The sequence below is a fragment of the Pelobates fuscus genome, chromosome 11 (assembly GCF_036172605.1).
Source record: "Pelobates fuscus isolate aPelFus1 chromosome 11, aPelFus1.pri, whole genome shotgun sequence".
Lineage (NCBI taxonomy): Eukaryota > Metazoa > Chordata > Amphibia > Anura > Pelobatidae > Pelobates > Pelobates fuscus.
In genome coordinates this window covers 9,708,578-9,780,666 of record NC_086327.1, presented here as the reverse complement: position 1 = coordinate 9,780,666, position 72,089 = coordinate 9,708,578, and the positions used below count along the sequence as shown (strand labels likewise).

General features: G+C 43.3%; 1 protein-coding gene across 2 annotated transcripts; it reads right to left on the bottom strand.

The window, feature by feature from the left end:
• Positions 1-20,114: 20,114 nt before the first annotated feature.
• On the bottom strand, positions 20,115-68,267 carry LOC134577985 (anoctamin-7-like). 2 transcript variants are annotated; one of them, XM_063436945.1, is made up of 23 exons: positions 67,666-68,267; positions 66,760-66,874; positions 65,577-65,761; positions 64,647-64,754; positions 64,388-64,524; positions 63,698-63,755; positions 57,300-57,410; positions 56,193-56,358; positions 55,448-55,538; positions 55,271-55,367; positions 55,040-55,183; positions 52,476-52,613; positions 51,718-51,816; positions 48,779-48,881; positions 38,438-38,549; positions 34,595-34,649; positions 33,765-33,862; positions 30,902-31,038; positions 30,104-30,309; positions 29,883-30,025; positions 29,522-29,612; positions 26,844-26,978; positions 20,115-21,819 (listed from the first exon to the last, which is right to left on the bottom strand). In XM_063436945.1, the coding sequence occupies exons 1-23, from the start codon at positions 67,798-67,800 to the stop codon at positions 21,793-21,795; spliced, it is 2,691 nt and encodes an 896-aa protein (XP_063293015.1). In that variant the 5' UTR covers positions 67,801-68,267; the 3' UTR covers positions 20,115-21,792. The 2 variants fall into 2 exon arrangements, with proteins under 2 accessions (XP_063293015.1, XP_063293014.1); XM_063436944.1 differs by having other exon boundaries at positions 26,819-26,978; positions 67,666-68,264.
• Between the last annotated feature and the right edge of the window lie 3,822 nt (positions 68,268-72,089).

Below are 72,089 nucleotides of genomic sequence, written 5' to 3'. Positions count from 1 at the left end.
AGTTCGGAGTGTCATTTCGTATCCAGCTCGTGAGTTCTGATGTTCTGCAGTAGCTGTGCCTGTCTATGGTAAAGGGGATTATCGCCTAAACGCATTTTTCCCCTTGTATGCTGAAACGGTCCGTTACAATTGGTGGCAAGCGGCGGGATCGTTCCTACAACCAGAGGGACAGCTACAGACAACACCATTCCTGGATTACAAAGTGAGGGCAACGCCAGTACCCGTACAGCGCCCCTATCTACAAGGAACCAACTGCAGCAGAGCAAGCATGGCACCCAGCTACACTCAAGAGGCGTATGACAGAGAGGTCACCGCGGTGCTGGCTATATGCGGACCCAACCTCTCAGAGGAGCTAATACAGTGTGTGAAGAAAGCAGTGCGAGAGTACTTGCCGCGGGAATCAGAGTGGGCCAGGGGGTTTGCAGACCTCCCTCCCCAGCGGCAATGTGTGGCCCAGGGAGCTGATGGTGTCGTCCATCCTCCCCAGCAGCCGTGTGTGTCCAAGGGAGCCGAAGGTGCAGTCCTTCCTCCCCAGCGGCAGGCTGAGTTACAGGGGGCAGAGGTTGTTGTTCCTGCCCCCCAGCAGCAAAGTGATATGCCAAGAAGGCAGTGTGAAGTGAAGGGAGAGGAGAGCAGCGTCCTCCCTCCCCAGCGGCAATGTGTGCCCCAGGGAGCTGATGGTGTCGTCCATCCTCCCCAGCAGCCGTGTGTGTCCAAGGGAGCCGAAGGTGCAGTCCTTCCTCCCCAGCGGCAGGCTGAGTTACAGGGGGCAGAGGTTGTTGTTCCTGCCCCCCAGCAGCAAAGTGATATGCCAAGAAGGCAGTGTGAAGTGAAGGGAGAGGAGAGCAGCGTCCTCCCTCCCCAGCGGCAGTGTGTGCCCCAGGGAGCTGATGGTGTCGTCCATCCTCCCCAGCAGCCGTGTGTGTCCCAGGGAGCCGAAGGTGCCGTCCTTCCTCCCCAGCGGCAGGCTGAGTTACAGGGGGCAGAGGTTGTTGTTCCTGCCCCCCAGCAGCAAAGTGAGATGCCAAGAAGGCAGTGTGAAGCGAAGGGAGAGGAGAGCAGCGTCCTCCCTCCCCAGCGGCAGTGTGTGCCCCAGGGAGCTGATGGTGTCGTCCATCCTCCCCAGCGGCAGTGTCTATCCCAGGGAGCTGATGGTGTCGTCCATCCTCCCCAGCGGCAGTGTGTCCTGCAGGGAGCAGAGACAGTCAGTCTCGCACCCCAGCAGCCGGACAAGAGAATGAAAGGGGAGACAGCTGGTCCCCCTTTCCACCAGCAGAGAGAGTGGCAGGGAGAGGAGCCTGCTAACCCCCCTCCCCAGCGGCAGTTTACCGTCCAGAGAGAGGAGCTTGTTACACCCTCTCTCCAGCGGCAGCCTAACTCACCAAGGGGAGATGTTAAGCCCCACATCTGGGCAGATGGGACCGTAGTCTCTGCACTTACAGCCCCAGGGGTAGGGACGGTCGGTCCTGTCCCCCAGCCACAGAGCGATATACCTAAAGGGGAGACAGTCGGTCTCCAGCAGCCAGGCTCCCACCAGACTACTCCCGTGGTAGTGCTGGCAACAGGACAGAGTACCGCTGGTCTCTGCCCCCTCAGCAACCCACCAAGGCAGCCTATCAGTCTCTCACACAGCCGTGGGGAGGCACCTGAACTTGGACAAAATTCTCCCTCACCCAGGTGTGGTAACTGTTTATTATGGGTGGGCTGCTCTACTACTTCTGTTCTGTGGGTGGGTTGCTGGACTAACCAGGGCACTGACCGGCAGGAGGTCAGATACCCTGTTAGTCTAATTGGTAAAGGGGAGAATTGTGGCGAAACCAACTTCGCCACTGTGGGCTGGAGAAGCCTGGCTGCTAGCCTCCTGCCCTGCGACTATGGCCCCTGGACATATTGCACTTTAAAGACTATATTTGGGCATGTATAATTTATATTGCTGCTACTGGCCCTTTAAAATCAGCGGTGGACATTTTGGCACTACTGTCCCTTTAAGACTGTGAAGCATATTCTATTGTACTGCCTGTATATTGTATATGTATTTATGTATGCAGTTAACCTGGGTTATATATATATATGCAGCCTTCATCTGATTGTTCGGTAGAATCACTCCATTCATTGTATTGAGGAAACTACCGAACAACCAGACCACCCAGGATTAAGTGTGCCTCCAATTACCGTTTGCAACAATGTTGCAAACGGGTAATTGGCAATCATGTAATGTGTTCTGTGTCCTCTGGGTGGCCGCCATTAAGGAAACAACCACGTGGCGGCGGCCATCTTTAACTACCGAACAGCGGTGTTTTGCCGTCGAGTGTCTGGAACTAAAATCGGACACTTGACTAGGCAAACACCGCTGGGACCTCCATACTTCCAGAAATTCGTATGGAAACTACCGAATGACCCACAGTTCGGTAGAAAGAACCCCATAAACAAGGGAATGCATTCAAACCCTCTCCAGGCTCTATAACACAGGCAATTCGCCTGTTTTCATTCCCTTGTTTGTGACCGACCGCAGGGCCAAAATGCATGGAACTGTTTTCGGATACTTTACCCATGCGGTCGGTCAAATCTTTGGAGTCCCATAACTCCTGAACCATTTATCCGAATGGGCTGATTCTTGCATATGTTGTCCCCCTGAATAAGGGCTATCAGGGGATACCTGTTTTGGAGGTGTAGCATATGTATTTGGGGTACATCCAGGAATTGGGGAAAAAGGTGTACAGTATAATTGTGTTAAGTGTTAATCTAAGGGGAGGAAATGTGTGGGAGGTACATCCATGTGATTGGTTAATGTCATCCTCCCCCTGGGAGTGTCCTGTATGTACTTGTTTGTAATAAAAGCCAGACTGGGTGTCCCAGTCCACAGTTCCTGCTTAACCCTCAAAATGAAGTGTCGTCTCGTTCTTGGGGGGGATTGGATTGTAAGCTGACTGCCAAGAGTGTAAGCCGATTGTATGCTTTTCTTGTTCAGCTGTTCCAGTTCGGAGTGTCATTTCGTATCCAGCTCGTGAGTTCTGATGTTCTGCAGTAGCTGTGCCTGTCTATGGAAAAGGGGATTATCGCCTAAACGCATTTTTCCCCTTTTATGCTGAAACGGTCCGTTACAGGGACACTCTGAATGCACAGTGTCTGAGTACAGGGACACTCTGAATGCACAGTGTCTGAGTACAGGGACACTCTGAATGCACAGTGTCTGAGTACAGGGACACTCTGAATGCACAGTGTCTGAGTACAGGGACACTCTGAATGTGCAGTGTCTGAGTACAGGGACACTCTGAATGCACAGTGTCTGAGTACAGGGACACTCTGAGTGCACAGTGTCTGAGTACAGGGACACTCTGAATGCGCAGTGTCTGAGTACAGGGACACTCTGAATGCACAGTGTCTGAGTACAGGGACACTCTGAGTGCACAGTGTCTGAGTACATGGACACCCTGAATGCACAGTGTCTGAGTACAGGGACACTCTGAATGCACAGTGTCTGAGTACAGGGACACAGAGTGCACAGTGTCTGAGTACAGGTACACTCTGAATGCACAGTGTCTGAGTACAGGGACACTCTGAATGCACAGTGTCTGAGTACAGGGACACTCTGAATGCACAGTGTCTGAGTACAGGGACACTCTGAATGCACAGTGTCTGAGTACAGGGACACTCTGAATGCACAGTGTCTGAGTACAGGGACACTCTGAATGCACAGTGTCTGAGTACAGGGACACTCTGAATGCACAGTGTCTGAGTACAGGGACACTCTGAATGCACAGTGTCTGAGTACAGGGACACTGAGTGCACAGTGTCTGAGTACAGGGACACTCTGAATGCACAGTGTCTGAGTACAGGGACACCCTGAATGCACAGTGTCTGAGTACAGGGACACACTGAGTGCACAGTGTCTGAGTACAGGGACACTCTGAGTGCACAGTGTCTGAGTACAGGGACACTCTGAATGCACAGTGTCTGAGTACAGGGACACTCTGAATGCACAGTGTCTGAGTACTGAGACACTGAGTGCACAGTGTCTGAGTACAGGGACACTCTGAGTGCACAGTGTCTGAGTACAGGGACCCACTGAATGCACAGTGTCTGAGTACAGGGACACACTGAATGCACAGTGTCTGAGTACAGGGACACTCTGAATGCACAGTGTCTGAGTACAGGAACACTCTGAGTGCACAGTGTCTGAGTACAGGGACCCACTGAATGCACAGTGTCTGAGTACAGGGACACTCTGAGTGCACAGTGTCTGAGTACAGGGACACTCTGAGTGCACAGTGTCTGAGTACAGGGACCCACTGAATGCACAGTGTCTGAGTACAGGGACACACTGAATGCACAGTGTCTGAGTACAGGGACACTCTGAATGCACAGTGTCTGAGTACAGGAACACTCTGAATGCACAGTCTCTGAGTACAGGGACACTCTGAATGCACAGTGTCTGAGTACAGGGACACTCTGAATGCACAGTGTCTGAGTACAGGGACACTCTGAGTGCACAGTGTCTGAGTACAGGGACACTCTGAATGCACAGTGTCTGAGTACAGGGACACCCTGAATGCACAGTGTCTGAGTACAGGGACACTCTGAGTGCACAGTGTCTGAGTACAGGGACACTCTGAATGTGCAGTGTCTGAGTACAGGGACACTCTGAATGCACAGTGTCTGAGTACAGGGACACTCTGAATGTGCAGTGTCTGAGTACAGGGACACTCTGAATGCACAGTGTCTGAGTACAGGGACACTCTGAATGTGCAGTGTCTGAGTACAGGGACACTCTGAGTGCACAGTGTCTGAGTACAGGGACACTCTGAATGTGCAGTGTCTGAGTACAGGGACACTCTGAATGCACAGTGTCTGAGTACAGGGACACTCTGAATGCACAGTGTCTGAGTACAGGAACACTCTGAATGCACAGTGTCTGAGTACAGGGACACACTGAGTGCACAGTGTCTGAGTACAGGGACACTCTGAATGCGCAGTGTCTGAGTACAGGGACACACTGAGTGCACAGTGTCTGAGTACAGGGACACTCTGAGTGCACAGTGTCTGAGTACAGGGACACTCTGAATGTGCAGTGTCTGAGTACAGGGACACTCTGAATGCGCAGTGTCTGAGTACAGGGACACTCTGAATGCACAGTGTCTGAGTACAGGGACACTCTGAATGCACAGTGTCTGAGTACAGGGACACTCTGAGTGCACAGTGTCTGAGTACAGGGACACTCTGAGTGCACAGTGTCTGAGTACAGGGACACTCTGAATGCACAGTGTTTGAGTACAGGGACACTCTGAGTGCACAGTGTCTGAGTACAGGGACACTGAATGCGCAGTGTCTGAGTACAGGGACACTCTGAGTGCACAGTGTCTGAGTACAGGGACACTGAATGCGCAGTGTCTGAGTACAGGGACACACTGAGTGCACAGTGTCTGAGTACAGGGATACTCTGAATGTGCAGTGTCTGAGTACAGGGACACTGAGTGCACAGTGTCTGAGTACAGGGACACTCTGAGTGCACAGTCTCTGAGTACAGGGACATTCTGAATGTACAGTGTCTGAGTACAGGGACACTCTGAATGCACAGTGTCTGAGTACAGGGACACTCTGAATGCACAGTGTCTGAGTACAGGGACACTCTGAATGCACAGTGTCTGAGTACAGGGACACTCTGAATGCACAGTGTCTGAGTACAGGGACACTCTGAGTGCACAGTGTCTGAGTACAGGGACACTCTGAATGCACAGTGTCTGAGTACGGAGACACTCTGAGTGCACAGTGTCTGAGTACAGGGACACTCTGAATGCACAGTGTCTGAGTACAGGGACACTCTGAATGCACAGTGTCTGAGTACAGGGACACTCTGAGTGCACAGTGTCTGAGTACAGGGACACTCTGAATGCACAGTGTCTGAGTACAGGGACACTCTGAGTGCACAGTGTCTGAGTACAGGGACACTCTGAATGCACAGTGTCTGAGTACAGGGACACCCTGAATGAACAGTGTCTGAGTACAGGGACACACTGAATGCACAGTGTCTGAGTACAGGGACACCCTGAATGCACAGTGTCTGAGTACAGGGACACTCTGAATGCACAGTGTCTGAGTACAGGGACACAGAGTGCACAGTGTCTGAGTACAGGTACACTCTGAATGCACAGTGTCTGAGTACAGGGACACTCTGAATGCACAGTGTCTGAGTACAGGGACACTCTGAATGCACAGTGTCTGAGTACAGGGACACTCTGAATGCACAGTGTCTGAGTACAGGGACACTCTGAATGCACAGTGTCTGAGTACAGGGACACTCTGAATGCACAGTGTCTGAGTACAGGGACACTCTGAATGCACAGTGTCTGAGTACAGGGACACTCTGAATGCACAGTGTCTGAGTACAGGGACACTCTGAATGCACAGTGTCTGAGTACAGGGACACTGAGTGCACAGTGTCTGAGTACAGGGACACTCTGAATGCACAGTGTCTGAGTACAGGGACACTCTGAGTGCACAGTGTCTGAGTACAGGGACACCCTGAATGCACAGTGTCTGAGTACAGGGACACACTGAGTGCACAGTGTCTGAGTACAGGGACACTCTGAGTGCACAGTGTCTGAGTACAGGGACACTCTGAATGCACAGTGTCTGAGTACAGGGACACTCTGAATGCACAGTGTCTGAGTACAGGGACACACTGAGTGCACAGTGTCTGAGTACAGAGACACTCTGAGTGCACAGTGTCTGAGTACAGGGACACTCTGAGTGCACAGTGTCTGAGTACAGGGACACTCTGAATGCACAGTGTCTGAGTACAGGGACACTCTGAGTGCACAGTGTCTGAGTACAGGGACACTCTGAGTGCACAGTGTCTGAGTACAGGGACACTCTGAGTGCACAGTGTCTGAGTACAGGGACCCACTGAATGCACAGTGTCTGAGTACAGGGACACACTGAATGCACAGTGTCTGAGTACAGGGACACTCTGAATGCACAGTGTCTGAGTACAGGGACACTCTGAATGCACAGTGTCTGAGTACAGGGACACCCTGAATGCACAGTGTCTGAGTACAGGGACACTCTGAGTGCACAGTGTCTGAGTACAGGGACACTCTGAATGTGCAGTGTCTGAGTACAGGGACACTCTGAATGCACAGTGTCTGAGTACAGGGACACTCTGAGTGCACAGTGTCTGAGTACAGGGACACTCTGAATGCGCAGTGTCTGAGTACAGGGACACACTGAGTGCACAGTGTCTGAGTACAGGGACACTCTGAATGCGCAGTGTCTGAGTACAGGGACACACTGAGTGCACAGTGTCTGAGTACAGGGACACACTGAATGCACAGTGTCTGAGTACAGGGACACTCTGAATGCACAGTGTCTGAGTACAGGAACACTCTGAATGCACAGTGTCTGAGTACAGGGACACTCTGAATGCACAGTGTCTGAGTACAGGGACACTCTGAATGCACAGTGTCTGAGTACAGGGACACTCTGAATGCACAGTGTCTGAGTACAGGGACACTCTGAATGCACAGTGTCTGAGTACAGGGACACTCTGAATGTGCAGTGTCTGAGTACAGGGACACTCTGAATGCACAGTGTCTGAGTACAGGGACACTCTGAATGCACAGTGTCTGAGTACAGGAACACTCTGAATGCGCAGTGTCTGAGTACAGGGACACACTGAGTGCACAGTGTCTGAGTACAGGGACACCCTGAATGCACAGTGTCTGAGTACAGGGACACTCTGAATGCACAGTGTCTGAGTACAGGAACACTCTGAATGCACAGTGTCTGAGTACAGGGACACTCTGAATGCACAGTGTCTGAGTACAGGGACACTCTGAATGCACAGTGTCTGAGTACAGGGACACTCTGAATGCACAGTGTCTGAGTACAGGGACACTCTGAATGCACAGTGTCTGAGTACAGGGACACTCTGAATGAACAGTGTCTGAGTACAGGGACACTCTGAATGCACAGTGTCTGAGTACAGGGACACTCTGAATGCACAGTGTCTGAGTACAGGGACACTCTGAGTGCACAGTGTCTGAGTACAGGGACACTCTGAATGTGCAGTGTCTGAGTACAGGGACACTCTGAATGCACAGTGTCTGAGTACAGGGACACTCTGAGTGCACAGTGTCTGAGTACAGGGACACTCTGAATGCGCAGTGTCTGAGTACAGGGACACTCTGAATGCACAGTGTCTGAGTACAGGGACACTCTGAGTGCACAGTGTCTGAGTACATGGACACCCTGAATGCACAGTGTCTGAGTACAGGGACACTCTGAATGCACAGTGTCTGAGTACAGGGACACAGAGTGCACAGTGTCTGAGTACAGGTACACTCTGAATGCACAGTGTCTGAGTACAGGGACACTCTGAATGCACAGTGTCTGAGTACAGGGACACTCTGAATGCACAGTGTCTGAGTACAGGGACACTCTGAATGCACAGTGTCTGAGTACAGGGACACTCTGAATGCACAGTGTCTGAGTACAGGGACACTCTGAATGCACAGTGTCTGAGTACAGGGACACTCTGAATGCACAGTGTCTGAGTACAGGGACACTCTGAATGCACAGTGTCTGAGTACAGGGACACTCTGAATGCACAGTGTCTGAGTACAGGGACACTCTGAATGCACAGTGTCTGAGTACAGGGACACACTGAGTGCACAGTGTCTGAGTACAGGGACACTCTGAATGCACAGTGTCTCAGTACAGGAACACTCTGAATGCACAGTGTCTGAGTACAGGGACACTCTGAATGCACAGTGTCTGAGTACAGGAACACTCTGAATGCACAGTGTCTGAGTACAGGGACACTCTGAATGCACAGTGTCTGAGTACAGGGACACTCTGAATGCACAGTGTCTGAGTACAGGGACACTCTGAATGAACAGTGTCTGAGTACAGGGACACCCTGAATGCACAGTGTCTGAGTACAGGGACACTCTGAATGCACAGTGTCTGAATACAGGGACACTCTGAGTGCACAGTGTCTGAGTACAGGGACACTCTGAATGCACAGTGTCTGAGTACAGGGACACCCTGAATGCACAGTGTCTGAGTACAGGGACACTCTGAGTGCACAGTGTCTGAGTACAGGGACACTCTGAATGTGCAGTGTCTGAGTACAGGGACACTCTGAATGCACAGTGTCTGAGTACAGGGACACTCTGAGTGCACAGTGTCTGAGTACAGGGACACTCTGAATGCGCAGTGTCTGAGTACAGGGACACACTGAGTGCACAGTGTCTGAGTACAGGGACACTCTGAATGCGCAGTGTCTGAGTACAGGGACACACTGAGTGCACAGTGTCTGAGTACAGGGACACACTGAATGCACAGTGTCTGAGTACAGGGACACTCTGAATGCACAGTGTCTGAGTACAGGAACACTCTGAATGCACAGTGTCTGAGTACAGGGACACTCTGAATGCACAGTGTCTGAGTACAGGGACACTCTGAATGCACAGTGTCTGAGTACAGGGACACTCTGAATGCACAGTGTCTGAGTACAGGGACACTCTGAATGTGCAGTGTCTGAGTACAGGGACACTCTGAATGCACAGTGTCTGAGTACAGGGACACTCTGAATGCACAGTGTCTGAGTACAGGAACACTCTGAATGCGCAGTGTCTGAGTACAGGGACACACTGAGTGCACTGTGTCTGAGTACAGGGACACTCTGAATGCACAGTGTCTGAATACAGGGACACTCTGAGTGCACAGTGTCTGAGTACAGGGACACTCTGAATGCACAGTGTCTGAGTACAGGGACACCCTGAATGCACAGTGTCTGAGTACAGGGACACTCTGAGTGCACAGTGTCTGAGTACAGGGACACTCTGAGTGCACAGTGTCTGAGTACAGGGACACTCTGAGTGCACAGTGTCTGAGTACAGGGACACCCTGAATGCACAGTGTCTGAGTACAGGGACACTCTGAGTGCACAGTGTCTGAGTACAGGGACACTCTGAATGTGCAGTGTCTGAGTACAGGGACACTCTGAATGCACAGTGTCTGAGTACAGGGACACTCTGAATGTGCAGTGTCTGAGTACAGGGACACTCTGAATGCACAGTGTCTGAGTACAGGGACACTCTGAATGTGCAGTGTCTGAGTACAGGGACACTCTGAGTGCACAGTGTCTGAGTACAGGGACACTCTGAATGTGCAGTGTCTGAGTACAGGGACACTCTGAATGCACAGTGTCTGAGTACAGGGACACTCTGAATGCACAGTGTCTGAGTACAGGAACACTCTGAATGCACAGTGTCTGAGTACAGGGACACACTGAGTGCACAGTGTCTGAGTACAGGGACACTCTGAATGCGCAGTGTCTGAGTACAGGGACACACTGAGTGCACAGTGTCTGAGTACAGGGACACTCTGAGTGCACAGTGTCTGAGTACAGGGACACTCTGAATGCGCAGTGTCTGAGTACAGGGACACTGAATGCACATTGTCTGAGTACAGGGACACTCTGAATGCACAGTGTCTGAGTACAGGGACACTCTGAATGCACAGTGTCTGAGTACAGGGACACTCTGAGTGCACAGTGTCTGAGTACAGGGACACTCTGAGTGCACAGTGTCTGAGTACAGGGACACTCTGAATGCACAGTGTTTGAGTACAGGGACACTCTGAGTGCACAGTGTCTGAGTACAGGGACACTGAATGCGCAGTGTCTGAGTACAGGGACACTCTGAGTGCACAGTGTCTGAGTACAGGGACACTGAATGCGCAGTGTCTGAGTACAGGGACACACTGAGTGCACAGTGTCTGAGTACAGGGATACTCTGAATGTGCAGTGTCTGAGTACAGGGACACTGAGTGCACAGTGTCTGAGTACAGGGACACTCTGAGTGCACAGTGTCTGAGTACAGGGACATTCTGAATGCACAGTGTCTGAGTACAGGGACACTCTGAATGCACAGTGTCTGAGTACAGGGACACTCTGAATGCACAGTGTCTGAGTACAGGGACACTCTGAATGCACAGTGTCTGAGTACAGGGACACTCTGAATGCACAGTGTCTGAGTACAGGGACACTCTGAGTGCACAGTGTCTGAGTACAGGGGCACTCTGAATGCACAGTGTCTGAGTACGGAGACACTCTGAGTGCACAGTGTCTGAGTACAGGGACACTCTGAATGCACAGTGTCTGAGTACAGGGACACTCTGAATGCACAGTGTCTGAGTACAGGGACACTCTGAATGCACAGTGTCTGAGTACAGGGACACTCTGAATGCACAGTGTCTGAGTACGGAGACACTCTGAATGAACAGTGTCTGAGTACAGGGACACCCTGAATGCACAGTGTCTGAGTACAGGGACACTCTGAATGAACAGTGTCTGAGTACAGGGACACCCTGAATGCACAGTGTCTGAGTACAGGGACACTCTGAATGTGCAGTGTCTGAGTACAGGGACACCCTGAGTGCACAGTGTCTGAGTACAGGGACACTCTGAGTGCACAGTGTCTGAGTACAGGGACACTCTGAATGCGCTGTGTCTGAGTACAGGGACACTCTGAATGCACAGTGTCTGAGTACAGGGACACTCTGAGTGCACAGTGTCTGAGTACAGGGACACTCTGAATGCACAGTGTCTGAGTACAGGGACATTCTGAATGCACAGTGTCTGAGTACAGGGACACTCTGAGTGCACAGTGTCTGAGTACAGGGACACTCTGAGTGCACAGTGTCTGAGTACAGGGACACTCTGAGTGCACAGTGTCTGAGTACAGGGACACTCTGAGTGCACAGTGTCTGAGTACAGGGACACTCTGAATGCGCTGTGTCTGAGTACAGGGACACTCTGAATGCACAGTGTCTGAGTACAGGGACACTCTGAGTGCACAGTGTCTGAGTACAGGGACACTCTGAATGCACAGTGTCTGAGTACAGGGACACTCTGAATGCACAGTGTCTGAGTACAGGGACACTCTGAGTGCACAGTGTCTGAGTACAGGGACACTCTGAATGCACAGTGTCTGAGTACAGGGACACTCTGAATGCACAGTGTCTGAGTACAGGGACACTCTGAATGCACAGTGTCTGAGTACAGGGACATTCTGAATGCACAGTGTCTGAGTACAGGGACACTCTGAATGCACAGTGTCTGAGTACAGGGACACTCTGAATGCACAGTGTCTGAGTACAGGGACACTCTGAATGCACAGTGTCTGAGTACAGGGACATTCTGAATGCACAGTGTCTGAGTACAGGGACACTCTGAGTGCACAGTGTCTGAGTACAGGGACACTCTGAATGCACAGTGTCTGAGTACAGGGACACTCTGAGTGCACAGTGTCTGAGTACAGGGACACCCTGAATGCACAGTGTCTGAGTACAGGGACACCCTGAATGCACAGTGTCTGAGTACGGAGACACTGAGTGCACAGTGGAAAACCCTGTGACTGTTTAAATTGTCAGTAATTAACCAGGGAATTTCAAAATTGCCAGATTGGAAAAATGTGAATTCCTGACCATTCTCTGAATAACCCCAATAGGCTTATCAGATCTTTAAACTCAGTGGCTTTCTGTCTCTGAGGGTTTCGAATTGCGGTATGTTTTCCCAATTGCCATCTTCACACAGAGTTTTCGTTATATATTCCAGTGCAAATTATAGATAAATGTACCATAACTAGGGTAAAAGAAAATTGGACGACTATGTCCCTGATTTAATATTGTTGGATAATCTTTCCAAATGATTTAATAAACTTAAAATTATTTAATATTATAAAAATTAGTTAAATTTTGTAATATTTTGATGTTTTTTTTTATATATGATATATTTTTGATATTTAAATATGTTGTTGAAATTATTTTTAAACTTTATCCAAAAATATTAAATAATTTGGAAAGCATATCCAACATTATAACATCGAGGCTAAATGAAGGACTTGAATTGTTGTGAACTGAAAAACAAAATGCAAAATTTAGACAAAATAGCAGTTTAGGAACGTTTTAGTGCACGATAGCCATAATGCTATTCTATTGTTGTAGAAGGTAAAATATGCACATATCGCTGTATGGGGACACCGTGCTTGGTAGATAGGGACTATATAGCAACATCTGGGCTGGAGTTATTTTCTAACTTGTCACATCTGGATCCAACCATCCTCCACAGCTGGAGGGAAATATTAACAGTAAGCACTTTTCCACACACTGGATTTATTTAATCTCTTTTCTCTCCCATCAAACAGGAATCGGGTTTGAAATCAGAATTCAACTACTCGACATATGATCCGAAAAAGGCCTTCCTTCCCTCCACTGAAAAATGGTCCCCCAATCTGCAGCTTCCACACAAATCTCCATTTGATACAAATATTCAGAGTATTATATCTTCTGGCAAATAATTCATTTCCCCCTTAAGGTGAATATTCAGTGTGCATAGCATGTACAGATCTAGATAAACTCAGGTTTACCTTTGGTATTTGAATTCACATCCAGTAATGCTAGTAATGCTAAATAGTAAAATAAATATAATAAATAGAAAAAAGAATGTTACAAAAATAATTATCCAGATTTATATTCATTTTGGTTAAATGCATTGACATTTTTGCCTGTACAGTTAAATTCTTTCTTTAAAGAACAGTTTTCTTATCTCTTCATTAGTTAGACCACACCAACGTCCTGCTTTATAATTTTTCTTACCAATAACACAGTTTTTCACTAAACCATTAATTAAAAAAGGGACTGATGGGGAGATCTGAGCTAGCGGCCATACTGCCTAGACCAGTGGTTCCCAAACTTTTTAGGTTCAAGGCGATATTAATATTTCAGTATTTTTCCAAGGCACCAAAAGTCAGAATTTCTAGGTTGTTTATCTGTACAGCGCTGCCGCATTGAGTGGCGCTATAGTGTAATGTACAGTGTTGGTGTTTGAAGGGGTGCTTGTATACATTTATTGTTTTTTAATACAGGGGTGTGTTTGTATGTGATGTTTGCATTTGATTGCAGGTATGTGTCTGAATGTAATGTTCACTTTTAAATGTGGATGTAGATTTGTGTGACGTATTTGTGCTTGAGTGAAGGGGTGTGTTTGTATATATTTTTTTGTTTGAATGCATGGGTGTGTTTGTATGTAATATTTGTTTAGATTGCAGGAGTGTGCTTGTATGTTGTGCTGGTGTTTGACTGCTTGGATGTATGCATATACACTACCACATACATACATACATACATACATACACAGATATTCATGCACATTAACACACAGATGCATATATAAATATATAAAATAAATATACGGATACATAGACACAAATTCATATAGACACCGACACATACACACATATAGATACACACCGACATATTCAAACATGCACCCTGACACACACAAACATTGATACATGCCCACACCATGACACAGATACACAATGACATAAAAACACAGACATGACATATATATATATATATATATATTTGTGGTCGGTTAATATCGTATAGTGAAGTACCTTGTGATTGGAATTAAGTCGGTGTGGTGTGCCGGAACCGACGTAGAGGGTAGGCCTGAAAAAGAGGGCCCCCCTGAATGAATTTTATAAGAGGGAGAGGTGGGTGGGGTGAACAGCGTGCGTACGGCAGGTAGGAAGGGGGGGAGTAGCGTTTATATGGAACGCTTAACTCCTCCCACAAATACAGGCCTTACGGCCTTAAAACATATATATACACACACACACAGATGCACACTCTGACACACACTCATACTCATACACATACACATACACACTCACTCACACACATACACAAGTGATTTTTTTTATATATATATCTCCAGCCACCCTCTTGTCAGCTTACCTTATGTGCCAGGAGGGTGGCTTGGAGTCCTGCTGGGGGAAGTGAAGGAGTCTGGAGCTCTTCGTGCTCCTCTCCCCTCATGCTGCGGCTGCTTCCTCTCCCTACCGCGCCGTCTCTCTGCATGACACTAGGAGGAAGTGACAGACTGTCACTTCCTCCCAGCCGGCTGACATTACAGGGGCCTGGTCGCGATCTTAAAGGACAGCGGCACTCGACCGGGTCCCTGTTGAGCAGTTCTGTTTCCCTGATGCTATAATCATAGCTCCAGGGAAATATTACGCAGCACCCCTGGGGGGATTGGGAACCGCTGGCCTAAAGTTTATTTCTCGAGCTCCGAGCAAAATTTGATTAAAAAAAAAAACACGGAAAACGCAAGAGAAATAATCTTTATTTACACCATCTGCTACTGATACCTTCTTACAACCATGGGGCGCCGGAGAAAAAAAAAATATAAACCTGACAGACCTCCAACTATGGCCAACATATCCGATTTGCTGTGGAGGTCACACAAAGGCCGATGTCTGATGTGCCCTGCACGCTTCCAGTGAAGCATCCCAGATGGATGAGGTGGAATTTGAGGCACAACTTGATGGTGGGCCCACACACTTACCTGCTAAGCCTGCCAGGAAGCCTCCGGTTATGAGCTGTGCCTCAATATTGCGGCATCAGTCCATTCTGGGAGGAGATAAGCAGAGTTTTGGTGTGTCTTCACCATACACAATTGAATACTGTTGCCTATGAGATCCACATCTTAACCTTAGAGCAGAAGCACTTAACTTTGCAGCGCGCCCATTCATTAACCCAGGACTAATGCACGGCTTGCCTGACATTATTAAAGCCTCAGACTACTCACAGTGTTATTTTTTGCAAAATAGGCAAAAACCATGCTACTAGAAGGATGATACCGCATTCCCAGACCAACTACTGGCACTCCGGGTTCAAGCAGGGACAACCTCCTCCAGCAGAAACAGGATCGCTTGGCTTTTATGGCGGTTGTCCTCAATAGATTGTCATTCCATTTTGAGGGGAATTTCTTGATTTCGTCCAGGGCTACCATGCATTGGCAAAGATCTTTTAAAACCCTTGACAAAGGAACTCTCCATCCATAAGATACCATACAGGTGGGACACACCTAAATGTCTGATCATACCCAGAGACACTGGTGCACTACGAGTCAGTGAGGCTTCAGAGAAAACTGATACACTAGAAAAGCTTGACTTAACCGCACGGGCCTCTGGGCCACCTCACTCTCAACTTCCGACGACTTCCACTAACTGTGATCCCGAGAGAATTACACAGTTTGTACCAGTGAAATCCCCTGACCGGGGAGATCCCTCCTCTGCTTCAGCATCTTGACCTTTCAAAGAGGCAACCTACAGTATGTTATGGGTTTTTTTTGTTTTTATTAGTTCTGGCATTTTCATAATTTTCATATTGACATATGAGATTTTTGCTCCACTTTTTTATTATTTGGATAGCAGGAGTTAAATCCCAGTTGTCCCCCAGCACCACTTTCCAGCCTCATTTCTATTTACATTGTTCTATCAGCTGTATAGTGGGGGAACAAGCCTCTACAGTTTACGGGTCGAACCATTTTTTTTTTTTTCAACGATCATTATACGGTATGGGAAGCATATTGATTACATTATACCTATCATTCAAAAACCCACATACCCACATGTTATATCTTCTCAATATGCAATATTATGCTACCGATACTTGGCATACTTTTTCTATTGCCAAATATTGTGTATGCTTTTGTGGATTGTGAATAAATAAAGATTTAAAATTTAAAAAAAAAGGGAACTGATCTCTAGGCTTAACTAATCATGCTGGGAAATATGTTGAGTTGGAGAATTTTTGGAGAATTTTTGGCTCTCATCCATTTCAGGCAATTCCTGGTTAAATAAATAAACACCAAGAAACACAGATTTGGTCACGGTACTCAGAGTGCCCACACTGCCATCAACTTTCAAACCTGTTAGATTAATGAAAGGAACACCAAAAATTATGTTTTTCAATGTCCGGTGTTCCTTTTTTAATATAGATTGAGGGCCCTCTTTATTATTTAAAAAAAAGCTAGCGTTGAGACAGTTTCCTCTCTGCAATCGCCCTGATACACCAATCAAATGCATCTGCAGGAAGCACTGAATCCACTTACTTCTCTCTGAGAAATATTAACTTTGGTTTGCATTATGGTGTGCTCGATGACGGATCTTAAGGGGCAAGTGGCCCTAGTGGCTAAAGGAATGTCTTCATCAAAAATGGCAGCGTTTCCCATTGTTGAAAAAGAGGCAACCGCATTAAGATGTAAGTGTTTTTGGTACTTAGAGAACCCCTTTATTTTTTTTTTTTTTAAGATTCTTTATTTATGATGCTTTTTTGTTTTATACAGTAAATTAATTGGGATGGGGTTACAGAAGAAAAATAAGGGAAGGGTGGGGGAGGGGATAAAACACAGTCGTATAGTATTAGTATACATTCTGGATTTCTAGTTGTTTGAGTTATACAATTGCCCAACATATAAACATTGATCAGATAAGTCTAAGCTGTATCTTGTTCCACATAACCTTGGTAAGGAAGTAGACAGGAGTCCAGGGGAGGGGGAAAGGAAGAAACAGAAGGAAGATCTGGTTTGCACCAATTTGTGCTTGCTTTCTGCTGCGGGCCTGTTTGGCGTGTATTGTCGAAGTAGGCCCTGTGGGGTCCTTTCCTTGTTCCCAGGTTGGTCATCCCGCTCCCCCCCCCCCCCCCCCCCCGTCCCCCCCCGTGATCTCCGGTGAAGGTGCTGTCGTTCGTCAGTTGCCTATTGCTATGGTGAGCTTTTGGTTACGTCATGTGGCCAGATGTAGGCTATGGTCTTAGTCTTTCTTTGTAGCATGGTTTGGTGTGTTTTTAGGGCGTATGTATTTCGATAATGAAACTAGCCAATGCTTGTGTATCCTGTGCAAGGGTAAGGTTGCAGTGCCATGGTTAGGGGAAGGGTCGTGAGAATGATGAGTATGTTGTATTGGCAGAATTTCCGATTTCGCAATGTTCAATTTGTATCCTGCTACCATTGCGTATTCTTGTATAGTGGCTAACAGGGATTCTATGGATTGGTCTGGGTTGGTGAGTGTGAGGAGTATGTCATCTGCATAGGCAGACACTGTGTATGGTTCTCCTCTAATGGTTACTCCCTCTATGCGAGGGTTGGTGCGGATGGCTTGGAGGAGGGGCTCCAGTGAAATCGCGAACATGAGGGGCGATAGTGGGCAGCCCTGCCTTGTTCCGTTAGATATTGGGAATCTGGGTGGAGAGATGTTGGGGAGCAGTAAGGCTCCTTGAGGGGAGTGGTAAGTTGCCTGCAGGAATGCTATGAACGGGCTCGGGAAATTCATGTGTTCTAATGTGCGATATAGGAAAGGCCACAGGAGGCGGTCAAATGCCTTTTCGGCGTCTAGTGAGATTACGGTGGTGGGGATTTTACGGTGTTGGGTTAGCCATATAAGGTCGATGTTTCTACGTGTGTTGTCTAGTGCTTGCCTGTTGGGGATAAAGCCTACTTGGTCTGGGTGTATTAATTTGTCTAGGTATGGGTTAAGTCTGTTGGCCATCATTTTGCTCATAATTTTGAGGTCCACGTTGAGTAAGGAGATTGGTCTGTAGTGTTTAGGTTCAGTGAGATCCTTGTTAGGTTTGGGGAGTAAGCATATGTTTGCTGTCGTCATGTCAGTCGGAAGGTGGTCTCCTCTCAGGGTAGCGTTAAATACCGCGCAGAGGTGTTTAAGGAGTAGGGGGCTAAACTCTTTATAATAAAGAGCGGTATATCCGTCTGGTCCTGGGCTTTTGTTGGGTTTACAGGCCCCGAGAGCTGTTGCCATTTCTTCTACTGTTGCTTCTGCTGCTAAGGCTTGTTTGGCCGCCTGGGATAGGGTGGGTAATGTAATGCGTTGGAGGTAGTTGTCTAGTTGTTCCCGGTATGTTGTGGTCTCTTGGTCAAGGTGTGGGGAATGGTTGTACAGGGATTTTAAGTAGTGTTGGAATGTGTCACCTATCTGTTCGGGTAGTTCGCTAATGGTGCCTGTCTTTGTGCGTATAGATGAGATTTTTTTGGCCTCTATGCGTTTTTTGAGCCGTCGGGCTAGCATGGTGTCGGCTTTGTTGCCAGTTTCATAGTATTTCTGCTTTAGCCACATCATTGCTTTGGTCGTATCTGTGTGCGTGAGTCGCTTGAGAAGGTCTCTGGTGGCGGTGAGGTCGCGCAGTGTTCGTGGCTGTGGGTTGCGTTTGTGGCTTGTTTCCAGTTTTCGTAACTCGGTTAGTGTTTCCGTTAATTGTTGTATTTTTCTCTTTTTGTGGGCAGTGGCTAGACTAATGAGGGTTCCTCTGATCACCGGTTTATGAGCAGCCCACAGTGTTATTGGGGAAGCTACCGAGTGTGTATTAGTGTCGAAGTATTCTTTGATAGTTTGGGCGATTGAGAGCCTAATTAGAGAACCCCTTTATTAAAGTCACAGCTAACATCTATTCTGTGCCAGTAAACGCAGTCCTTGTGAGCACGTCAAGTGCTACAGAGTGAGAAAGCGTTAATAGCGGTGCTGGATGTCCTTCTAAAATAGGAGAATTGAGTGGAAAAAGTGTCAATATTGTGTAATAAACACTAGTACTTTTACAGTCAGGTTGTAATCAGGTTTTTATTGAACATGCTTTTGTTTTACAGAGAAGTTTGAGAAAACTTATAGTAAAAGATGAACATGCTGAAAATATATACTTTGGCCCTCCCCGTGTCATATTAACTAACCACAAAAAAGAAGAAAAAAATCAAGTAAATAAAGGCGCTGTGAATAATTGAAAAGTGAAATTACCACAAAAGGCGAGCAGCACTAATTAAGTGTAAAATAGCTTAAAAACCATAAAAAACTGTGTATAAAAGTAAAATCGAAAAAAGAAGTGTGCTGTGCCTTTAAGAATAGTGATTCATATATACATCTGTGAATACACACACACAGATGTATGAACCACAAAAAATACCAATTTTACAAAGATGGCATTCTGGTGTGTACAGATAGTCAGCTACCGCAAGGCAACAGGTAACTATCTAACCCTTAAAGGATCACTGTAGGCACCCAGACCACTTCAGCTTAATGAAGTGGACTGGGTGCCAGGTCCAGCTAGGGTTAACTAATTGTTTTATAAACATAGCAGTTTCAGAGAAACTGCTATGTTTATCAATTAGTTAAGCCTTCCCCTATTTCCTCTAGTGGCTGTCTCACTGACAGCCGCTAGAGGCGCTTGCGTGATTCTCACTGTGACAATCACAGTGAGAGCACGCAAGCGTCCATAGGAAAGCATTATGAATGCTTTCCTATGTGACCGGCTGAATGCGCGCGCAGCTCTTGCCGAGCGTGCGCATTCAGCCGACGGGGAGGAACGGAGGCGGAGAGGAGGCGGAGAGCTCCCCGCCCAGCGCTGGAAAAAGGTAAGTTTTACCTCTTTTCCCCTTTCCAGAGCCCGGCGGGAGGGGGTCCCTGAGGGTGGGGGCACCCTCAGGGCACTCTAGTGCCAGGAAAACGAGTATGCTTTCCTGGCACTAGAGTGGTCCTTTAACTTCCAGCTCTGCTTTACATAATAAGTCCAATCAGAGCTAAATAAATACAGATATTCATTGCAAATTAGAATCCATATTAAATAAGAATGAATATATCTAAATACATACTTAACAGGATAAAAAGTAATATACAAGTGAGTACATTCCGACCCAGGACACTGCACCCTATGATATAGAAAACACTGGGCAGGTTGTACCCTTTATGGACAACTAGACATCAGGCACTACATCCCATGATTTAGCAGTGAAGATGCAGAGCTAAAACCCTGAACAAAATAGGATTTGTGTTGTACATTTAGAATAGGCTGCTTTCTAAATTTTGAAGACAAAAAAATATGTTAATTTGGCAAATTTATATTTATGAGGTATTTTATGTAATCTACCAATAATGTGATAATTTTGTTTTAATATGTGTAATCTGGAGCGGGTTTCAATAATTGAACCTGTTTGCTCAGTTCTGACATTCAGCAACACATAAAAAAATCTCTGTAAATACAAGATGGGGCAGGCAGCAGGTATCAACACAGGAGCAGGGCAGCCATCTACTCTATAATATGCCCACAGCACGATATATTGTGTTAGGAGGTTTTAGGTTTTTTTTAATATGTGGCAGCCTTGCGCAGTGGGCAGGCCGCCAACACAATAAATGACGCAGGTCTTCGTGAACGCAGCATAGAGATAATCATGTCTGGAAATAGTTTGCACACATTCACTAAACAGAAATTAGTATTGAAAACAGAATTGCGAAATTCTTCAACTTGGCTACTTGTTTGCTAATTTTGACATTTGTTTTTTTTTTTTTAGTTCACAACAATCTGGTGTTTAGTAATTAAATCCCACAATATTTATAAAAATAAAAGTACAATATAGCGTTGAGGCCTTGATGTGACACAAAATGGTAACTACACAATGGCAAAATAAAATGCTTTATTAAAGATAAACTTGTGCAATACGACATTCCTGGCCCTTTCTATATTATGTTGGTATAGTGTTATGTGAATAGTGTTTGTGCTTGTAATAAATGAGTATATGGTCACCTATCATTTTATGTTGTTAAATGGTTCAGTATCCTCACTGTTACCGTATACCAAACTATTGTGCTATCTAAACCAAATGTTTGCATTTCACTTTGTGCTTCATGATAATATTGTTCCATTTTAGCTGATGGCAATACTAGGATGCACACAGTTTCAACCGTGAACACATTCTACAAGTTCATCCAAGCTAAATAAATAGTTGAGCAAATTCCACCGTCCTTCAGATCAATGGTCCCAGAACAACATGGACCCCAGTGAGCGGTAGTAGTGCCTTTTGTGCAAATCATACGCCATCCTCTCTTCTGACTTTGGCCAAATGCTTCAAATGCTGCCCTTCAGGGTCACTCCATCAGAAACTCATGCCGCTGGGTGAAAGACTACTTGCTATGGGAAAAAATGTTACATGATCAATTCATTTTGTGACATTGCACAATGGACAATACATCCCATCTCATTGTACTGCACTTTGGAATATATTAATGCTTTAGAAATATTAAGAATAATAACAAAAGAAAACGGTATGTGGTGTACCAGAAATTAGCCAGTGACTTATTTCCAATATAATAGTGAGACAATGAATCTATATAATGAATTCACTTTGTTGCTAAAAGGGCTCCTCAATTACTTTATCTTATTGAATCACAGAGACCTTTAAATTAAAGCAACTTTTAGTGGAGTTTCTCATCCACCAGCCTGAGGGCGACTGCATGACCGCGCTCCCATCCCCATTGCTGGGTGGCTGGAATGCGACACTATTGTGGAATTTGGAAAGGCTGTGTTGAAATGTTTGGATTCCCAGAAAACAAAAGGGGTTAGAGAGAGAAGCAGAGCCGACAAAATCCAGGACGAAAAAAAACTATTACAGAAAAAAAAAGGATTTTAAAATTGAATGTAAATTTTTTTTACCAAATAGATCTTTAAAAAAAAAACATAAAAATGTTTGTTTCACTATGTAATACAATCAGTGCTGATCCTTTTGGAGAGATCTTTATACGAAATCCAAACCCTCTCTACCTGCTAAATGCTTAAGACGAAAATAGTCTTATTATGTGGATAATAGTTAAACGTGCGCTCTCCAATTCTCTGCCCGCCACGCATCCCTGGTTTCCTAGCACAGAATGGGCTGAGAGTGGTCTTTGTTAAACACTCCCCTGAAAGTTAATTTATGTTAATCTATTTGTGCAAAATCAGTTTATGGATTCCTTAAATCCAAGAGGTTAAGAATGGACAAACAGTGAAAGGAGCAAATTTGAGGCAGCAGTCTTTGGGAAATTCTACAGGTTTCACTGAGGGGGTTTATTGATGAACAATAGAATCCCCTCCCCCCAAAAAAAGTTTGGAAAACTGAAGAGTAGACTTAGACTTTGTCAGTAACTGTCCTAGCACTGAAAGCGTTAAAAACATGTGCTGTCGTAGTGTTTGGGTTTGTTTGTTTTTGTTTAAAATGTACAGTTTATTTAATTTATTACTCCCCAGTTTATGACATTATAAAAGGGGTCAGTCTGTTGTCCCTGTAAGATATTGCTTCCAATACGGTTTAAATTTTGAGACCTCTGCAGGCTGCCCATGTCTATTTCAGCTGGGGAATAAACTATTTTACCAAATGAGCCATTCCACTCTACATATATCTTGCTTTGTATCTGTGACGTTCATTTGAAAGCGGAATAGAATATTTCTACTGACGGGAAGCTCAGGGGAGGAATTAGTAGAGTGACATCACAAAATGATGGGCGGGCTAATGCTGGGAAACTACCCTTGGTAATCGGGGGGGGGAAATGGAACATACCAATGTCGTTTTTTTATCTTGCTTTTTGCTCCATAAAAACAATGTTCTGCTGAATGTTCACATGGTATGTCACCAGGACAGGATTCTCCAAATTTAGCCAACGCAGTTTACTCTGTTTACAGTTGGGCTATTTTGGACTTAGATTCTCACTTTAGTGAATAACCTTTTTAGACTTAGGTTGTATCATACCCCATCAATGCTGCACTCTATAGAATAGAGATCTGTAAAAACGCTAGTGAATTCATTGTAGCAAGGGAATCTGGCACCAAGGTCGTATTCAGGGTAATGTGATAACCTCACACTAGATCCTTCATTATTTCACTCATTATCTGATGTCACAATTGTTTTTCCAGCTTTCCAAATATTAGTAACAAATTGTTATGTTTTATAATCCAGTTTGTTACAGGTCTCGAGTTCTACATGCGATGTTCACGGCTCTGTGCAGCTGTTACCAGTTACAAATGAGCTTTGAAGTCATTTTTACTTTATCTCCAAATTCCCCTGAAAGTTATCGTATTTCTTTAATGTAACAATATTTTTTATTTGATTATAGTATCTCGATATTCATCAATCCTTCTACCGGTTTGAGAATTTCCAGTGCAAGGCTTAGTTTGACTCTGGTAAGTAGGCGGTGGACAGACTTGCCCTCAAGCTAGTGACTACCACAATCAACACAGCACAATAACACAACACACACTGACACAACGTATACAAGGCCTTGTAGAAATAATCATTCCCCCTGGATATTTCCATAGTTTGTAGTTTTACTACCTGTAATTAAAATGGATTTTATTGGGATATTTCCAAAATGATCTACACGAGGTACCTAACCGTGTAAAGGTGCAAACATTCTCTTATTGTGACTCAGAACATAATTAAACGACACGGTGGAGTCTGATGTTAGTAACACTGTCTTTTTGGGATACTCCTTATTGATAAAAACATAGAATATGACGGCAGATAAGAACCATTCGGCCCATCTAGTCTGCCCAATTTTCTAAATACTGTCATTAGTCCCTGGCCTTATCTTATAGCTAGGATAGCCTTATGTCTATAGTAGGGGCAGGGAGGCTGAAACAGATTGATGGTAAAATGGACAACGCAAACTAGAGGGGCACTACATCGGAGTCTGGGTTAGGGGCTCAACTTCCAGCAGGATAATGGCCCTAAACTCATAGTAAGAGTTACACTGGAGTGCATTAAGTCCAAGAACCTGAATGTCTTGGAATAGTTTGTTACAGCTCAGACTTCAGTCTGAATTTGTGGACGACTTGAAATTGCTGCTCAGCAACAGTTCCAACCTCACAAAACCTAAGCAATATCATCAAACGATGTAGGATCCATATATGCAAAGCTGGTAGAGACTTGCTGCAATTCTGCAATTCTACCAATTATTGACTAGCAAAGGTGAATACTCATAATATAAATGTATATTAACAATACATCTTGCAAAGTGTTAGGTATGCTGTGTAAATAAAATGGTAAAAGCAAAATTTCAATAACAGCCATTTTAATAACACAACAAATACATAATGTGCTCACATCCAAGGGCCAGGCGTCATTTGTCAAATCTAATGTTTGAGCAACAAAAATGGGTAGATATATAACCTTATAACACATGTAATCCACTCAACAAATCCAAATTATAAAATTAATTTGAAGGGAAACTCTCATTAACTAGTATTTTTAATATTATGTTTACTAATCCCTATATTTAACACATATGTATTTGTAAGTTGTGAAAACCAAAATTTAATGTAAAAATCCACAGCTATTTATCCTGTAAGTGGGCGCCTCCATCTTAGCTACCTGTCAGCCATTGTTATACGCTCTGTCCTGTAACTGGGCGTCTCCATCTTAGCTCCCTGTCAGCCATTGTTATACGCTCTGTCCTGTAACTGGGCGCCTCCATCTTAGCTCCCTGTCAGCCATTGTTATACGCTCTGTCCTGTAACTGGGCGCCTCCATCTTAGCTCCCTGTCAGCCATTGTTATACGCTCTGTCCTGTAACTGGGCGCCTCCATCTTAGCTCCCTGTCAGCCATTGTTATACGCTCTGTCCTGTAACTGGGCGTCTCCATCTTAGCTCCCTGTCAGCCATTGTTATACGCTCTGTCCTGTAACTGGGCGTCTCCATCTTAGCTCCCTGTCAGCCATTGTTATACGCTCTGTCCTGTAACTGGGCGTCTCCATCTTAGCTCCCTGTCAGCCATTGTTATACGCTCTGTCCTGTAACTGGGCATCTCCATCTTAGCTCCCTGTCAGCCATTGTTATATGCGCTGTCCTGTAACTGGGCGTCTCCATCTTAGCTCCCTGTCAGCCATTGTTATACGCTCTGTCCTGTAACTGGGCATCTCCATCTTAGCTCCCTGTCAGCCATTGTTATACGCGCTGTCCTGTAACTGGGCGTCTCCATCTTAGCTCCCTGTCAGCCATTGTTATACGCTCTGTCCTGTAACTGGGTGTCTCCATCTTAGCTCCCTGTCAGCCATTGTTATACGCTCTGTCCTGTAACTGGGCATCTCCATCTTAGCTCCCTGTCAGCCATTGTTATACGCGCTGTCCTGTAACTGGGCGTCTCCATCTTAGCTCCCTGTCAGCCATTGTTATACGCTCTGTCCTGTAACTGGGCATCTCCATCTTAGCTCCCTGTCAGCCATTGTTATACGCGCTGTCCTGTAACTGGGCGTCTCCATCTTAGCTCCCTGTCAGCCATTGTTATACGCTCTGTCCTGTAACTGGGCGTCTCCATCTTAGCTCCCTGTCAGCCATTGTTATACGCTCTGTCCTGTAACTGGGTGTCTCCATCTTAGCTCTCTGTCAGCCATTGTTATACGCTCTGTCCTGTAACTGGGTGTCTCCATCTTAGCTTCCTGTCAGCCATTGTTATACGCTCTGTCCTGTAACTGGGTGTCTCCATCTTAGCTCTCTGTCAGCCATTGTTATACGCTCTGTCCTGTAACTGGGCATCTCCATCTTAGCTCCCTGTCAGCCATTGTTATACGCTCTGTCCTGTAACTGGGTACCTCCATCTTAGCTCCCTGTCAGCCATTGTTATACGCTCTGTCCTGTAACTGGGCACCTCCATCTTAGCTCCCTGTCAGCCATTGTTATACGCTCTGTCCTGTAACTGGGTGTCTCCATCTTAGCTCCCTGTCAGCCATTGTTATACGCGCTGTCCTGTAACTGGGTGTCTCCATCTTAGCTCTCTGTCAGCCTTTGTTATAAGAGAGGAGAGGAGAAATTAATTAATATTTCTATTTCTCCTCCCTGTTTGTAATCTGTATTGTGATGTCCTTATCTAAATATTTAATATACATTTAAAAAGACAGGAGCATAACATGTTACAGGTGATTTTCTATGTATTAATAATAAAAACAATATTTATATAATATCATTTCCAGAAAAGTGACCGTTTCCCTTTAACTACTTCAGGAACAGGGTTAAGTAAAATCCCTTAATCCAGAATTAAATTGTGACAAATGGCACCATCGTATACCATAGTGATACATGACCACGACAAAGTACTGTACTCCACGTCACAGCACGCCACTGTCGAAGACGACATCCAACACACTTACTGTGTCTCTCACTGACCTGGGGAACTTGTACCAGGACTCACCGTCAGCAGTACATCCTGGTTATCAGCCAGGGCTTGCTTAGCCAGGTACCTCTCTCTCTTTACTTTGATTTCCACTGACTCCGGGATGTCGGGAACCATCCAATCTATACAGTGCAGGCTGAAGAACACCACATGCTGCAACAAAGACGGTACAAGAACATGGAGTGAATGCCAGATAATGAGGTCAGGCAGGGACAGGAGGAGGAATAAAATATGTTTCAGTGTACGGAATAGCTTCTGTGTTGTGTTTGCAGAGGGTCCAAACATGGGGGAAGAAGAAGAGAAAGTTCACAGGGTGTGAGGGGCACATTTTGGGTTGTATTCACCAAACATAGATTAATGAAAGACTGACAACATTTGCACAGTTTAGACCAAAGTAGCCAAATTGAAATTTTTTTCCAGAACAAGCTATGTTTTCAGCTCAGATACTTTAGACTAACGTTTACAGTTCTCTTTTCAATTTCTGGCTCAGGCATAAGCCCCAGAATACACAAAATATAATGGGGCAAAGGTAGGAAATTAGGAATCTAAATGGGGGTGCACTTGTTCCTGCAGTCAAGTCCTGCTTAGTTTCCACAATCAAGTGAAATTAGGGCCAAAATTTTAACCGCATTGAAAGTAAAGCCAGAAAAATAGTTTTAAGTCATGAAAATATAAAAAGTGTGCTGTTTATCTGTCGAGGCTATCACATTCCCCATGAAAATATAAAACATTCACTACTAATTGAAATAGCCGGATTATAGCAATATCTGCTGGTTTTTACATTGTATCACTCTGTGTATTGTGCCAATCTCAAACTATTTTATTATTGTCTAGAATTTCTTCATTTAAGCAAAATATCTTGATTTGGGTTTCTTCTTCTAATGCCAATAAAATGTAGTAAATTCTCTATATTTCACTTGTCAGTAATAGAAGAGAGATTTCTGTTTACATGACGGGTATCGTAAACAAGGAGAAATCTCAATGTATCCATCCTGGTAACATACTGGATGTATAAATAAATAAATAAGCAGTGTTATTACAATCTTGTTGAAGTTAGAAACAGGAGACTTTTTCATGTTGCAGCTGTGGAGGTTTTTGCAGTTTCTCCATTTCTCACTTTATATTATCATATCAGACAGCTCCCTCTATAGAGCATAACAGGAAACTGCATCTTCCCAGTATGGAGAGGGGATCTATAGAGGTTTCACATTTGTCAACTGTACTTTAAGGTGTGATCAGATTAAGGTGGGCAGGGCTGGTGCTAGACTATTTTGCACCCTAGGCAAGAAAGCTACTTGCACCCCACCCCCACCCTAAAAAAAGTATTGAGAAAATTGCCAACTTCAATTTTTAAAAACATTTGTAGAAAAAAATTAAAAGCATAAAACTTGAAAATACTGTGTCCCCGTGCTTCCAGCCCTCTGTGTGTCTCTTTGTCCCACCAGCTTTCTGTGTGTCTCTATGTCCCCCCAATCCTCTATGTGTCTCTTTGCCCCCCCAGTCCTCTGTGTGTCTCTATGTCCCCCCAGTCCTCTGTGTGTCTCTATGTCCCCCCAATCCACTATGTGTCTCTTTGCCCTCCCAGTCCTCTGTGTGTCTCTATGTCCCCCCCAATCCTCTGTGTCTCACTTTGTCCCACCCTAGTCCTATGTGCCCCCCTTCACCCCCATTCTGTGTGTCTCTTTGTCCACACCCACATCCAATTGTGTTCTCTTCCCCCAACCTGTTTAAGACAGACCATGTTGGAGGAACTGATGTTTTCTCTAAACAGTCTAACAGGAAGCTGATCATTGCTCTTAGTGAACACTTCCTGTCAGACTGGGTAGAGGATACAGAAGATCGTCTATCACTGTCTACTTGGCCACGCTACTTGCAGTGACTTCAGGAGAAAGCACTATGCATTGCCAGTCACCCAGACGTTCCACCCCCAGCTCAGTAGTACCTAGACAGCTGCCTAGTTCGTCTAGCAGTGCCCCGGCCCTGAAGGTGGGATAATAATGTAATCAGGTTTGTTATAGATATAACATTTTACCCACTATTACCCACATTACACGTTTCAGATGTATTCAATGTTAAGATATGTTTACAATCTTACTGGAAGACAGTTCACGTAGCACAAATAAAGGATCTTAACATGTATAGCATGGATGAAAGACGGGACAGGGGGGATATGATAGAAACATTTAAATAAAGAAAATCAACACAGTAAAGGAGGAGACCATATTTAAAAGAAGAAAAACTACTAAAATTAGAGGGGCAAAGGTTTAAAAATAATATCCGGAAGTATTACTTTACTGAGAGGATTGTGGATGCATGGAATAGCCTTCCAGCTGAAGTGGTAGAGGTTAACACAGTAAAGGAGTTTAAGCATGCATGGGATAGGCATAAGGCTATCCTAACTATAAGATAAGGCCAGGGACTAATGAAAGTATTTAGAAAATTGGGCAGACTAGATGGGCCGAATGGTTCTTATCTGCCGTCACATTCTATGTTCCTATTCTATGTTTCACTTGCTCTGTAATATATATCTTTCCTGGGCTATTTTATAAATCCAATTTATATGATTTAGTATCAACCCTCTCATAACTGAAAGGGATCTGCATCCCATCAATGTGAGGATTAGTTGCTCCAGTTACAGTCATTCCTGAAGAATAAGACATTGTACATGTAAGGAGAAAGTCGTGCGCCATTCTCACCTCGAACGCAATGATGAATCCCAGGCGAATGGCGAGCAGCTTCCAGTAAAAGAGAGTGTAGCTGCCATTTTCATCACGGAATGCTTTGTACCTACAAAACACACAGTGCACACAGTCTGAGCACCGCTATGTAAAAGTCACTGTTACAGCGAAATACAGGGCAAGACTGAGCATCACCGCTATGTTTTCTTCTCTTAACACTTCCCAACACATTGTGTGGTTTATGGCACTTTTTACTTACCATGGTTTGGTTTTGTGGCCCTCGTAGCTGCACATGGTGTATTTTGTGGCCCTCTTACCTACACATGGTGTATTTTGTGGCCCTCGAACCTGCACATGGTGTATTTTGTGATCCTCGTACCTGCACATGGTGTGGTTTCCTGACACATAGCTATGTGGAGAGTATGACAGGGTAAAGTTGAGGTATCCATCTAGGTTGCTGTTATATTCGTATTGATAAAGGAGCCGTGGGAGAAAGTCAGAGGTGAAAGCGATGAGGAAGGCCTGCAGGGATGAGAAATTGACATGGAACACACTCTGCCTTCCAACAATCCCACCACAAAATCCTCTCCGTTTACTTACATTTACAATTACAGAAACTTGTGCCAAGGCTTCAAGCAGCAAAAACCAGACTCCGATATGCTGGGCCCGCTCCGCCACTGGACGACGATATTCACACACAAATTTCTGGGCGTCCAGGCGAATCTCCACCCAATTATTTAGCAGAGCAAAGAGAGGTGCAAGTGGGAACGCAGCCACGAATATGGTGATGAATCCAAACTGCAAAACTGGGATAGACTCAACCGTGAGATTGTCTACTGACCATAGATGGTGCTGATGGTGAGGTCATATGTCCCCATCAGATGAACATAGAACGTTATGGTGCTTGTAGAGATACATTAAACTATTATACCTTTCACGTTATACATTATAAGGGTTATTCACTAAAGTGAAAACTTAAAGTGAATTAAAAGTGAATTTCAACTTTAAGGTCTATATAGCATTTTGAAACCATTTTCTAAGGTAGCTATGCTTTCATTTCAGCTACTCTGGCCTTGAATTTGAAATTCACTTTGCATTGTATCACCTTCACCCGCCTTCCACTTTAGATTTATTCACTAAGGATGAGCTGCACTAACTACAATCATTAAAAATGAGAAAAATCACCGCTGTAATGGCTTAAATTACCACGGTCAGTGCCACTCACTTATTTTCTATAATCCTTCCGAATTATAAAAATACGTCTTTGGTTGATGCTTAAATAATGTTTTGTTTTTAAAGAAAATTGTCAATCTCCAACCTGTGAGTTCTGCCCATAGGCGATGCAATGTACCTACTACAAACCAGTAGGTGTACGTTCCCAGTATGACTTCAACTCACCCATTTCTAGATATTCTTCAAAGAGTCCTTCGCATTCAATGAGTTCATAGTCTTCCTCCCAGCGTTTGGGCTCTTCGCAGAGCTGAGTCCCTCGCACTTTGGCCAACTGTCGCTTCTGGTGCCATGATTTTAATTTTCTGCGTAGACATGGACAGAAGGTTTAGGAAGGATCATGGAAATATGGGCTGACTAATCAACAGAGACAAACTAATACAGTGGGAGAACAGTCACTAGGAGTCAGCATGCTGGAGCAGAGGGAAAGGCAGGCATTTTATGGTGGGGCAGGCAGACATGGAGTGGGTGGAAAGCAGGTATGGATTGGGGAAATGTAGGTATGGTTTGGGGGGAATGCACGTACAATGGGAAGAAAGCAAGTCTGTTCTGTGAGACGGTGTACGGTTTACTATAGATCCCCTGTTCTGTGAGATGGTGTACTGTTTACTATAGATCCCCTGTTCTGTGAGATGGTGTACTGTTTACTATAGATCCCCTGTTCTGTGAGATGGTGTACTGTTTACTATAGATCCCCTGTTCTGTGAGACGTTGTACTGTTTACTATAGATCCCCTGTTCTGTGAGATGGTGTACTGTTTACTATAGATCCCCTGTTCTGTGAGACGGTGTACGGTTTACTATAGATCCCCTGTTCTGTAAGACGGTGTACGGTTTACTATAGATCCCCTGTTCTGTAAGACGGTGTACGGTTTACTATAGATCCCCTGTTCTGTGAGACGGTGTACTGTTTACTATAGATCCCCTGTTCTGTAAGATGGTGTACTGTTTACTATAGATCCCCTGTTCTGTGAGATGGTGTACTGTTTACTATAGATCCCCTGTTCTGTGAGACGGTGTACGGTTTACTATAGATCCCCTGTTCTGTAAGACGGTGTACGGTTTACTATAGATCCCCTGTTCTGTGAGACGGTGTACTGTTTACTATAGATCCCCTGTTCTGTAAGATGGTGTACTGTTTACTATAGATCCCCTGTTCTGTGAGATGGTGTACTGTTTACTATAGATCCCCTGTTCTGTGAGATGGTGTACTGTTTACTATAGATCCCCTGTTCTGTGAGATGGTGTACTGTTTACTATAGATCCCCTGTTCTGTGAGATGGTGTACTGTTTACTATAGATCCCCTGTTCTGTAAGATGGTGTACTGTTTACTATAGATCCCCTGTTCTGTGAGATGGTGTACTGTTTACTATAGATCCCCTGTTCTGTAAGATGGTGTACTGTTTACTATAGATCCCCTGTTCTGTGAGACGGTGTACTGTTTACTATAGATCCCCTGTTCTGTTCGATGGTGTACTGTTTACTCTAGATCCCCTGTTCTGTGAGACGGTGTACGGTTTACTATAGATCCCCTGTTCTGTGAGATGGTGTACTGTTTACTATAGATCCCCTGTTCTGTGAGACGGTGTACTGTTTACTATAGATCCCCTGTTCTGTGAGATGGTGTACTGTTTACTATAGATCCTCTGTTCTGTGAGATGGTGTATGGTTTACTATAGATCCCCTGTTCTGTGAGATGGTGTACTGTTTACTATAGATCCCCTGTTCTGTGAGACGGTGTACGGTTTACTATAGATCCCCTGTTCTGTGAGACGGTGTACGGTTTACTATAGATCCCCTGTTCTGTAAGATGGTGTACGGTTTACTATAGATCCCCTGTTCTGTGAGACGGTGTACGGTTTACTATAGATCCCCTGTTCTGTAAGATGGTGTACGGTTTACTATAGATCCCCTGTTCTGTGAGATGGTGTACTGTTTACTATAGATCCCCTGTTCTGTGAGATGGTGTACTGTTTACTATAGATCCCCTGTTCTGTGAGACGGTGTACGGTTTACTATAGATCCCCTGTTCTGTGAGATGGTGTACGGTTTACTATAGATCCCCTGTTCTGTGAGACGGTGTACGGTTTACTATAGATCCCCTGTTCTGTAAGATGGTGTACTGTTTACTATAGATCCCCTGTTCTGTGAGACGGTGTACTGTTTACTATAGATCCCCTGTTCTGTGAGACGTTGTACTGTTTACTATAGATCCCCTGTTCTGTGAGATGGTGTACTGTTTACTATAGATCCCCTGTTCTGTGAGACGGTGTACGGTTTACTATAGATCCCCTGTTCTGTAAGACGGTGTACGGTTTACTATAGATCCCCTGTTCTGTAAGACGGTGTACGGTTTACTATAGATCCCCTGTTCTGTGAGACGGTGTACTGTTTACTATAGATCCCCTGTTCTGTAAGATGGTGTACTGTTTACTATAGATCCCCTGTTCTGTGAGATGGTGTACTGTTTACTATAGATCCCCTGTTCTGTGAGACGGTGTACGGTTTACTATAGATCCCCTGTTCTGTAAGACGGTGTACGGTTTACTATAGATCCCCTGTTCTGTGAGACGGTGTACTGTTTACTATAGATCCCCTGTTCTGTAAGATGGTGTACTGTTTACTATAGATCCCCTGTTCTGTGAGATGGTGTACTGTTTACTATAGATCCCCTGTTCTGTGAGATGGTGTACTGTTTACTATAGATCCCCTGTTCTGTGAGATGGTGTACTGTTTACTATAGATCCCCTGTTCTGTGATATGGTGTACTGTTTACTATAGATCCCCTGTTCTGTGAGATGGTGTACTGTTTACTATAGATCCCCTGTTCTGTAAGATGGTGTATGGTTTACTATAGATCCCCTGTTCTGTAAGATGGGGTAATGTAACAGGGACATCATAAACCAATTTTTCTTGTAATTGTCTGATTTATTGTTAAATTTCCCCCTTAATAATATAATAATGGAATAAGTTTGACGCTCCACAAATGCCAATAATAATATTTAATATAGATCCCCTCTTCTGTACTTACGGGATAATGAATTCCTGGATGTTGCTGACAATCTGTTTTCCAACCATTATTATGAAGAGCTGTTGAGCAAGTTCAATAAGACAGCCCCCTGGACCGCACTGCAGGAGAGATCAATGGTGGAGAATAAGGAATTACACAAACATAAACCCAAATAATGTGCTCGGGAGACGGAGGATAATTAATGTTCCAAACCAAGTTAGAAGAATGTTATCCACTAGATATGAAGCACCACTGTATCACCTTCATCTGCCTAATCGACAGGCAAAACCACAACACAAATAGGTAGGATTTCTGTTAATTCTGCTTACTGCTAACTAACATGTGCAGACACATCAAGTAATGCCGAAATATGGCAAAGGCTGCAACACTTCTATAGAAAGTTACTGCCGGATTGGTGACAGTCTGTGTCCTTTGGTTGGGTTATAATGTAGCTCGGATCCCACACTCGGCTCCCGTTTGCATTTACCAGTCTCCCTCATTTCAGTTAAGCTGCTGATTGAATTTTTTTGTAGCCTACTGTTCTCATGCAGGGCCTGATACCAATATAATTAGGGCAGGAAATATCGACAGGCATTGGCTACACCAAAGGAACAGACTGTTATATCTGTTATAGAATTTGCCAGAGAGATGAAACTGTTCGATTAATTTGTTGCAATCTGTTTATATTCAGATTGTTGGTAGATGGTTGTCAGTTAGAGTGTGTACCTTCCTGATATCCCTTTAAATACTTAAATGCTGGATATACTAGCGCTGCTTCGTGTTCATGTCAGTGGCTCTAATATACTGTAGCTGAATGGAATGTTGCAGGTCAGGTAGCCATTTGTACTCACATCCTCATTTCTCATGCCCAGGAGTTTGCCATACTGGCCAGGGTAGCCCACAAACCTGTCAGAGGGAGAGAGAGATTCAGCATGTGCAGCGTGGAAGGGCATGATAGAAATTCTTCAACAAGTCAAAAGTACAATTGGATAAATATTTTTTAAATTTAGCAAAGGAGAAGCAGATTTATTGGCGACATCAGGAAATATATATTTTCCATAAAGAGATGTAGAAACATTGCACTGCCTTCCAGCATACATGGTAGTGACTGAGCTGCAAACACAGCAGGGATAATGTGAGCTCCAAGATAGGGAACTAACACAGTGGAAGGAACAAATGGATTCAGTTAAAATAGACTGAGACACGGATTTCTCAGTCATTGTCTTAACTGAAGAAATCACCTCTACATAATCTGCTTTATATCTCAGATTATTAACGGTAAAACCAGTATCTCACACATCATGTGACTCCTATTAGTTCCTAAAGCATCATCCCATCATCGTTCTTTACAGGAAAATAAGTGAGTTGGAAAAAATACACCTGTTGTTTAATATTTAACTGTGTAGTAAGTGTTAGAAGACACTTTTTTTTTTGCTTAATCAATTTAATAAAGTGCCCTTGTATACCTGGCTCCAAATAATACATTATTATAAAAGGGATAAAATGTAAAGGGATTTTTAATAAATAATAAGGAGGAATGAGGGCCACTTTATTATTCTGATAAAGACCAGAACTAGCATACTGGATCCATTCAAGATGTGGGATTCCTATTACCCAAGACCAGACACCTGCTGGTTGCCGAAAAGGCAGATTTGTATCTAATACTACAAAGGGCGTCAGGGATCAGGGCCGGAGCTTGGAACTCGTGGTCTGCATCTCCGACTGGTGCAGACCACAGTTATCGCTCCCTTGAGGTTCTGGCATTCCCTAATGTGTCAGAGTGCAGCCACTGGAATTCCCGACTGGTGCAGATCACATGCTCCCCAATTACACCACAAAAGACTTTACCTCCCACTAAACCACCAGGAAGTCTTAACCCCTGCTGGACCACCAGTTATCAGGTGGGAGCGGGGGACAAACAAAGCACACTGTACTCACACATTACACACCGCAAGCACTCACCACTTACACATTACACACCGCAAGCACTCACCACTTACACATTACACACTGCAAGCACTCACCACTTACACATTACACACCGCAAGCACTCACCACTTACACATTACACACCGCAAGCACTCACCACTTACACATTACACACCGCAAGCACTCACCACTTACACATTACACACTGCAAGCACTCACCACTTACACATTACACACCGCAAGCACTCACCACTTACACATTACACACCGCAAGCACTCACCACTTACACATTACACACCGCAAGCACTCACCACTTACACATTACACACCGCAAGCACTCACCACTTACACATTACACACCGCAAGCATTCACCACTTACACATTACACACCGCAAGCACTCACCACTTACACATTACACACCGCAAGCATTCACCACTTACACATTACACACCGCAAGCACTCACCACTTACACATTACACACCGCAAGCACTCACCACTTACACATTACACACCGCAAGCACTCACCACTTACACATTACACACCGCAAGCACTCACCACTTACACATTACACACCGCAAGCACTCACCACTTACACATTACACACCGCAAGCACTCACCACTTACACATTACACACCGCAAGTACTCATCACTTACACATTACACACCGCAAGCATTCACCACTTACACATTACACACCGCAAGCACTCACCACTTACACATTACACACTGCAAGTGTAGCAAACTCACCCCTTTAACAGAGTTTGCCATGAGCTTTTGGAGGGGGCTGCTTGCCCGCCTCCTGCCCTGTGATTATGGTCCCTGGGAGATTTGGCCCTTCAAGTGCAACATTTGGGCGTCCTTTTTTTTTTATTTTTTATACTGCCACTGGCCCTTTAAGCAGCATATGGAATTCTATTGGACTGTGTATGTCCCTTTCAGACTATGGCCCTCTCATCAGCCCAGGCTAAACTTAAACTCCATGGCGATTTGACTGTGTTTGTTGCATCTGAGCGCTGTTCGGATATATTGAGCGCTCAGATCCAAGCCATCTGGGGTTGGGTTGAATGTGGGGGTTCTGTTCAGTATGATAGGAGTTATGTATTTTTGTGTCTTTTGCTAACATGTGCTCAATGGAGTCTGCCTTTATCCCTGGATATAGTTGGATTACCTCTCCATTGTCTCCAGGATAGAGGACTCTTGTGAAACTGGTTTGGGCCGGAAAGCCATGCTGGCAGTGGGTTCTATTAATACTTTTGCTAACTTTTGAACCCCTGGTCTGATTCGTGCCATTTTTTTTAATATGTTGTTCCCCTGAATGGATTAATTGTGAATATGTAATTTGTATGTGAATGTGATGTATAGTTTTAAAGTTACAGTATATTTGTAAAAACGGTATTTCTCTGCCTGTGATAATTACATTTCCCATTGTGTAAGATAATTGTATCACAGGCAGAGGGAAGGACTTTACTGTGGGTTGTAACTGTTATTTTATTGGTTATTTTATACCTCCCTGTGGGCGGTCCTGTATGTGCAAGACCGTAATAAAAACCAGGCTAGGTGTGCCAGCAAAGTCAGTTCTTCACCCTCAATTTGAAGTGTCGTCTCTTATTGGCGGAATCTGCTACAAGGGATTGCTATGCTCTGCATATTCCCATGCTGTAATCACTACTAAGCTCTTGTAAGAGCTTGTTCCTGCTTCACTATCTTGGAGGAGAGGTTTACCCCCTGGAGCCTTGTCGTAGGTCCAGGGTGGGCAGGAGACGGCGAGACCCCAACCAAGCTGCGTTGGGTCTGCGGTGCTTATGGTGTCTGTTGGAGTGCGTGTAGCCCTCGGGAAGCACTAGGAGCATCCATCAACGGAGGTACTCAGTCGGGGTGCCCGTCGATCCGTTACAGCAAGCACTCACCACTTACACATTACACACAGCAAGTACTCATCACTTACACATTACACACCGCAAGCATTCATCACTTACACATTACACACCGCAAGCATTCATCACTTACACATTACACACCGCAAGTACTCACCACTTACACATTGCCTGTGCATACCAAATACAAAATACACACTTTACATATAGCCAGCACATACTACACACATTACATGCAGTCTGCACATTACACAGTCCTCACACATACTACAAATTGCTAGCACATACCACACACATTACACATTACATGCAGTCTGCACGTTACACAATCCTCACACGTACAACAAACTGCCAGCACATACCACACACATTACACACTGCCTACACACACACATTACATGCAGTCATTACACACTATGTGAGACTCTCAGACTAATTCACAAAACTCAGAATTTTCACAAATTGAATCCGAGGGAAAAACAAATGCGAGAGGTTGTGAGTAACTGGTTTGGAGAATGTTTCCAAATTAGTTATTTTTAATCTCAGTTTTTCCTTTGTGAAAATGTGGAGTTAAGTGAATAGCCTAGTCTGTGTGTAGGGTTCTGGGCAGGGGCCATAATCTGGAATTACTTTGTGTGGCAGGACAAGTAGATCGGGATTCCTTTATAGTCACAAGTAGATTGTTAAACCATTTCCACACCCTGGCCCTGCCATTAATTAATAGATTAAATTGCCCCTTTGCATCCATTGAATAGATTGGACTGAATGCCAACTTTGATACAAGCTCAATCATAGAGGTGCAGGCCATTCTGTAACACCCAGCCATAGAGATGCAAATTCCTCCCAACACTGAGTTCTAGAGGTTAAATGCTCAGCCCATCTCACCTGCCTTTGAAGAACGCCACATAGAACGGGGACGAGTAGAAATTCACAAACTGGAAGATGAAAACCTTAAAGGTAAAAGCGTCTTCATGGAGGGATTGCGTGCGATGCATTTCTGGGAACACAAAGATAAATTCTTGATCTCACTATAAGATACTGCGTATAATGCATTACTGGGAATACAAAGATAAATTCTTGATCTCGCTATAAGATACTGCGTATAATGCATTACTGGGAATACAAAGATAAATTCTCGATCTCGCTATAAGATACTGCGTATAATGCATTACTGGGAACACAAAGATACATTATCGATCTCGCTATAAGATACTGCGTATAATGCATTACTGGGAATACAAAGATAAATTCTCGATCTCACTATAAGATACTGCGTATAATGCATTACTGGGAATACAAAGATAAATAATTGATCTCGCAATAAGATACTGCGTATAATGCATTACTGGGAATACAAAGATAAATTCTCGATCTCGCTATAAGATACTGCGTATAATGCATCACTGGGAATACAAAGATAAATAATTGGTCTCGCTATAAGATACTGCGTATAATGCATTACTGGGAATACAAAGATAAATTCTCGATCTCGCTATAAGATACTGCATATAATGCATTACTGGGAATACAAAGATAAATTCCCGATCTCGCTATAAGATACTGCGTATAATGCATTACTGGGAATACAAAGATAAATTCTCGATCTCGCTATAAGATACTGCGTATAATGCATTACTGGGAACGCAAAGATAAATTCTCGATCTCGCTATAAGATACTGCGTATAATGCATTACTGGGAATACAAAGATAAATTCTCGATCTCACTATAAGATACTGCGTATAATGCATTACTGGGAATACAAAGATAAATTCTCGATCTCGCTATAAGATACTGCGTATAATGCATTACTGGGAATACAAAGATAAATTCTCGATCTCGCTATAAGATACTGCGTATAATGCATCACTGGGAATACAAAGATAAATAATTGGTCTCGCTATAAGATACTGCGTATAATGCATTACTGGGAATACAAAGATAAATAATTGATCTCGCTGTAAGATACTGCGTATAATGCATTACTGGGAATACAAAGATAAATTCTCGATCTCGCTATAAGATACTGCGTATAATGCATTACTGGGAATACAAAGATAAATAATTGATCTCGCTGTAAGATACTGCGTATAATGCATTACTGGGAATACAAAGATAAATTCTCTATCTCGCTATAAGATACTGCGTATAATGCATTACTGGGAATACAAAGATAAATTCTTGATCTCGCTATAAGATACTGCGTATAATGCATTACTGGGAATACAAAGATAAATTCTCGATCTCGCTATAAGATACTGCGTATAATGCATTACTGGGAATACAAAGATAAATTCTTGATCTCGCTATAAGATACTGCGTATAATGCATTACTGGGAATACAAAGATAAATTCTCGATCTCGCTATAAGATACTGCGTATAATGCATTACTGGGAATACAAAGATAAATTCTCGATCTCGCTATAAGATAATGCGTATAATGCATTACTGGGAATACAAAGATAAATTCCCGATCTCGCTATAAGATACTGCGTATAATGCATTACTGGGAATACAAAGATAAATTCTCGATCTCGCTATAAGATACTGCGTATAATGCATTACTGGGAATACAAAGATAAATTCTCGATCTCGCTATAAGATACTGCGTATAATGCATCACTGGGAATACAAAGATAAATTCTTGATCTCGCTATAAGATACTGCGTATAATGCATCACTGGGAATACAAAGATAAATTCTCGATCTCGCTATAAGATACTGCGTATAATGCATTACTGGGAATACAAAGATAAATTCTCGATCTCGCTATAAGATACTGCGTATAATGCATTACTGGGAATACAAAGATAAATTCTTGATCTCGCTATAAGATACTGCGTATAATGCATTACTGGGAATACAAAGATAAATTCTCGATCTCGCTATAAGATACTGCGTATAATGCATTACTGGGAATACAAAGATAAATTCTCGATCTCGCTATAAGATACTGCGTATAATGCATCACTGGGAATACAAAGATAAATTCTTGATCTCGCTATAAGATACTGCGTATAATGCATCACTGGGAATACAAAGATAAATTCTCGATCTCGCTATAAGATACTGCAAATAATGCATTACTGGGAATACAAAGATAAATTCTCGATCTCGCTATAAGATACTGCGTATAATGCATTACTGGGAATACAAAGATAAATTCTTGATCTCGCTATAAGATACTGCGTATAATGCATTACTGGGAATACAAAGATAAAATCTTGATCTCGCTATAAGATACTGCGTATAATGCATTACTGGGAATACAAAGATAAATTCTCGATCTCGCTATAAGATACTGCGTATAATGCATTACTGGGAATACAAAGATAAATTCTTGATCTCACTATAAGATACTGCATATAATGCATTACTGGGAACGCAAAGATAAATAATTGATCTCGCTGTAAGATACTGCGTATAATGCATTACTGGGAATACAAAGATAAATTCTCGATCTCGCTATAAGATACTGCGTATAATGCATTACTGGAAATACAAAGATAAATTCTCGATCTCGCTATAAGATACTGCGTATAATGCATCACTGGGAATACAAAGATAAATTCTCGATCTCGCTATAAAATACTGCGTATAATGCATTACTGGGAATACAAAGATAAATTCTCGATCTCGCTTTAAGATACTGCGTATAATGCATTACTGGGAATACAAAGATAAATTCTTGATCTCACTATAAGATACTGCATATAATGCATCACTGGGAACGCAAAAAATATTTCTTCATCTCGCTATAAGATACTGTGTCAAAATGCGTTACTGGGAATACAAAGATAAATTCTTGATCTCGCTATAAGATACTGCGTATAATGCATTACTGGGAATACAAAGATAAATAATTGATCTCGCTATAAGATACTGCGTATAATGCATTACTGGGAATACAAAGATAAATTCTCGATCTCGCTATAAGATACTGCGTATAATGCATTACTGGGAATACAAAGATAAATAATGGATCTCGCTATAAGATACTGCGTATAATGCATTACTGGGAATACAAAGATAAATAATTGATCTCGCTGTAAGATACTGCGTATAATGCATCACTGGGAATACAAAGATAAATTCTCGATCTCGCTATAAGATACTGCATATAATGCATTACTGGGAATACAAAGATAAATTCTCGATCTCGCTATAAGATACTGCGTATAATGCATTACTGGGAATACAAAGATAAATAATTGATCTCGCTATAAGATACTGCGTATAATGCATTACTGGGAATACAAAGATAAATTCTCGATCTCGCTATAAGATACTGCATATAATGCATTACTGGGAATACAAAGATAAATTCTCGATCTCGCTATAAGATACTGCGTATAATGCATTACTGGGAATACAAAGATAAATAATTGATCTCGCTATAAGATACTGCGTATAATGCATTACTGGGAATACAAAGATAAATTCTCGATCTCGCTATAAGATACTGCATATAATGCATTACTGGGAATACAAAGATAAATTCTCGATCTCGCTATAAGATACTGCGTATAATGCATTACTGGGAATACAAAGATAAATTATCGATCTCGCTATAAGATACTGCGTATAATGCATTACTGGGAATACAAAGATAAATTCTCGATCTCGCTATAAGATACTGCGTATAATGCGTTACTGGGAATACAAAGATAAATTCTCGATCTCGCTATAAGATACTGCGTATAATGCATTACTGGGAACACAAAGATAAATTCTCGATCTCACTATAAGATACTGCGTATAATGCATCACTGGGAACGCAAATATAAATTCTCGATCTCGCTATAAGATACTGCGTATAATGCATCACTGGGAACGCAAAGATAAATTCTCGATCTCGCTATAAGATACTGCGTCAAAATGCGTTACTGGGAAGGCAAAGATAAATTCTTGATCTCGCTGTAAGATACTGCGTATAATGCATTACTGGGAACGCAAAGATAAATTCTTGATCTTGCTGTAAGATACTGCGTATAATGCATCACTGGGAATACAAAGATAAATTCTCGATCTCGCTATAAGATACTGCGTATAATGCATTACTGGGAATACAAAGATAAATTCTCGATCTCGCTATAACATGCTGCATATAATGCATTACTGGGAATACAAAGATAAATTCTTGATCTCGCTGTAAGATACTGCGTATAATGCATTACTGGGAACGCAAATATAAATTCTCGATCTCGCTATAAGATACTGCGTATAATGCATTACTGGGAATACAAAGATAAATAATTGATCTCGCTATAAGATACTGCGTATAATGCATTACTGGGAAGGCAAAGATAAATTCTCGATCTCGCTATAACATGCTGCATATAATGCATTACTGGGAATACAAAGATAAATTCTTGATCTCGCTGTAAGATACTGCGTATAATGCATTACTGGGAATACAAAGATAAATTCTCGATCTCGCTATAAGATACTGCGTACAATGCATCACTGGAAATGCAAAAAATATTCCTTGATCTCGCTATAAGATACTGTGTATAATGCATCACTGGGAATACAAAGATAAATTCTCAATCTCGCTATAAGATACTGCGTCAAAATGCGTTACTGGGAAGGCAAAGATAAATTCTTGATCTCGCTGTAAGATACTGCGTATAATGCATTACTGGGAACGCAAAGATAAATTCTTGATCTTGCTGTAAGATACTGCGTATAATGCATCACTGGGAATACAAAGATAAATTCTCGATCTCGCTATAAGATACTGCGTATAATGCATTACTGGGAATACAAAGATAAATTCTCGATCTCGCTATAACATACTGCGTATAATGCATTACTGGGAAGGCAAAGATAAATTCTTGATCTCGCTGTAAGATACTGCGTATAATGCGTTACTGGGAATACAAAGATAAATTCTCGATCTCGCTATAAGATACTGCATATAATGCATTACTGGGAATACAAAGATAAATTCTCGATCTCGCTATAAGATACTGCATATAATGCATTACTGGGAATACAAAGATAAATAATGGATCTCGCTATAAGATACTGCATATAATGCATTACTGGGAATACAAAGATAAATAATGGATCTCGCTATAAGATACTGCGTATAATGCATTACTGGGAAGCAAAGATAAATTCTTGATCTCGCTATAAGATACTGCGTATAATGCGTCACTGGGAATACAAAGATAAATTCTCGATCTCGCTATAAGATACTGCGTATAATGCATTACTGGGAAGCAAAGATAAATTCTTGATCTCGCTATAAGATACTGCGTATAATGCGTCACTGGGAATACAAAGATAAATTCTCGATCTCGCTATGATACTGCATATAATGCATTACTGGGAATACAAAGATAAATTCTCGATCTCGCTATAAGATACTGCGTATAATGCATTACTGGGAATACAAAGATAAATTCTTGATCTCGCTATAAGATACTGCGTATAATGCATTACTGGGAATACAAAGATAAATTCTTGATCTCGCTATAAGATACTGCGTATAATGCATTACTGGGAACGCAAAGATAAATTCTCGATCTCGCTATAAGATACTGCGTATAATGCGTTACTGGGAATACAAAGATAAATTCTCGATCTCGCTATAAGATACTGCGTATAATGCGTTACTGGGAATACAAAGATAAATTCTCGATCTCGCTATAAGATACTGCGTATAATGCATTACTGGGAACGCAAAGATAAATTCTCGATCTCGCTATAAGATACTGCGTATAATGCATTACTGGGAATACAAAGATAAATAATTGATCTCGCTGTAAGATACTGCGTATAATGCATTACTGGGAATACAAAGATAAATTCTCGATCTCGCTATAAGATACTGCGTATAATGCGTTACTGGGAATACAAAGATAAATTCTCGATCTCGCTATAAGATACTGCGTATAATGCATTACTGGGAACGCAAAGATAAATTCTTGATCTCGCTATAAGATACTGCATATAATGCATTACTGGGAATACAAAGATAAATAATGGATCTCACTATAAGATACTGCGTATAATGCATTACTGGGAATACAAAGATAAATAATTGATCTCGCTATAAGATACTGCGTATAATGCATTACTGGGAACGCAAAGATAAATTCTTGATCTCGCTATAAGATACTGCGTATAATGCATTACTGGGAATACAAAGATAAATTCTTGATCTCGCTATAAGATACTGCGTATAATGCATTACTGGGAATACAAAGATAAATTCTTGATCTCGCTATAAGATACTGCGTATAATGCATTACTGGGAATACAAAGATAAATTCTTGATCTCGCTATAAGATACTGCATATAATGCATTACTGGGAATACAAAGATAAATAATGGATCTCACTATAAGATACTGCGTATAATGCATTACTGGGAATACAAAGATAAATTCTCTATCTCGCTATAAGATACTGCGTATAATGCATTACTGGGAATACAAAGATAAATAATGGATCTCGCTATAAGATACTGCGTATAATGCATTACTGGGAATACAAAGATACATTCTCGATCTCGCTATAAGATACTGCGTATAATGCATTACTGGGAATACAAAGATAAATTCTTGATCTCGCTATAAGATACTGCATATAATGCATTACTGGGAATACAAAGATAAATAATGGATCTCACTATAAGATACTGCGTATAATGCATTACTGGGAATACAAAGATAAATAATTGATCTCGCTATAAGATACTGCGTATAATGCATTACTGGGAACGCAAAGATAAATTCTTGATCTCGCTATAAGATACTGCGTATAATGCATTACTGGGAATACAAAGATAAATTCTTGATCTCGCTATAAGATACTGCGTATAATGCGTCACTGGGAATACAAAGATAAATTCTTGATCTCGCTATAAGATACTGCAAATAATGCATTACTGGGAACGCAAAGATACATTCTCGATCTCGCTATAAGATACTGCGTATAATGCATTACTGGGAACGCAAAGATAAATTCTCGATCTCGCTATAAGATACTGCGTATAATGCATTACTGGGAATACAAAGATAAATTCTCGATCTCGCTACAAGATACTGCGTATAATGCATCACTGGGAATACAAAGATACATTATCGATCTCGCTATAAGATACTGCGTATAATGCATTACTGGGAATACAAAGATAAATTCTTGATCTCGCTATAAGATACTGCGTATAATGCATTACTGGAAACACGGTGAACCCTTTGTTTCTCACACTGTGTGTCTGTTCAGCTATCTTACACACTATTGCATTGCCTGTGTAGGCTTCTACTCAGACTATTTGTGTACATTTTTTTCTTTCTTCAAAAAAAAGCTTTAAAAAAAAAAACCCCAAAAAACAAATGAAATGTAGAATGTGCGCAGCATCTCCAGTGACCCTTTAATCTCTGTATTAGAAACTGTGTGTCATGCATTTCTGGGGACACAGAGATAACCCATTAATCTCTGTATATAGCACTGTGTGCTTTGATTCAGGAATTCTCTTTATTATCATTTTAATTCATATCAGGCCTTATTATGGTAGAGTTAATTCTAAATAAAAGTTCAGTCTGTCACAAAGAAGCTTGTCGCATGGACTACCACAGCTGCAGTGGTGGCCAATATCAGGGTAACATCCTGTAGATTGCAAGCTGTGAGCCCAGCTATCAAGACATACCCTATTGAGTTTCCTCTTCATGTTGTATGTCAAGCTTTTATTATTAGCTTCTGTTATTATCCCCTTTAGTTAACGTGTCCTGCGCTGTGGAATAGGTTGGTGCTATGAATAATTGGTAGTCTCATGGAATCTTCCGGCACTGCTGGCGAATAGACACTGTGTGTGAAATACAACACTAACCTGTGATATATCCTTCATTTTCACACCATGATCAGACAGCCACGGCTAACTAGCGGAAATGTGTGCTTATACAGAGGTGAGAGAGATTTTAAATATCTGCTACTTTCATTTCACTTACAAGGCGGATAACAGTAAATGTTAAAGTTCTCCTTGTAAAATGTATAGTTAATTGACCCACGTATTGTGGACCTAGCTGATTTCCCGGCGCTGACGTGCGCAGGCAGTTATTCCCAAACTGTGAATTGCAGGGCATTTAAATAGAAACAGCAACATTCATGCAAAATGATTTTTAAAACTTGCCAACTCTGCTATAGCCACAGCTGGGTTATTTTAGGATAATAGTTTGGCTTTCAATTCACAACTCAGTGTTTAGTGAATAAACCCCTTCAGAGGTAAAGACATAAAATAACGTAGTCCTGGAGTGTACATTCTCTGAGTTATCCCATCTAATGCATCTCTCCAGGAGTGGCACGAAGTGGATTATTTACCAATGGAGCCTGTGCTCTTCCATTTGGAGAAGTCATTATGAATGGCTGCTGTGTTTTAAAATATTACTGGAAGGACTGGGAAGTAACATTGAAATTAGATCTTTTTTATTTTTGTCCAGACATTAAAAAATATTATATTGCCAGACGTCTTAGCCAGTCGGTTATCAGGAAAATATAGAACCCGTTGCATTTGTTTTGTCTGTAAACCACTGTGGAAAACATATTGACCCTATTTCTCATTCTAGAGTACTTTCTGACACAGTTCCTTAGTCCGACTTTGAAGCACTTTGCCGATTTTATTACTATTTGTTGTTTTATTTATGTTTTATTGTTCATATAATTCACTATAAGGGTCCTTCAAGCTTCCCAACTGTCTGCTTACAAAAGAACGGCTGTGCCACCTTAATAGGCACACAAGTGAATATACCTAGAGCCAGGTACCTTGGGCTCCAGCAACGGTGAGCAGTCATTTATTGTATATGCAAGCTACCTGGGAGTTAACTGTATAACACTAGGAGTATTATCTCCTATTTCTCCACTTTTGCCTCTTTGAGAGTATACATCACAGAATCTGGAAGGGGGATTGTGTCACCTAAGTACACTACTACGAGCACAACCTAAACCTGTCATATTGGGCTCAGAACCATGTGAGTTGAACCATTACTGCTACACACAGGGTTCTAAAAGATCCAAAGTTACCTGCACATTAGAGATTTTTCTATTTTTTTAGGACACCAAACAATATTTGCTGTCCACTGATTAGGGGTAGGTGTTTTAATGTATATACACACCATTTGATGTGCTCCACTCAATAGATTGACGGTGGTTTGTTCCTTATAGTCACACTGTCATCATCTCATTATTTAACTATCCTGACTTCTACACTCCTTGACGTATTTCTCAATTTGTATTTCTATATCTCATTTAACATTATTAGTTTTTCAGGACTATAAGTTCCCTGCTATTAAGTGTTTTCACCGTCGATACTCCTCCTTTGCAGCCGCCCGACCCGTCTCCATTTCTGTCAGCAAGCATGCTGACGTCTTCTTGCTTCTCATCCTATCAAATGCTTTCTCTGAGAATTATTTATTGAATAACCGAGTCTGACACAGTTATTCTAGTTAAAGCAACTCTAGAGGCTGTCAGGAAGACAACTACTAAAGCTGTGTTTAGCCCTGCAAAGAAGACATCGACGATGCTACAAAATGCTGTTTTCAATTGCAGAACTAAAAGGAAAGGATGCACCACTTCATTAAGATTAAAGGACCACTATAGTGCCAGGAAAACATACTCGTTTTCCTGGCACTATAGTGCCCTCAGGGTGCCCCCACCCTTAGGGTCCCACTCCGTGGCGCTGAAGGGGGAGGAAGGGGTTAATCCCTTACCCTTTGTCCACCTCCCTTGGCGCTGGGGACTCTCTTCCCTCTTCTTCCGTCATCGGCTGAATGCGCATGCACGGCAAGAGCCGCGTGCGCATTCAGCCAGTCTCATAGGAAAGCAGTCTAAATGCTTTCCTATGGACGCTGGCGTCTTCTCACTGAAAATCACAGTGAGAAGCGCCTCTAGCGGCTGTCAATGAGGCAGCCACTAGAGGCTGGATTAACCCTAATATAAACATAGCAAAAAGGGTTAAACCTAGCTGGACCTGGCACCCAGATCACTTCATTAAGCTGAAGTGGTCTGGGTACCTATAGTGGTCCTTTAAGTGGTCTAGTTGCTTAAAATGAGCCAATGACTGATACATCCACATAAATCTTTCTGATACCTCTTATACACCAAGCGAATGGCAATGTGATGCTGGGCAATGCATTTCCATGCCTCTGACACTCACAATAGAATGCGTGGGGTAAATGATACAAAGTAACAAAAATGCGACATTTTACAAGGAAAATACTTACCCCAACGCGTGAGCTTTTCCGCTAATGACGTGTACACCTGACTCATCAAGAGGATAAGCACCAGGTTTACCATTGTACTGCTGATATTCGCTATATTGCCAGCCTGAAAGCACATAACAAATCAAGAATAACCAGATTACCAGAAACATCTCAAAATGCCAAAATTCACTCACTTCCTGTAAAATGTGTCATATCACCGTGATGAGAATGGTGTTTGCGGAATCATGCCTGTATCATGAGGATACATATTAAGGTGTGATCATACCTGTATCATGAGGATACATATTAAGGTGTGATCATGCCTGTATCATGAGGATACATATTAAGGTGTGATCATGCCTGTATCATGAGGATACATATTAAGGTGTGATCATGCCTGTATCATGAGGATACATATTAAGGTGTGATCATGCCTGTATCATGAGGATACATATTAAGGTGTGATCATGCCTGTATCATGAGGATACATATTAAGGTGTGATCATGCCTGTATCATGAGGATACATATTAAGGTGTGATCATGCCTGTATCATGAGGATACATATTAAGGTGTGATCATGCCTGTATCATGAGGATACATATTAAGGTGTGATCATGCCTGTATCATACGGAAGCTGAGTGTGATGTGATCATACCTGTATCATGACTCTACTTGTTAAGGTGTGATCATATCCATATCATATGGATGCTGGTGGTGTGATTATACCTATATAATGTGAATCGTACTACCAATGCTAAGGGTGGACTTTGGGAGATAAAACTCTGCATCTATAATATGAACATTTGTTGGAGGGGACAGGGGTATATTAGTGATTATTAATGTTACTTAAAGCAGCCATTTATTATTAAAAACAAATGTTTCTGTCTTTGCTTTTAATGAGATTCTGAACAGCATCAGTAGCACTCTGTTCATGGGTAGAGAGGAGTGGACATAATATAGACAGGTGACTATATGGCACACCACCTCTGTTAGTGTAGAGATCAGCAACTTTTCGTATTTGTGGAGATATCCTACCTGTGTCATGAGAACCGTGTTTCTGGAGTGATCGTAACTGTGTCATGAAAACCCTATTTGTGGAGAGATCGTACCTCTGTCATGAGAACTGTATTTGTGGAGAGATCGTACCTGTGTCATGAGAACCGTATTTCTGGAGAGATCGTAACTGTGTCATGAAAACCCTATTTGTGGAGAGATCGTACCTGTGTCATGAGAACCGTATTTCTGGAGAGATCGTACCTGTGTCATGAGAACCGTATTTCTGGAGAGATCGTCTCTGTGTCATGAAAACCCTATTTGTGGAGAGATCCTACCTCTGTCATGAGAACTGTATTTGTGGAGAGATCGTACCTCTGTCATGAGAACTGTATTTGTGGAGAGATCCTACCTCTGTCATGAGAACTGTATTTGTGGAGAGATCGTACCTCTGTCATGAGAACTGTATTTGTGGAGAGATCGTACCTGTGTCATGAGAACCGTATTTTTGGAGAGATCGTACCTGTGTCATGAGAACCGTATTTCTGGAGAGATCGTAACTGTGTCATGAAAACCCTATTTGTGGAGAGATCCTACCTCTGTCATGAGAACTGTATTTGTGGAGAGATCCTACCTCTGTCATGAGAACTGTATTTGTGGAGAGATCATACCTGTGTCATGAGAACCGTATTTGTGGAGAGATCGTACCTGTGTCATGAGAACTGTATTTGTGGAGAGATCCTACCTCTGTCATGAGAACCGTATTTCTGGAGAGATCGTACCTGTGTCATGAGAACCGTATTTCTGGAGAGATCGTAACTGTGTCATGAAAACCCTATTTCTGGAGAGATCGTACCTCTGTCATGAGAAATGTATTTGTGGAGAGATCGTGCCTGTGTCATGAGAACCGTATTTCTGGAGAGATCGTACCTGTGTCATGAGAACTGTATTTGTGGAGAGATCCTACCTCTGTCATGAGAACTGTATTTGTGGAGAGATCATACCTGTGTCATGAGAACCGTATTTCTGGAGAGATCGTAACTGTGTCATGAGAACTGTATTTGTGGAGAGATCCTACCTCTGTCATGAGAACCGTATTTCTGGAGAGATCCTACCTCTGTCATGAGAACCGTATTTCTGGAGAGATCGTACCTGTGTCATGAGAACCGTATTTCTGGAGCGATCGTAACTGTGTCATGAAAACCCTATTTCTGGAGAGATCGTACCTCTGTCATGAGAAATGTATTTGTGGAGAGATCGTACCTGTGTCATGAGAACCGTATTTCTGGAGAGATCGTACCTGTGTCATGAGAACTGTATTTGTGGAGAGATCCTACCTCTGTCATGAGAACTGTATTTGTGGAGAGATCATACCTGTGTCATGAGAACCGTATTTCTGGAGAGACCGTAACTGTGTCATGAGAACTGTATTTGTGGAGAGATCCTACCTCTGTCATGAGAACCGTATTTCTGGAGAGATCCTACCTCTGTCATGAGAACCGTATTTCTGGAGAGATCGTACCTGTGTCATGAGAAATGTATTTGTGGAGAGATCGTACCTGTGTCATGAGAACTGTATTTGTGGAGAGATCCTACCTCTGTCATGAGAACTGTATTTGTGGAGAGATCATACCTGTGTCATGAGAACCGTATTTCTGGAGAGATCATACCTCTGTCATGAGAACCGTATTTCTGGAGAGATCCTACCTCTGTCATGAGAACCGTATTTCTGGAGAGATCGTACCTGTGTCATGAGAACTGTATTTGTGGAGAGATCCTACCTCTGTCATGAGAACCGTATTTCTGGAGAGATCGTACCTGTGTCATGAGAACCGTATTTCTGGAGAGATCGTAACTGTGTCATGAAAACCCTATTTCTGGAGAGATCGTACCTCTGTCATGAGAAATGTATTTCTGGAGAGATCGTACCTCTGTCATGAGAAATGTATTTGTAGAGAGATCGTACCTGTGTCATGAGGATACTGTTTCCGGTGTGATACATCATCATGCTCACAATACCACGATACATAATCACAGATACCAGGAAAATCATCACCACGCAGAGCTGGCAAGAGAGTAAAATGTGTAAACAGTAGGGGGCACTATACTCATCACAAGTAATCATATTCCCTCGCTAAATTGTGTATCAGGTTATCCGCAAGAGTCAGTAACAGCATAATGGGCAGCAGATTCCATGTATACAATGAGAGAAATTAATCTAAACTTTATTTGTACATATGCATTAAATAAAAAAAAATACGAAAACTAAAGTTAAAAATACATTGTATTTACATAATTAAATGTTTACCCTTGTGATAAATAGGTTTATATAGATAGTTATGTTCGGGGTTTTTGTTCCTCTAAAAACATAACAACTAACAAAACTCAAGGAAAAGTGCCCATCGAGACCTAAGTCTCGGTTTAATTTCTTTGGATAAGCTTTTGAAATGATTCCATTTTTTTTTGGAAAAGATTAAAAAAAAAAAAAAAAGTTTTCAAAATGTTAGAATGTTAGAAAAAAATTAGTAAAATTTTTTCCATACTATAAAATCATTCAAAAAGATAATCAAAAAATATTAAGTTGAGTTTCTAAGCAGGGTCTGCTGGACATAGTCATGCCTTTGGTTGGCTATGCCAGTGATGGCCAATTACTCTCTCTGTCTGTGTCCCCAATGCTAGCTTTCTCCTGCATAGAATACACGCTGTTTGAATCCATGTACTTACCATAATAACAATAACCATTGAGCCAGTCAGGATCCTGGACAGGCGATCACGTTTCGGGAAGTATGGTTCCTTAACTCCTGTGACTGGATTTTGCTCCATTTGTGGAGCCATAGCTGCAAACTCAGGCCGAGGACGTTCCTAGGTAGAGACAATAAGGTGGAAATGTGCAAAGGAAATCAGACTTTAGCCCTGCATCAAGTTTCCCATCCCAGTACTACTGCATACCTCTCAGACCAGGTGTCCCTGTTTAGGAGGGACATATTATAGGCCCAAATCCATCTGTCCCTCTTTTTTATCCTAATGTCCTTCTTTTCTAGGAGCTCCATATTGTTGGTGTGTCTGAGTGTATAACAGAGTCCCACAGCAATAATACTCCCAGTAATGTGTCTGAGTGTATAACAGAGGTCCACAGCAATAATGCTCCCTGTAATGTGTCTGAGTGTATAACAGAGCTCCACAGCGATAACACTCTCAGTAATGTGTCTGAGTGTATAACAGAGCTCCACAGGAATAATACTCGGAGTAATGTGTCTGAGTGTATAACAGAGCTCCACAGTAATAATACTCCCAGTAATGTGTCTGCGTGTATAACAGAGCCCCACAGTAATAATACTCCCAGTAATGTGTCTGTATAACAGAGCTCCACGGCAATAATATTCCCAGTAATGTATCTGAGTGTATAACAGATCTCCCCAGCAATAAAACTCCCAGTAATGTGTCTGAGTGTATAACAGAGCTCCACAGCGATAATACTCCCAGTAATGTGTCTGAGTGTATAACAGAGCCCCACAGTAATAATACTCCCAGTAATGTGTCTGAGTGTATAACTGAGCTCCCCAGCAATAATAATCCCAGTAATGTGTCTGAGTGTATAACAGAGCTCCACAGCAATAATACTCACAGTAATTGAGTGTATAACAGAGCTCCACAGCAATAATACTCTCAGCAATGTGTCTGGGTGTATACCAGAGCTTCATAGCAATAATACTCCCAGCAATGTGTCTGAGTGTATAACGGAGCTCCACAGGAATAATACTCGGAGTAATGTGTCTGAGTGTATAACAGAGCCCCACAGTAATAATACTCCCAGTAATGTGTGAGTGTAAATCAGAGCTCCACAGCAATAATACTCCCAGTAATGTGTCTGAGTGTATAACAGAGCTCCACGGCAATAATATTCCCAGTAATGTATCTGAGTGTATAACAGATCTCCCCAGCAATAAAACTCTCAGTCATGTGTCTGAGTGTATAACAGAGCTCCCCAGCAATAATACTCCCAGTAATTGAGTGTATAACAGAGCTCCACAGCAATAATACTCCCAGCAATGTGTCTGGGTGTATACCAGAGCTTCATAGCAATAATACTCCCAGCAATGTGTCTGGGTGTATACCAGAGCTCCACAACAATAACACTCCCAGTAATGTGTCTGAGTGTATAACGGAGCTCCATAGCAATAATACTCCCAGTAATGTGTCTGAGTGTATAACGGAGCTCCACAGCAATAACACTCCCAGTAATGTGTCTGAGTGTATAACGGAGCTCCACAGCAATAATATTCCCAGTAATGTGTCTCAGTGTATAACAGAGCTCCACAGCAATAATACTCCCAGTAAAGTGTCTGAGTGTATAACAGAGCTCCACAGCAATAATACTCCCAGTAATGTGTCTGAGTGTATAACAGAGCTCCACAGCAATAATACTCCCAGTAATTGCGTCTGAGTATATAACAGATCTCCACAGCAATAATACTCCCAGTAATGTGTCTGAGTGTATAACAGAGCTCCACGGCAATAATACTCCCAGTAATGTGTCTGAATATAACAGAGCTCCACAGCAATAATACTCCCAGTAATGTGTCTGAGCGTATCACAGAGCTCCACAGCAATAATTCTCCCAGTAATGTGTCTGAGAGTATAACAGAGCTCCACAGCAATAATACTCCCAGTAATGTGTCTGAGTGTATAACAGAGCTCCACAGCAATAATACTCCCAGTAATGTGTCTGAGTGTATAACAGAGCTCCACAGCAATAATACTCCCAGTAACGTGTCTTTAAACTGCAAGAAATGTGTTTAGAAATCTGTCTGCGTAAATAAGATGCATTGTTCTTCTTCTAAATTATCTTATCACCTAAAATGTGTTGAATAGCCCCACCCCTGGCCCCACCCACACCCTATCAAATTAAACTGTCCCTGTGTAGACATATCAGGAGGTAGAGCATTGGTCCATACCACTTGTGAAGAGAAAGGAAGCCACAGTCTCACTGGTGATGTACAGAGAATGTGCAACATTTCCTCTACTTCTATTGACACAGATTTCTTATTCTCTGCTTCCTTGTCTGTCACTGCAGAAACTGTGGCTAATGTCTATATAGCATGTGAGGTCCCAGAACGCCCACACTCACTGATTTTGTGGAACACAAGGAAAAGGTGTGTGGAACAGTTCCCCAGCACCATGGAAGTATGTGATCCTAATAACAACACCCTCTGTGTCCTTAAATATACATCGCAGTTAGAAAATGTTAACCACAAGTTCAAAAAGCAGTAAAATATGAAGATCCCAACCTCTTCTTCCTGGAAGTCCATACAGTCCCAGTGATGAGCCAACGTGGCATTCTTCCTCTTCCAGTATTCCAGAAATGTTACTGCCCAGAAGGACATGAAGACGCTGAAGAAGACTGTCCCCGGGTGATCAAACAAATACCCCACCTGAGGAACAAGAAAGTAAAGGAAGAGGTACACTTCTGAAAAACCATGGGACTTCGCCGGGATCAACCCAGACAAATGTCTGCCTACCTTGGCCATGGGACAGATTTCAGAGATGTGCCAGTTGCTGCATGTGTCACAGAGTGGGCACATCAGATAAGTATTTCCACTCTCACAGACCTCTTGCCTGAGGGGCACAAATGTCCAGATTACTACTCCCACATTGATTAATTTGCCGGACAGCTCTTGGCGTCCACTCACACTTACGCCACTGTGTTGCTTTTCATTGTCAGAAGGCCGGAGATAAAGACCACGGATCCAACAACGGCAGCGGGAAGGAGCCAGGTCGTGTAAAATCCTGCCCAAAAGGACAATATAGGGTGACGTGAGTGGTCGCTCTCTATAAATAGGTTGACTTAAGGGTAAGTAAACCCACATTATTAAATTATAAACGGCATGGTTTGAGTAGCGGTCATGGTGTATTTGTGGATGGTCATCGCAACCTGTATAGCAGTCGGTGCCCTGGCCAACTGATTCTTTAAGACCTGTTATATGAAATGCACATTTTGGGGCAGCACTAGATAATGTAAATATTGCAGATTGCTGTACTATGTTTAATTGTAATGGAAACTCAAAGTTCAGAAACTAGCACTGCAGAAACCTGAGAGTAACAAGATGAGAGATGATAGTGTTGAACTATTTTTAAGAGTTTTTATGTTCTAAAAAAAAGTAAAGAAACAAAGCATCAGGAACTGTATTTATTAGGTGTATCATTTGGGCTTCTTAATGATTATTGTCCCTTCCCTTCACCTCCCAAGATGTACAATAATTAAAAAAAAGGATAAAAATGATTGAATCTCTGTTTTTTAACAATATGATATCTTGATTCCTACCTAACTATCAATGAATGGGTAGAGAAATTGTAAAGGATAACAAACTGTACCCAGCTAGTCTTCTGTTGGTGCTGTTTATTAGTGGTTAGGTTGTTTGGATTAGAAAGGGTAAAACATACCCAGCCATGCAAAGTATATTGCAACCTTCTCCCCAAAATATTCACGGATATGGTCCAGAGGCTGATATTTATACCATTGGGACCAGCGAGCCCAGTACTGGAAAAGGATCTGACGAGGATTAAGACTTCCAGAGGGCACGTTATATTCTGGCATTTCATAAGGCCCCTGAAAAGAAATCAATGTTATAATTTCAGGGATAGAACACAGAATTAATCAGTGTAGCTCGTAACCCCTCGGTTTTATGACCTAAAACTCTGTATCTGTTTTATGGAAAAGGTGGAATTAAGCATAACATAGTTGTACAATGTGAAGTCAAAAAAGAATTCTATGGGTTGTAACTAAGAAGAACAAGGGTTTGCTGGAGAAACCGATAAAGAACAGGGCTCTGATAAGTGGAACTATGAATTACAATGTTTGGGTGATTAGGGAGAACACGGCTCTGTGGGGGTGGAGCAATGTAGAACATTGAACAAACCTCTGGGGTAGAGCTATAAAAAAAACATAGAACTTGCAAGCATAAACAACAACTTTATTAGATACTGCTATGAAACCATCTCTGCAAAGTAGTGTGAAGAACCAGGTTTGGTAGGTGGAGTTAAAAGAGAACATGGCTCTGTGGGGGTGGGGTTATGTAGAGCAATGGTTTGCTGAGTGAGCCTGAGAAAACAACGCTCTGGGGTGGAGATATAAAGAACATGGAACTTGCAAGCATAAACAACAGCTTTTTTAGGTATTGGTATCAAACCGTACCTGCAAAGTAGTGCTATAAAGAACCTGGTTTAGTAGGTGGAGTTAGAGTGAACCTGGTTCTGTGGGGGTGGGGCTATGTAGAACAATGGTTTGTTGGGTTGAGCTAGTTATAAAAAGGCTGTGTATCAGGGATGAGTCCATGAGGTGTACAAAGTAGTACTGTCAGTGCAGATGTTATCCAGTGAGGTAATATTTTTGAAGAAGACCATTGCCTGGAACTGTTAATATATAGCTATTCCTGAATTATAACAATATAGAATTGTCTTGGCTCTCTTCCAATCCAGGTCTGTGGTATCCCCTATGGGACTGGTATGGAACAGACATGGTTGAGCCTTGCCTTGTGTGACAGCCCTTACCTCATGCAGTGGGAATGCCGATGTGTATATTCCGTCCTTTAGCATTCGCTCAATGCCAATCTCTGCGTGCTTTCTCTTACCATACGCTGTGCAGGACAGGATCTCATAAACCTGAAAGAGGGTGAGGAATGCTTGGTGTGTTTTTCCAAAGAATGCAAAGAGAAGTATTACCGGGATTTATTCAGAACAGCAAATTGCAATTAATTGAAACAGAGAGCATTTTTTGGAGCGAATAGTGTGTCAGTAGAAAATAATTCCATTTACGGACATTTTGAAAAAAAACACAATACCCAAGGTCTAAAATACCTTGTTTTAGAACTTTTATTAAAATGGGTTAGAGTTGTATTATTTATGGGTCAGTATTGGGACATGCACGTCCTTATCTGCGTCTGATTGGTGGGAGTTCCGCTTCTGGCTAATGACTGCCACGATAACTTCAGCTTTTCGCCTGATATAATGATATGCTGGGAGAGGAGCTGGGAGACAGAATAGCTTTTATTGGGAGAGAGTTGAAGAGTTTGTTATCTGCTATCCACTTTTCTACCTCTGTGAATTGGTTTTGGAGCACAGCCTCAATTTGCGATAGCTTGCGTTTACTAGCGTAGATTACAGTGTTGTCAGCATACATGTGTACAGTTGAGGATTTGCAGACGTTAGGCAGATCATTTATAAATAATGTGAATAGCAGGGGGCAGAGTATGGAGCCTTGGGGAACATCACACGTGACTGGAAGAGGGAGGGAAGCGCTATCAGAAATAGACACATATTGCAATCGGTCTGAAACATACGAATGAAACCTGGTTAGTGGACAATCACCAATACCTGAATTTTTAAGTTTTTGCAAAAGAATGCCATGGTCTACTGTGTCAAAGGCCTTGGCAAAATCTATTAAAATAGCTCCAGTTAGGTCTCCTTGTTCCATGCCAAATTGAATGTCATTGCAAACTTTTAAGAGGGCAGTCGAAGTTGAGTGATTTGGACGAAAGTCTGATTCTTCAGGGGTCAGATAATTTGATCGTTGATAATATTCACATAGTTGCGTGTGGACACATTTTTAAAAGAGTTTTGACAATACAGGGAGCAATGATCGGGCGATAGTTAGATACCAAAGTATTGTCACCACTTTTATGGATAGGTACAACTTGCAGTCTTCCAAAGTTTGGGTATGTATCCTGACACCAGGGATTCATTGATAAGGGTAGTGAACTTCAGCAACATTGCTGGGATTTGATCTGGTCCACACTGGTTTTTCATTTTTAAAGTATTAAGATGCTTATTAACGACACTAACAGGCACAGGTCTAAAATGTAATTTCTCTAAATGAGGATGTGACGAGGTGCCCTTCGCCACTTTGTCCTGGAGAGGCCTGCTTGCCCGCCTCCTCCCCTGCGACTATGGTCCTGGACTATATTGCACTGCAAACCCTGTATTCAGGCATATGGACTTGTATTAGACTGTCTTTTTCCCTTTATCTATGCTGTAGGTTTGGACTGCTAATATAACCTAACAGCCAGGGGATTTAGGCGAATATAGTGCATGAGAATGCCATTACTGGAGAATACAGCCGTTCGCATGATTTCATGCGAATTCTTTGTGCTCTGAATAGGTGGCCGCCATTTCGGGACTTTTCCACGTGTTCGCGGCCATCTTGCGTGCGAACAGCGGTGTTTGCCTGTAACCGCATGGAACTGAAAACGGATACGCAAACAGGCGAACACCGCTGAATCCTCCAGACCTCCATAAGTTCGTACGGAAACTACCGAACGTCCCCTCGTTCGGTAGTTATATGCAATCATCTATGGGGATTCCAGCGAACCCCGCGATTCGCATGGATGGCCAGAGTATCATACCTTTTTACCGTGCGAACGGAGACCGACCGCAAGGCCAAAACTCATGGAACTAATTTCGGCTAGTTGGTCTGTGCGGTCGGTCAAAACTTTGGAACGTTGTATCTCCCGAACTGTACATCCGAATGGGGTGATTTTTGGATATATTGTCCCCCTGAAGGAGAGCTATCCAGCGCTACCGGATTTAAAGCTGTACCCCCTGTTTTTGGGGTACATCCAGAACTGGTGGAAAAATGTGGACATTTTAATTGGGTTATGTAGTTATCTGAGGGGAGGAGACGTGGGGGTGTTACCATCTGTATTATTGGTTGTTTTCATCCTCCCCCTGGGAGTGTCCTGTATGTACCTGATCCTAATAAAAAGCAGGCTGGGTGTTCCAGTCCTCAGACCTCTTCTGACCCTCAATACGTAGCCGTGTCTCGTTATTGGAGGGAACTGCTATATCTCACTGGGGACTGCTATGCGCTGCATATTCCCCTGAGCTCTTAATCACTTAGCTCTTGTAAGAGCTTGTTCCGGATACGCTCTCCTGGAGGAGAGGTCTTCCCCACACGGTCCTGGAGGACAGAAGCCGATCCAGGGTGGAAGGAAGACGGCGCGGCTCCAGTTAAGCTACGGCGGTTGTGGAGCCTGCGGTGGTTGTGGTGTCGTCTGCAGTGCTTGGAGTCCTCTGAGAGCGCTAGGAGCATCCATCAACGGAGGGTACTCGGTCGGAGTACACGGAGCTCCGTTACAGTGGTGGCAGCGGTGGGATGGCGTCCTAGTGCGAGGAGAAGCAGCTCAGAGACACGGGTAACGTTTGGAGTTACAATTGAGGGCAACGCTAGCCATTGGGCAGCGCCCCTGGCTACAACAGGATGGCTTCCCTAGGGCGAGGAACAGCATCCTGGGAACACCCAGCCAAACTGGACTATTGGTATAGTCACGTACAGTTTGACGCTATGCTGAAGCGGCGGTTGGATATCTACGGGTCCCTTCTAACCGAGGAAATGGTACCAAGAATAAGGAGAGAACTGGCGGAGTATCTGCAGATGGAAGCCGAATATCGGGCAGTGAGGGCAAAGTATTCCGTCCCTGCGCCCCAACAACAGCGTGAGTTACAGGGGGCCGAAGGTGCCGTCCTTCCCCCCCAGCAGCAGTGTGTCCTACAGAGAGCAGAGACAGTTGGTCCCTCTCTACAGCAACAGGACAATGGTAAGGGAGTGGAGACAGGCGGTCTCCCTCTCCAGCGGCAGTGTGTACCCCAGGGGGCCGAAGGTGCCGTCCTTCCCCCCCAGCAGCAGTATGTCCTACAGAGAGCAGAGACAGTTGGTCCCTCTCTACAGCAACAGGACCATGGTAAGGGAGCGGAGACAGGCGGTCTCCCTCTCCAGCGGCAGTGTGTACCCCAGGGGGCCGAAGGTGCCGTTCTTCCCCCCCAGCAGCAGTGTGTCCTACAGAGAGCAGAGACAGTTGGTCCCTCTCTACAGCAACAGGACCATGGTAAGGGAGTGGAGACAGGCGGTCTCCCTCTCCAGCGGCAGCCTGTGTTTCCAGGAGAGGAGCACAGCACCCCCTCTCCCCAGCGGCAGCTTCCCCCAACAAGGGGAGACACCAATCCTCCAGACGGCGCAGATGGGACCGTGGTCTCTGTGCCTGACCTACAGGGATGCTGGACAGCCCTTCCAGATCCCCAACTACCCTCACCGGGACACCCAGAGGAGGGGGTAAGTACAAATTCCCCTCCCCAGCTAACCCCTAGCGTGGCACCAGGGTTAACGGAGGCGATGCTAACCCCTCCTGACGTCCATGTTCCCTTGACTACTGAGCCGGACTATGGTCTCAGTACCCCAGCGGAAGAGCTGGCAGCTGGACAGAGCGCAGTCGGCCTCTGCCCTACCCTTGTCCCTGGTCCAGAGCCTGATGTCCTGCAGGCTACCCCAGCAGAAGAGCTGGCAGCTGGGCAGAGTGCAGTCGGCCTCTGCCCTACCTTTGTCCCTGGTCCAGAGCCTGATGTCCTGCAGGCTACCCCAGCAGAAGAGCTGGCATCTGGGCAGAGTGCAGTTGGCCTCTGCCCTTCAAGTACCCTCGGCATGTGGCCTCATTACCACAGCCAAATACCCAGGTGCAGTAACTGTGTGTTGTGGGTAGGCTGTTCCTGTACTTTGATGTTGTGGGGGGGCCACTCAGACATCTGTTTATTGTGGGTTGGTGGATCGACTAACGGAGGCACTGACCGACAGAAGGTCAGGTGCCTGGTTAGTCTTCCCCCCAAAGGGGAGATGTGTGACGAGGTGCCCTTCGCCACTTTGTCCTGGAGAGGCCTGCTTGCCCGCCTCCTCCCCTGCGACTATGGTCCTGGACTATATTGCACTGCAAACCCTGTATTCAGGCATATGGACTTGTATTAGACTGTCTTTTTCCCTTTATCTATGCTGTAGGTTTGGACTGCTAATATAACCTAACAGCCAGGGGATTTAGGCGAATATAGTGCATGAGAATGCCATTACTGGAGAATACAGCCGTTCGCATGATTTCATGCGAATTCTTTGTGCTCTGAATAGGTGGCCGCCATTTCGGGACTTTTCCACGTGTTCGCGGCCATCTTGCGTGCGAACAGCGGTGTTTGCCTGTAACCGCATGGAACTGAAAACGGATACGCAAACAGGCGAACACCGCTGAATCCTCCAGACCTCCATAAGTTCGTACGGAAACTACCGAACGTCCCCTCGTTCGGTAGTTATATGCAATCATCTATGGGGATTCCAGCGAACCCCGCGATTCGCATGGATGGCCAGAGTATCATACCTTTTTACCGTGCGAACGGAGACCGACCGCAAGGCCAAAACTCATGGAACTAATTTCGGCTAGTTGGTCTGTGCGGTCGGTCAAAACTTTGGAACGTTGTATCTCCCGAACTGTACATCCGAATGGGGTGATTTTTGGATATATTGTCCCCCTGAAGGAGAGCTATCCAGCGCTACCGGATTTAAAGCTGTACCCCCTGTTTTTGGGGTACATCCAGAACTGGTGGAAAAATGTGGACATTTTAATTGGGTTATGTAGTTATCTGAGGGGAGGAGACGTGGGGGTGTTACCATCTGTATTATTGGTTGTTTTCATCCTCCCCCTGGGAGTGTCCTGTATGTACCTGATCCTAATAAAAAGCAGGCTGGGTGTTCCAGTCCTCAGACCTCTTCTGACCCTCAATACGTAGCCGTGTCTCGTTATTGGAGGGAACTGCTATATCTCACTGGGGACTGCTATGCGCTGCATATTCCCCTGAGCTCTTAATCACTTAGCTCTTGTAAGAGCTTGTTCCGGATACGCTCTCCTGGAGGAGAGGTCTTCCCCACACGGTCCTGGAGGACAGAAGCCGATCCAGGGTGGAAGGAAGACGGCGCGGCTCCAGTTAAGCTACGGCGGTTGTGGAGCCTGCGGTGGTTGTGGTGTCGTCTGCAGTGCTTGGAGTCCTCTGAGAGCGCTAGGAGCATCCATCAACGGAGGGTACTCGGTCGGAGTACACGGAGCTCCGTTACAGAGGATTTTGAAGATTTGGCAGGGCCTGACCTTTATTTGCGGTCTGAAAATGAGTGTAATTTGTTATCTTAGCAACCAGGGTGGTAGCACATCCAACAAAATAATTATTAAAGGCATTTGCTACATCTAGGGGATGTTGCAGTGTTTGGTTGTCCATTTTGACAGTGGAGGGTTGGGAGTGGATTGTGGTTGTTTTTTTTTTTCTATTAATGATTTACCAGACTTTTCTTGGGTTCGATAACTTGTTGTTCAGATTTTCACTGAAATATTGGGCCTTTGCACATGCATTTCGCCAATATCTGTAAGTACAGTGATCGTTCATGGAGCAAGTACGCTTGAACTTTGACCACAGTGAATCTCTAAACTGGTACATTTGAATGAGGTCAGCTGTAACCCAGGGCAGGTGTGTCCCTTTTAGTCGCACTTTACGTAGAGGGGCATGCAAATTCCAAACAAGCAAGAGCTTGGACTGAAAAAATGCCATTGCAGAGTCTAGATCTGGTATTAGACCTAATCTGTGGCATGGTATGTTCTTGAGATCATTAAAAAAGGATTCACGATTACATTTTTTTAAAGACCTGGTGATTATAATCTTGGGAGGGGATTTAGTGGCCTTTATTTTGCGTATGCAGTACACTAGACAGTGGTCACTGAAACTGTTAGGGAGAACGCCCGCCTCCTGGATTCTGTCAGGACAACTGGAGAGAATCCAATCGAGCAAGGCATGGTTCTGGCTTTTAATACTAATGCGAGTTGGGGAGGAAAATAATTGTGTTAGCTGCAAAGTCTTAAACAGTGAACATGATTTATTATTTTTAGGATTCAGCCAATCAATATTAAAATCTCCAAAAACCAACAGTTCACTTTTTTGGTTTTGAACTACAAATAAAAGAAAGTCATGTAATGCAAATATATATATACACATTTAAATAAACACACTTACTCTGTAATTTATTCCATGCTTTACCATTTAAAAAGTACTTATTCCTTCTAAACATGTCAGTTTAAGTGCAGTAAGTTATCCATACTCACAATACGGCTGCGCTGAGTATTACTGAAGAAGGTTGTGTGACACTCGTTGCCCAGGAACCTATCAGAATGATGGAGTAAAATTTCCAATATTCAGTTCATATATCAACTACCGTACATGAATGGTGTTTTCAGTGCGATTAGTTTGTTAATGTTGCTTTTTGGGGGTCACTTACCATTCTGGAATCTATTCACAAGCTTTATTTTTTTCTAAAAGCCTGGTTTTTCATTAAAATGTGAAATTACAGGAATTCAAATTAAATTAAACTTTTAGATCAAATTAACCAGAATAAAACATAACTGACTTGGAGAATTATTTTAACCCAGCTATTATGGGCTCATTTGAAATTCACAATAAATCCCCAACAATCCACTCTTTAGTGATTAACCCAGTAAATGTTAAAATTTGAAAATATTGGAAGGTCCTGACGTTATTGCAGAGCTGTGAGCATACAGATATTCTTTGTGATATTTTTTTATTTGATGGGTATTTATAAGAATTAAATCCAGATTTATAAGTCGCTGTGCATGCAGAACATGTTTCGATATATAACTGTATATTTTTATATCCTTTCCATATTATAAATACCTTATGTGCAGTCGTACTATATGTACTGTTACACATGGTGCTTTGCTAATGAGCCCTTGGTGCTCAGGGCCTGGGTATATAATTAGCCTCTGTCCCATTTTTACCTCTGGAGTTTGGACTTGCGGAAGGCACAGGTGTAATAATCCAGGGGTTTGTTTGGAACGTGGTGGTACATGGGATTTGGGATGTAGAAATTTTGAAGGAACCTGTCCGACGAGTTGGTGTCTGGGTTTGGCAGAGCCTAGAGGATAGAGTATAAATCAGATACAATGAAGCATCACTAATGTCACTTTAACTCGCGCCTCCCCGGGGTAAACATGCTTCTAAAGAACCCAATTATCTCTGCTGATATAAGTGTCAGACCTGGAGTGGCGCTCTCATGCTCAACTCTTCGGCGTAATACACCAGGACCTCCCAGGGGGCGCTCAGTTTTAGATAGTGCAGAGCTTTCCTCTCACTGAGCATCTGCTCCTGGGGTAAGAGAAATGGTAAACATGAACACCCTCTCCTGATTTTAGAAAATACCAAACAAACAGCGCATCCAACTTACACAGACATTCTCACCAGTCCCTATGAGTTACAATGTATAGAAAGTTCGCTTGTCGGTATATTCTTAAAGGGACTCTCCAAACACCTGGAGTACTCTACTGTAGTGAAATGTTTTAGATAAGGAAGAGTGTGTCCTCTTTTTTAATTTCACAAAAAGGGCAGATTTAAATAAAACATGGCACTTTTATTAAGCAACCTAGATACTACCCCCCCCCCCTCCCTCCGCCTGGCTGTCAATCAGACAACCAGTCATATTACTGGTAATGGAGTTACATTAAGAAATCTGTGGCTGGACAGCCACAGAACAGCCTATGGTTCAGACATGTCATCTTCAGCATACCCTCAATTAAAAAAAACTAATTAAAAGTATGCGTGTTTTCATTAGGGGTATATATTTGGGATTATTAGGGATTTATTTCATTGTAGTTGGGCATTGGAATGTCCCTGTAAAGTGGATAGGCTCCAAGCATAACTAGTGGTGGCAATGCCGGTCATTGCCTAATCTGTGAAATGATGGGAACTAGGAATTTGAAAGAAAAAAATAGCCAAAATCTCTCTAACTCATCTATGTTTCCAGCTCAGCTATTTGACCTTAAATGTGCCATTCCCTGGTGAATTCCTGACAATTCAAAGCTTAGTGAATATTCCCGTTTATAAAAAATATGATAACCCACACAGCACTGGCTCTGCGCTCTTACTAAATAACGCTCATCGTCTCAAACTCCTTGACATGTTCCAGCATACCTTCTCACACAGGAGCCCCGCTTTCAGAAGATTGCGGTGGAAGCGTCTCCTGTATCTGTCCTTCTGCCCTAGGACCTTGGATTTCCTCTGCTGTTCCCTGGAGTCTTGCTCCTGTCCCCGGACTGATCCCTTTTGGTAGTTCTTCTTTGATGAATGGAGCTTCTCCTCCCAGACCAGCACAAAATCTGCCAGAAATAAGACGGAAATAGCTAGAGGGAGGCAGATTTTAGCACTCCCCTGTAATAGTGGGCCATTAATGTAATAGTGTATGTTTCCACAGGTAGAAAGATATGTATTGCCTAACAAAGGTAGAAGCCCTCCTTACTGAAATTACCTACTAACTAGAATCATTCAAAGGTAATAGCAAAACAACAATAAAATTAATAATACACTTTATTTCAACAAGATCCTTAAGTTAAAATACGATAGAGAAAGGTGAAAAAAAGGAGCAGGAGAAAGTGTCTTGTAATAATCAACCAGTATAAAGGGTATTGAAAAATCCCTATATAAAACCCAAGTGGGCTGCATGCACAAAACAATATGTATAGTATAGTCTGAGAAGGTGCTCAGGATATCAGTTACACAGAACATGTAGCCTGTGTAGGACAGTAGGTGAAACGATAGTCAGAGATGGGTAATAGCCAGCGGGGTTCTATAAATAAGACCCCTCAGAGAAGTGGGAGAAGACGTGCATCTAGTTGGATGGAGGCATAACCCCACAATGAAACCAATGGCAGCCAAACCCCACTCCCAAACCAGCTGTGCTAATAACCCTCCGTAACTAGGAGGCTATCCAGAGAAATGGCTAGAGCTATCCAACCTAATCACTATACACACATGCACACTAGATTAATTACACAAGTAGTGTGGAGGTAGACCAAATAAAATAGTGTGTGGTTAAGTGCAATAAAACTCTGCTGCTGTGTCACTCCACACAACCCATAAAAACAATGATATATAAAAGCAGGTGAAAGTGCACAAAATACTGCATAGACAGAATCCAACACATTACCCATCTGCAACCAGAGAGGATTATATTACTGCTTCAATACTAAATCACCTGTCTGTACATCACATTTATGCAATCATTCTTTTTGCTCCTCTGTTTGATTATCCTGTAGGATAGTAAGATATATTCCGCTTCCTTGAGAGTAAATCTTAATAGTGCGATTTATTTTCTCACCAATCTTTGTCTTGCTGTCCTTGAAGACGTTTTCGTTGGGGCCATATAGCTCGGAATCAGGGATGTATATCGGATCTTCATCATCATCTTCGTCTTCATCTTCCTCCGCTCCATACTGGATCAGCGGCAGTATGAATAAACAGGGATTGCATGAATTAACAGAACTTACGATTTGAAGTCCTACGTTACTAGCCAGGCCGTAAAAGTTATTCTCCACTGCCAGTCATGGCATACTCACCAATGACTAGTGGTGAATGGAAATATTAAACCCTGCTCAGAACCCTCTCATCCCCACCGTCTGTTTCAAAATCGGAACTCCTGCCCATCCCCAGCTTTTATTCTACATCTTCCCCTTTAACATCAGAGATGAAGCCTGTAATGGATCTGTTCAGCTACTCCACTAGGTGGTTCAGTAGAATGATAGAAACTCATTTTTTTTTGGAATTGCCATTGTTTGGTGGGCTAGTCATTTTGAGCGGACAGCTGTCATAAAAAAAAAAAAAAAAAGACGAATGGTAGATTTTATTCCTACCTGCTTTTTTACCCACTTTATTCAAACTGGTTGTCAGTTTGCAGCTGATTATTAAATAAGTAAAATTTCCCACAAAAGTGAAACTAATCCCATGTTCATATTAAGATCTGCCAGACTGGTTTCTTGTTTCCCAATGTTTTTGGTAAATTCTTGCAAATAGGATTCTTCTTTATAGTTTCCTTAACCCCAGCAGAACCTGACCCAGCACGTGGGGTACACGGGACCCATATAGTGGCCGAAACATTACATGGGGTACATAGAGTGAATATGGCACGGACAATAGCGAAGATAATTGGATTCCTAATGAACCCCTCTACAGTCAGGCCTCCCCATTTCCCCAGTACTGGAGCCATTAGATATGACAATATGCTTACATAATCGGGGGCCGCAGCCCTTCCATTGGGAGCCCAGCCAGGTGATTCTCCCAGGAGTTCCGAGGCATCCTTCTCCAGGTCTACCAGGGAACTGGTATCCAGGTCAGACCAGTCCGAAAGCTTCCTCCGGAACATCTTGACCAGAGGGGCTACATATCCCTGAATGGATTATAGGTCTGCGCCAGAGGGGTGAGATCAAGGAAACAAACAGAAAAAATAACACACAAAGTATAACACACAAACAGGCAACACAGGAGATGGAGAACCCAGAGGGTCTTAGTGTGAGGCTAATGAGGACCAGGAATGGGCTGGGAGGAAGGCTGCAGACACAGAAAGCATCAGAGAGGCTGCAGGAAGGATGCTGCGGGGAGAGGATGCCATTGGTTCTAAGAATGGTTTTTGCTTTGCAGAGAATGATCCTTTTCACCTCTGCTCCTGAGATAGCAGGGCTGATTGTGCTGCAGTGTGTGGTCTCAGGAGGGAAGGCGGGAGAGATGAGAGCAGCCAGCACAGTATTCATAGCAAAGACTATTCCCAGTACTGCAGGAGGAGGAGAACATCGCAACCTCCCCACCCCATCGCTCACCGTTCAATGATACAGCATTGTACAGGCAGCAAGAATTGGCTCAATACAAGGGGTTGTATATAACAAGACAGGAGGGGTCCAACGTTAACTGTCTAATAACAGGACAGGAGGAATCCAATGCTAACTGTCTAATAACAGGAGAGAAGAAATCCAATGCTAACTGTCTAATAACAGGACAGAAGAAATCCAATGCTAACTGTCTAATAACAGGACAGGAGAAATCCAATGCTAACTGTCTAATACCAGGACATGAGGGGTCCAACGTTAACTGTCTAATAACAGGACAGGAGGAAACCAATGCTAACTGTCTAATAACAGGACAGAGGGGTCCAACGTTAACTGTCTAATAAAAGGACAGGATGGGTCCAACGTTAACTGTCTAATACCAGGACATGAGGGGTCCAACGTTAACTGTCTAATAACAGGACAGGAGGAATCCAATGCTAACTGTCTAATAACAGGACAGGAGGAATCCAATGCTAACTGTCTAATAACAGGACAGGAGGGGTCCAACGTTAACTGTCTTATAACAGGACAGGAGGGGTTCAATGCTAACTGTCTATAACAGGACAGGAGGAGTCCAACGTTAACTATCTAATAACAGGACAGGAGGAATCCAACGTTAACTGTCTAATAACATAACAGGAGGGGTCCAACGCTAACAGTCTAATAACAGGAAGGGCCCAACGCCAACTGTCTAATAACAGGACATGAGGGGTCCTTCGCTGTCTAATAACAGGACAGCAGGAATCCAACGTTAACTGTCTAATAACAGGACAGGAGAGGTCCAACGCTAACTGTCTAATAACAGGACATGAGGGGTCCTTCGCTGTCTAATAACAGGACAGGAGGAATCCAACGTTAACTGTCTAATAACAGGACAGGAGAGGTCCAACGCTAACTGTCTAATAACAGGAGTGGTCCAACGCTAACTGTCTAATAACAGGACATGAGGGGTCCTTCGCTGTCTAATAACAGGACAGCAGGAATCCAACGTTAACTGTCTAATAACAGGACAGGAGGGGTCCAACGCTAACTGTCTAATAACAGGACATGAGGGGTCCTTCGCTGTCTAATAACAGGACAGGAGGAATCCAACGTTAACTGTCTAATAACAGGACAGGAGAGGTCCAACGCTAACTGTCTAATAACAGGAGGGGTCCAACGCTAACTGTCTAATAACAAGACATGAGGGGTCCAACGCCAACTGTCTAATAACAGGACAAGAGGAATCCAACGTTAACTGTCTAATAACAGGACAGGAAGGGTCCAACAGTGTCTAATAACAGGACAAGATGGGTCCAAAGCTAACTGTCTAATACCAGGACAGGAGGGGTCCAACGCTAACTGTCTTATAACAGGACAGGAGGAGTCCAACACTAACTGTCTATAACAGAACAGGTGGGGTCCAACGTTAACTGTCTAGTAACAGGACAGGAGGGGTCCAACGCTAACTGTCTATAACAGGACAGGAGGGGTCCAACGTTAACTGTCTTATAACAGGACAGGAGGGGTCCAACGCTAACTGTCTAATAACAGGACAGGAGGGGTCCAAAACGAACTGTCTAATAACAGGACAGGAGGGGTCCAACACTAACTGGAGGGGTCCTACCGTAACTGCTATATAACAGGACAGGAGGGGTCCAACACTAATTGTCTTATAACAGGACAGGAGGGGTCCAACACTAAATGTCTATAGCAGGACAGGAGGGGTCCAACACTAATTGTCTATAATAGGACAGGAGGGGTCCTACAGTAACTGTCCAATAACAGAACAAGAAGGGTCCTACAGTAACTGCCATATAAGAGGACAGGAGGGGCTATACAGTAACTGGGATATACCAGGACAGGATGGGCCCTACAGTAACTGCCATATAACGGGACAGGAGGGGCTATACAGTAACTGTCATAACAGGACAGGAGGAGCCCTACAGTAACTGCTGTATAACAGTACAGAAGGGGCCCTACAGTAACTGTCATATAACAGGACAGGAGAGGTCCTACAGTAACTGTCGTATAACAGGACAGGAGGGGTCCTACAGTAACTGCCGTATAACAGGACAGAAGAGGTCCTACAGTAACTGTCATATAACAGGACAGGAGGGGTCCTACAGTAACTGCCGTATAACAGGACTGGAGGGGCACTACAGTAACTGCCATATAACAGGACAGGAGGGGTCCTACAGTAACTGCCGTATAACAGGACTGGAGGGGCACTACAGTAACTGCCATATAACAGGACAGGAGGGGTCCTACAGTAACTGCCGTATAACAGGACTGGAGGGGCACTACAGTAACTGCCATATAACAGGACAGGAGGGGCTCTACAGTAACTACTGTATAACAGGACAGGAGGGGTCTAACACTGGCTGCCTTAAAACAGGACAGGAGGGGCACGACACTAACTCTCTTATAGCAAGACAGTAGGGCCCTGTCACTAACTGTCTCATAACAGGACAGGAGGGGCCTGACTAACTGTATGAATGTAATACATACCTGGTGACTATTTGGGAAAATGTATTTTATTATAATAAAAAAAAAAACCATTGAAATACAAAGGGCGAGAGAGAGAGAGAGAGAGAGAGAGAGAGAGAATAATAGTACGCTTTTGACACTGTTGCACATAGAAGGCTCATCAATAAACTGCAATCTTTAAGTTGGGATTCCAATATTGTTGAATGGGAAAAGTAGTGGCTGAGTGACACGCAACAGAGGATTGTAGTCAATGGAGTATATTCGAAGCATGGGCTTGTCACCAGTGGGGTACCTCAGGGATCTGTACTTGGACCCATTCTCTTTAATATTTTTATTAGTGATACTGCAGAAGGCCTTGATGGTAAGGTACGTATGTCTTTTTGCTGATGATACTAAGATATGTAACAGGGTTGATGTTCCAGGAGGGATAAGCCAAATGGCAAATGATTTAGGTAAACTAGAAAAATGGTCAGAGTTGTGTCAACTGACATTTAATGTGAATAAGTGCAAGATAATGCATCTTGGACGTAAAAACCCAAGGGCAGAGTACAGAATATTTGATAGAGTCCTAACCTCAACATCTGAGGAAAGGGATTTAGGGGTGATTATTTCTGATGACTTAAAGGTAGGCAAACAATGTAACAGAGCAGCAGGAAATGCTAGCAGAATGCTTGGTTGTATAGGGAGAGGTATTAGCAGTAGAAAGAGGGAAGTGCTCATGCCATTGTACAGAACACTGGTGAGACCTCACTTGGAGTATTGTACGCAGTACTGGAGACCGTATCTTCAGAAGGATATTGATACTTTAGAGAGAGTTCAGAGAAGGGCTACTAAACTGGTTCATGGATTGCAGGATAAAACTTACAGGAAAGGTTAAAGGATCTTAACATGTATAGCTTGGAGGAAAGACGAGACAGGGAGAATATGATAGAAACATTGAAATACATAAAGGGAATCAACACAGTAAAGGAGGAGACCATATTTAAAAGAAGAAAAACTACCACAACAAGAGGACATAGTCTTAAATTAGAGGGGCAAAGGTTTAAAAATAATATCAGGAAGTATTACTTTACTGAGAGGGTAGTGGATGCATGGAATAGCCTTCCAGCTGAAGTGGTAGAGGTTAACACAGTAAAGGAGTTTAAGCATGCGTGGGATAGGCATAAGGCTATCCTAACTATAAGTTAAGGCCAGGGACTAATGAAAGTATTTAGAAAATTGGGCAGACTAGATGGGCCGAATGGTTCTTATCTGCCGTCACGCTCTATAAGAGTAAAATCAAACATACATTAATACAGTGTTAAAAATGATATTGTATGGCTTGTGTGCTGGTGGCATTGCTGATATTGCTGCTGTCTTGCCG

Coding starts and splice junctions, on each gene's coding strand:
- LOC134577985 (XM_063436944.1), bottom strand. CDS start 67,800: ATGTTCCGGAGGAAGCTTTCGGACTGGTCTGACCTGGATACCAGTTCC. Junction 64,755..65,576: donor CGGGGCTCCTGTGTGAGAAG/GTATGCTGGAAC, acceptor CTCTTACCCCAG/GAGCAGATGCTCAGTGAGAG. Junction 57,411..63,697: donor ATACTCAGCGCAGCCGTATT/GTGAGTATGGAT, acceptor ACCCTCTTTCAG/GTTTATGAGATCCTGTCCTG.